Source organism: Liolophura sinensis, chromosome 3, assembly GCF_032854445.1.
Source record: "Liolophura sinensis isolate JHLJ2023 chromosome 3, CUHK_Ljap_v2, whole genome shotgun sequence".
Lineage (NCBI taxonomy): Eukaryota > Metazoa > Mollusca > Polyplacophora > Chitonida > Chitonidae > Liolophura > Liolophura sinensis.
In genome coordinates, this window is record NC_088297.1 from 25013770 (window position 1) to 25074717 (window position 60948).

At 40.4% G+C, this 60948-nt stretch overlaps 3 protein-coding genes across 6 annotated transcripts in view; 2 read left to right on the forward strand and 1 right to left on the reverse strand.

Annotated features, from left to right (window-relative positions):
- The window catches only part of LOC135463771 (zinc finger protein 628-like), an 18506-nt gene extending 1037 nt beyond the window's left edge, over nt 1–17469 (forward strand). The window contains exons 1-2 of one of the 3 annotated variants that reach the window (XM_064741203.1): nt 9388–9600; nt 12265–17469. In XM_064741203.1, coding sequence (XP_064597273.1) covers nt 12279–13631 — 1353 coding nt within the window. In that variant the 5' untranslated portion in view covers nt 9388–9600; nt 12265–12278 and the 3' untranslated portion in view covers nt 13632–17469. Of the gene's footprint in view, nt 1–9387; nt 9601–10277; nt 10390–12264 lie in introns of those variants that run through there. The other 2 variants (XM_064741201.1, XM_064741202.1) reach the window with 2 other exon arrangements.
- Nucleotides 17470–33853: 16384 nt separating this feature from the next.
- Nucleotides 33854–43085, reverse strand: LOC135463849 (ankyrin-1-like). 2 transcript variants are annotated; one of them, XM_064741301.1, is made up of 5 exons: nt 43009–43085; nt 41647–41830; nt 37432–37614; nt 36526–36677; nt 33854–35524 (listed from the first exon to the last, which is right to left on the reverse strand). In XM_064741301.1, exons 2-5 carry the CDS (start codon nt 41765–41767, stop codon nt 34763–34765), a joined length of 1218 nt encoding a protein of 405 aa, XP_064597371.1. In that variant the 5' UTR covers nt 41768–41830; nt 43009–43085; the 3' UTR covers nt 33854–34762. The 2 variants fall into 2 exon arrangements, with proteins under 2 accessions (XP_064597371.1, XP_064597372.1); XM_064741302.1 differs by lacking the exon at nt 37432–37614.
- A 234-nt stretch (nt 43086–43319) lies between these two features.
- Nucleotides 43320–60669, forward strand: LOC135463623 (succinate dehydrogenase [ubiquinone] flavoprotein subunit, mitochondrial-like). Its single transcript, XM_064740963.1, is given in 17 exon segments — nt 43320–43433; nt 46115–46204; nt 46796–46957; nt 48289–48432; nt 48912–49076; nt 49609–49757; nt 49991–50115; nt 50500–50668; nt 51516–51711; nt 52090–52290; nt 52788–52880; nt 53485–53517; nt 53519–53584; nt 55003–55146; nt 55599–55712; nt 56848–56949; nt 57941–60669. Coding segments are annotated over 16 exon segments (1998 nt in total). The 5' UTR covers nt 43320–43373; the 3' UTR covers nt 56935–56949; nt 57941–60669.
- Nucleotides 60670–60948: the final 279 nt, after the last annotated feature.

The following is a 60948-nucleotide window of genomic DNA, read 5'->3' on the forward strand; positions in this document are numbered from 1 at the left end:
TTAACCTAAAGATTTTGGTTTATGCCAAGTCTGTTATTCACTACTCACCGTTCAGCAATGTGACTTGTCCAACCTGTCCACACACATTGATTCTATTGTTAATAAATGAATTCTCATTTAACTTCCATTATAGGTTTGATGTGGCTATTGGAAATATATAGTTTTCTGTACTATCTTTTATATGACATCATAATGATGAGCTGGGAAAGGAGTGAGTGAGTGAGTGCTTGGGGTTTAACGTCGTACTCAACAATTTTTCAGTCATATGACGACGATCCTGGGAAAGGAATATCTGATGTCAACAAAACGATGTCAAGGTCCTGCGTTTGATAGGCCCCCATCAATTTGCGTTACTACTATTAGCAACTGTATTGAATGCATCACTGTTTCTTTTTTCTTTCAGTGCTAGATGAGAACATTTAGGTCAAGATTGAAATGTATAGAATAACTGAAGCTTAGTACTTTTTTTATTTATTCTGTTTTTCTCCCCACTCTCTGCTTTGATATTTCTTAAGAGGTTTTGCGTGCCCGGAGATGTTATTTTGCAAAGTCAAAACTTATCAGCTGTTTTTATGTGATTAAGGTGTGATTACTTTGTTACAACAATGGTATTTTTAGTTTTCCATTTATTTTCAGCGTTCTTTAGATATTTGATGGATCTCGTGTGTATCTCCGAAAATGTTGTGTTGATATCCAAAACCGTCATCTCATCTCTGTGTATGGTGGGGGGGGGGGGGGGAGAGGGGCAGGGAGTGATTATGAGTCACTTCAGCAGTGCTTGCTATTTTTTTTTTTTTTTCAAGCTGTTATTTATGCAATACCACAGTCAGGTTTAAAAATATCTTGAGAGCTAAGACACATCCGGTGACTCCGTTGGACACATTATGTACCATTGTGGCAACAAATTTCAGTTTGAAGTCAGGTCTTCAGATGTCACAATTTCTTATTTTGAAATGTTATGAAAAGGCACTTTCCAATAAAACCAAAAAATGACTTCATACTAAAAATATTGTTATTAATACTACAGGTCAAATTTGACAGTGCCTTAAGTACTGGATGTTTGTGTACCTGCAGGTCTGATTCTGTCAGGTAAAGTTCATTAGTGTGTATGAAGTAGCGGTATATCAGTGTCCTCTCCCTGTGATATGCTTGGAAGAAAAAAGATCAAATCTTGTTGTTTTTTTGTTTCAAGTTGAAGTTTTTTTTTTCTTATTGGATTAAACTATCCAAAAGATTTTTCCAATGCATCTGACCAGTGGATAGAGCTTATAAAATGTACTGTAAGGCTAACATTAAATGTAATATTTTTATTGCATTTGTTTACTTCTGAAATGCAGTCAGGAAAACATATGTAGGTCCTTTAATATAAAAACAAAAAAAGATGTTTTTTAGATGGATTTATTGAGAATATTATGCTTGATAGGTAATCCAAAGTTCAGAAGCCAAGTACTGTAGGTGGCTTACCCAGCCATTGTACCTGTAGTGCCATGACATCCACTTAAACCCACAGATTTTGGTATATTGAAGACATTAAAAGAGGCCATTTTTTTTTTTTTTTGGTTACACCAAAATTTGGGTGTGTACTATAACAGTGAGGCAGGGTTGTGTCATCTTAACATGTGTTCCTTCTTCCACACTCCCTGTACCCAGGCAAGAATGACATTCTTGTTGCCACAGCGACCTCTACAGGGAGGTATCACTTTTCACCTCCACCAAGCTGAATGGGGAGAGTTCCAGAAGCACTGTGAGAGACCAGCTGCCAGGCTGTTCTGGCAACTACCATGTAGAGCTGTCATAGGGTTATGTTACCTTCAACTTCAGCCCAAACAGCTAGGACACAAATGAAGGTCATTTTGTGTTAAATCCTCAGTTTTCACTACTTCGGGCATGTGCCACATAAAAGCCGATGTTTTTCTTAAATTTTTTTAGTTTTCCTTTTGTCATTGTAATTCTTGAATCTCAACTGTCAGTTCATACTTACAACAAAGCACCAGGGTTAGCCAATGTCTCCATGTAGTCTGTCTACCTTCTCTCATAAGAAGCCATATACAAACATGTGCATATCGTAAATGAGAAAAGTACATTTTTAGAGGCAAATAAATGTTGCAAAATAGTACTTACAATTTTCCCGTAATGTTTCACCCCATGTTCCAAGCAAATGCCAAAGCACCTTTCTAAGATCAACAGAACTCTGAGAATCAGGAAAAATAGGCAAGTTAGTCAGGATGAAATTTGTGCTCATTTAGGGTATGTATATGTAGTGTTCTGAAGTCTGTTGAGTTCTGTCTTTAGTAATCCAGTGAAAGTTTACACGTTGACTTTGAGATATATGATTATTTCTTTTTAAACTGTACAGGTAAATTTTACACATTACACAATTCAGATTCATTTCAATACATTTGATGCTATCTGCCTTTTGTCTACTGCATTTTTTTTTTGTTTACTGCATTTTTTGTTTTAATTTATACAGTGACATTTGCATATCTTTGTTTACACTTGTATACCACCTGTCTCTTCACCTCACACACACAAGTATTATGGACAGGTGTAGATGACAAGGGTAACCCTGGAGTCAAGACTTATGTGTATGTATCTACATGTGTACCACCTGTCTTTTTACCTCACACACACACATGTATTATGGACAGGTGTAGATGACAAGGTTAATCCTGGAGTCAGGACTTATATGTATGTATCTACATGTGTACCACCTGTCTCTTCTCCTCACACACATACACATGCATTATGGAAAGGTGTAGATGACAAGGGTAACCCTGGAGTCAGGACTTATATGTATGTATCTACATGTGTACCACCTGTCTCTTCACCTCACACACACATACACATGCATTATGGAAAGGTGTAGATGACAAGGGTAACCCTGGAGTCAGGACTTATATGTATGTACATGTATCTACATGTGTACCACCTGTCTCTTCACCTCACACACACATACACATGCATTATGGAAAGGTGTAGATACAAGGGTAACCCTGGAGTCAGGACTTATATGTATGTATCTAGGTGTGTACCACCTGTCTCTTCACTTCACACACACATGTATTATGGACAGGTGTAGATGACAAGGGTAACCCTGGAGTCAGGACTTATATGTATGTATCTACGTGTGTACCACCTGTCTCTTCACTTCACACACACATGTATTATGGATAGGTGTAGATAACAAGGGTAACCCTGGAGTCAGGACTTACATGTATGTATCTACATGTGTACCACCTGTCTCTTCTCCTCACACACATACACATGCATTATGGAAAGGTGTAGATGACAAGGGTAACCCTGGAGTCAGGACTTATATGTATGTATCTACGTGTGTACCGCCTGTCTCTTCACCTCACACACACATGTATTATGGACAGGTGTAGATGACAAGGGTAACCCTGGAGTCAGGACTTACATGTATGTATCTACATGTGTACCACCTGTCTTTTTACCTCACATACACACACACATGTATTATGAACAGGTGTAGATGCAGAAGCAAACGAATACATGTAAGTGGGTAAGTGTTGAGGCGGCGTGGGGGGGGGGGGGTGTTTGAGGGATGCTAAATGGTTCAGTAAGACTTGCTGGTAAAGTGGGTGTAAGGTTGCCTAAGGGCATCAGCACCTGTACTGTAAAAGGAGACACTGATGTGGCAGATTTATAGCCTCCCATTATTATGATACTTGTTGAGAAGACCTACATTTACCTGATTTAGAGACAACATGGATTTAGTGTTAGATTACTGTAATGTTGTAACTGTACATGCATTAGCAGTGAACGTACTCACACTGTCAGTTGTATTGGTTATCATTCAGAAACATATCTGTAGTATCGTTATTACTGGTTGATTGAACCTCGACCTCACCAAACATAATACAGTGTCTCTGTCCCCACGTGCACTGTAGTGTGTGCACATTAAAAGCTTTTGCCACAAAAGTGGTTCGTGTGCATATATTTATTTCCGAAAAGTTAACGAAAAAAGGTTTGTGAAGCTGCAGGAATTCCACATTAAAACTGTAAAGGTACGTTTGGTTGATGCATCACATTGGCTTTAAAAGTCAAAACAGGCTCTGTCCGAGCATGAAATGTATGATGACACCCATAATGACACCTATGATGACACCCAATGTCAGAATGAACATAGGAGTTCAGAGTGAGATTCTGGCTGTTTAGTCTGTAACAGGCTTTCATATTTAATGTTGTGGCTTGTGAACAGGATTTAATGAGGAACAGCTTAGTTGTTTAAGTATCAGCTCATAGTTTTGTGTTCATTTTTCTGTTTTCTTTCTTTCTTGCCTTTTTTTTTATTATTATTTTCCATTTTGAAAGAGTTGTTTGTGGTTGCCTTTTCACACTTGAATGGCTTTCAGGATACTGTGCATTGACAAGAATAGGCAGGTGCCAACATGCAGTATCTTGTTATGCTTTGTGTTTCATTAGATTTGTTGTGCAGAAAATGTACATGTGCCAAACAGCTGTGCAGTGTCCAAGGCGTGAATCAAAGATATTTAAGGGGTCCAGAAGTGAAGTACAAATGGAAAATGTGTTCAATATGTCAGAAGGACTCTTCCAAAACTATCCAATAGCTGAAGCGTATTAAAAATTAAATGAAGTTCTGCGTCTAAGCGTAAACATTGATGGTTTTATGTGTCAAACTGTTTAACTGTTGAAGAATCAGTTGGCCTGTTAGGTGTTAATAATAACAGAGTTTTTTTAATAACAGAGTTTTCTTCTGTTATTTCATTAATTCTCCATAGAAATAAAATAATGGATTTGACGAAAATTCTAGAATCCTACACAGACACATTAATTTATAGATATCGGCAAAGTTTGATGAATGACAGAAAACTTACTTTGGATTTGTGCTGGGTTTAGGGAGGGGCTTCCCCCAAAGTGAACATCTGCATGTTGGGAAACATGACTGTTAGGAGGGCGGGGTGGGAGTGGGAGGGGGAGGGGGGGGGATTTGGTGGAGGGTGGATGGATGGGGTTTTAACGGATTTTGAGTCCACTTTTGAAATCCATATCCCCGAACAGGAAATAGTTAATAATAGAAAAAAGGCCTTCCTAAGATGAACTTTTCAAAAAAAAAAAAAAGGAAATCCCGGTCCTATCTGGAAAGCATGACACTGGTTGTGCTTTGTGATGTCTAGTGGGCATAAAAAAGAAACTTCTCACGGTTTTTCCAATAATCTGGACACAATTTCTCTTAATCTGCTGTATGTTACTGCAAATGAAGTGAAAAATAGGAGTTAATAGTTTAAACCCGTCTGATCAGTTACACCTAACACAGATACTAATGATGACCTTTTCCTTCAATACTATGTTATATATATATAGGAATAGTTTCCAAAGTACATGCTTGACATGGGAAGGTCTGGCAACAACCTGTGAATGGTCAAGGGTTTTCCCTGGGGCTCTGCCCAGTTTCCTCCCACCATAATGCTGGTTGCCATGATATAAGTGAAATATTTCTTGAGTACAGCATAAAACACAAGTCAGAATATAAATAAATAAAGTACATGTAGATGCATGTGGTCACAGATAGTAAAATAATGAGTGTTTATTACACGGGTAGTAGAATAATGAGTGTTTATTACGCAGGTAGTAGAATAATGAGTGTTTATTACGCAGGTAGTAGAATAATGGGTGTTTATTACACAGGTAGTAAAATAATGAGTGTTTATTACACGGGTAGTAGAATAATGAGTGTTTATTACACAGGTAGTAGAATAATGAGTGTTTATTACACAGTTGCCTAGTTATTACAGTGGAAAAGCACTGTATGCCCTTGTGCACAATCTGCAGACTGGTCACACTGACTAAAGAGGTATTGGTATAACTGGGCTCAATGATACAAGTCCACCTGTTCCTGTACGTCCGGTTAGCTGGCATAACAAAAGGGTACACTTTGATAGAGTTTGCACCTTTCTCTTAATCGCATTGAACCGTAACTTCCTGTTTCTGAGGAGACATTGACGCTGTCTTTGACTGAGGACACTACCCCTCCTCCCCTCCCCCTGTTTGTGAGTAACCATACCATAGAGTAAAGTGCATTGCTTGCATGTGACTGCAGCAATGTGCATGTGCTCAGAGGTACGCTGCAGCTATTAAGCCAGCATAGTCCTATCTCAACAAACGTACTTTACCTCAAGACAAAAAAAAAAGAACAGAAGAGAAGAAATACAGGAAAAGGTTTGATGTCGGAAGTAATAATAATTAAAAACAAAACATCATATTTTTGAGCATAAATTTGCTTTACCCAAAGACCAAAAAAAAAAAAGCTAGAAAAAAAAAAGAACTACAGAATAAGGTTTGATGTCTGAGGTAGTAATAACATCACATTTTTGGGTGTAAATTTGCTCCATAAGTCTTAGTAAACTCCAGGGTGTACAATCTGGCCAGAGGCATGATTGACTTGTCTAGCTCATGATCAGCAGGGTTGAGAGTTCAAATCCATCTCTTGCTCTCTTATTAACAGTATGTGAATGTTCAGAGTATGTTACCAATGCCAACGCTATTAAAATTTGTGGAGTAATCTTTTGATTGACAATTCTATTCGGTGTCTATGAAGTATTACAGTTGATGTCAGAGAGAGGTGTGGTTATGATGGTTAGCCATCCAGTGCTCACATTTAGCTCTGAGGTATGGGTTTAATTATAAGGGTGATAGGTAAGGAGTTAAGGAAGCTGTGTAAATATAATAAAGTGGTATGACTAGGCCTATACTTTTTTCGTTTATTCCCAGAAATTATTCTAACTAGCATGCTGAGTGTATTTTTTGTGCGTCATGTAATGTTACACTGTTTTAGTTTAAAGCCTTAGGTCTTGCTTAAAGGAAGACACTTTCCTGTGACTTATGAAGGTTATAACTTATTTTGTCCTATGCTCTCTCAAGACTTGTTTGTCTTTTTTTTTTAAAGTGTGTTACATAGCACAATTCTAGGGCTTGACTGAAAATAGTCTAGCCCTACCACATAACATCACATGTGCTAAGGTATTAGCATCAAGAACTTTGATACTAGGGTTCTTAAGTTTTGCTTCAAAGGGAAAAGAAAGGAATTGGGTAGGTGTAGAAGCTTTTTTTATATAATTTACAGAAATCTACATTATTACAGGTTAATGTTTGATGTTAAGACAGTTCCAGCTCTTAAATGTCCACAGTGAAGGCCTAAGAAAAGAGAACAGAAAATATTTAAAAATGACAGAAAATGTACTTGAAACGCTATACCCTAATTCTTGTGAAATTTGGGGCAGATATTAGTTGTGTTGAAAGTAGAATATTACATTTATTTACCTGCCTTTTAGAAAAGTAAAGATACGAGTATGTTGTTCATTAGATTGTCTAACCGTGTGAGAAACTCAACAGTCCTGCTACAATTATGTATCTATTGGCTAAAATGAGCAGACCAGGTGTCTCAAAATTGAGAAGAAATAAGGTGGTATCAGTTTTAGGACTTAGGAAGATGAACTGATCTTTACCTTGCGCTAATGTAGTGTTATTTCATCAAAATAGATTGCATTCTATCTGTACATGTAGCTTGTCCATATTCTCTGTAAATCTGCGTTCCATTTGTCCAGAAATCTTTTTCAGATACACTGTATATATTTGGTTTCACTAAATATTCAAAGTTTTTTTAGCTTTTTATAAGTCTACAAACACACTGTGATAGACTTTGATCTCAAACAGCTTCCTAATCCCCAGCCTCGCCCCCCTTTTCTCTGCCATTTCATAAGGGCAAGGATTCCCCTGAAATTTTACGAGCCCCACTCTAGGTAACCTATGCAGGAAGGACCAAGGCATGTGAGGCAGGGGTGGTGGATGGGTGGTGGTAGTACTAGTACACGGTGGTCCTCAGCAGTGAGGGGCTTATCATCCATTTACCCACAACATGGTGATATGGAACACCGGAAACGTCTTGACCTCGGCTCTATCAGGGCTGTGCTCAGGGTCACAGCCAGCAGATTTTTGTGAATGGAGACAGGTGTATTACTTACTCTACCCAGGGACCTTAAGCTGACACAGATATCTGAGGGGTGCCAGTTGTCTATTTCACCCAATAATTCGAGGACCCTTTTTATCTCTCTCTAGCCCACATATCCATGTCCATGTAGGCTGAAATGTTTAGAACATACATAATGTTTTAAGTGCGTGTGGGAAGAAATAACTTTCGCTAAACTTTCAGCACCTTAGGAACTTGGAGCAGATTTCACGAAGCATATTTTGACTTGACTTAACTTTTGACTTGACTTAACTTTTGACTTGACTTAACTTGCCTTTTCAATCAAAACTGTTTATTGAGAAAAAACTTAAACATGTTTAAATGCATATTTGTACAGGAGAGGATTGAAACCTATGAATCCTTGTGGTAATCGTTTCTTTGTGGTAATTGTTTGTTTGTGATAATTATTTGTGAAGTTTTGTGGCAGTCGGAGGAACCTATGAATCCTTGTGGTAATCGTTTGTTTGTGGTAATTGTTTGTTTGTGATAATTATTTGTGAAGTTTTGTGGCAGTCGGAGGAACCTATGAATCCTTGTGGTAATCGTTTGTTTGTGATAATTATTTGTGAAGCTTTGTGACAGTCAGAGGAACCATAATGGCCACTTAAAGCCCCTGCCTTCCCGAAAAGTGAAAGTGGTGTACACGCAAGTCTCTGTCACATAAATCTCGTCACACTTGCTGCAAAAGTATATTACTAAGTTGCCAAAGATCAGTTTGTTTCTTCCACTGAGAAAACGGATTGTCATCATATAAGTACAAAATCCTTCATCATGATAATGCGCAACAATAAATAAACAAACAAAAGTATGTGTGTGTAATACATGGAAATGCTGGGTTCAGACAATTTTTAACATTCATTAATACAAAAAAAAAAATCTCTTTTTTTCCAAAATTGTTCTCAGAAAATCCTTTTGTGCATATATGCCTCACTTTTTTTTAATAGTAAACTGCTACTCAGAATGAAATTTAATTACTTATTTTGATTTGGGAAACATTTGACAGGAACTCTCAGTACGTTTTAATTGTGGAACTTTATTATTTGATTATCCAGGATCTAAATCCACACTACCCGGCATTGCGGACTTCCATAGATAAGCTGTTTTATGAGCTCTGGGCCTGACTCCACAAAGACAGTTCTGACTGAAGTCAAGATTTCAAACCTTGTCACAATGCTTAGTTTTCGGTATTGGAAATGGGAAATTTGGCACATTGGTGTAAAGATAACATTGGTAAGGTAGTAAAAAGTTTTAATTTACAAAGCAAAAAGAAAAAGTTCTAAAATTTTCATTTGTGGAGTCGGCTCCAGAGGTTTATGTATTTAAATCCAGATCCTCTAATACCTGCCATGATACTGTAGTGTAAATATACAGAAATGTTGTGTGGACTGTGAGGACAGCATTGTGTGGACTGTGAGGACAGCATTGTGTGGACTGTGAGGACAGCATTATGTTGACTCTGAGGGCAGCATTGTGTGGACTCTGAGGACAGCATCAATTGGGAGTTGAGCGGTTCCACCGTGGCCCATAAAGACATTCTGTCAGGCTGTTACAGTGTATATGAGAATGCTCATTAAACATTGAAGGAAAACAGGGTAAAATTTGTGATGTTACAATATGAATATGTCAGTTGAAGAGAAACGGTAAAGAATGGAAGTTATTGTGAGATTTTCTTGCAAAAATTTCTTACAAAACAATGTTTTTACAAAAATGTAGCATTGTAATTAAAGTTATAATTTTGAGTGTTAACTGCATGTACTTTTCACAGATTTTAGGAAAGGTCAGTTCCAGATACCCTAATTTTTCATCCTTTGTAAATGCCACTTAAAGATGTCATAAAGTTAAGACAGAATATTAGCTTGTATTGGCAAAAATCATCAATATTCCATTATGAGTAAAAAAAAAAAAAAAACCCTGAGACTTGAGTTTCTTATAGGTGTCTTTGGCCCTTTTTAGGCATTGCTTTAATTCTGAGAAATCAGATTTACACACACCAGTTTCTCTAGTGTGTCAACTGTGAATGTCCGTGAAATGTTTTTAGGTTATGTATGGTTGCCTGTGCTTTTGTACTATCACAGCTTCCATAGCCTGCTTTCAAGGGGCATTTTGTAGAGGACGAGTCATGTGTGTCCTACTGCCTTTGTTAGCTATGTCACTTGGAGAATTCTGATTGGTCCAGGTGCTTTTCATTCTGGTGACTGACTTACCTCTGCCTTAAGAAAGGTACATCCCATGTAGTAGATTTACACACTAGCTTTGCATGTCACACTGTCAACACGCGACAGGTGCTCTGTCAGTTATGGCGGGAAATGCTGTGGTCCAGATCGCCTCGGCAACCAAACCTAACTTGCCAGTCTGTCGTTTAGGAGCCGCCTTGGTTCTGGGTTTGTAACCATTTCCTTTCATATTTGTTCGCATCCATTTTAAGGGTGCATGACCATTTGTGTTTGAGCATGTCAAGGTTTAGGGTTTTGTAACCAGTTCTGTTCATATTTATACACATCAAGGTTTAGAGTTTTGTAACCAATGCTGTTAATATTTGTGAACATCAAGGTTTAGGGTTTTGTAACCATTTCTGTTCATATTTGTGCACATCAGGATTTGGAGTTTTGTAACCAATTCTGTTCATTTTTGAGCACATCAAGGGTTAGAGTTTTGTAACCAATTCTGTTCATATTTGTGCAGATCAAGCTTTAGGGTTTTGTAACCAATGTTGTTCATATTTGTGCACATCAAGATGTAGGGTTTTGTATCCAGTTCTGTTCATATTAGTGCACATCAAGTTTTGGAGTTGTAACCAATGCTGTTTACACTCACATCAGTTTTGAGCTAACTACCAATTCTGTTAATACTTGTGCGCATGAGTTTTGGGATATCTACCAATTCTGTTGATTCTCATGCACATCAGTTTTGGGCTAACTACCAATTCTGTCAATACTCAGGCACATCAGTTTTGGGCTAACTACCAATTCTGTTGATTCTCATGCACATCAGTTTTGGGCTAACTACCAATTCTGTCAATACTCATGCACATCAGTTTTGGGCTAACAACCAATTCTGTTGATACTCATGCACATCAGTTTTGGGCTAAATACCAATTCTGTTAATACTTGTGCGCATGAGTTTAGGGCTAACTGCCCATACTGTTGATACTTGTGCACATCAGTTTTGGGCTGACTACCAATTCTGTTGATACTTATGCACATCAGTTTTGGGCTAACTACCAATTCTGTTGATACTTATGCACATCAGTTTTGGGCTAACTACCAATTCTGTTGATACTCGTGCACATACAGTTTTTTACTGTTTATCTATTCGGGTGGCTCACACATATATGTGTGCATATACATGCATATTTGTAAACTTTGGCCTTTGTTGCAGATTCTGAAAGCATGGGTCATTTCAATCTTGGTTCTATTATACCATGGTGTTGATCTGGAATTGCACTTGTTAACCATTTAGTGGTGAAAAAGTTTACTTTTTAGTCCGGGTTCCTGTGTTGAGCTACGAATCCAAGGATAAATGATATCCTTCAGCCCTACAGTCAAAGCAGTGTTTGTTTATGGGGTAGAGGCAGTTTGAGCTCTGTTCATGTTAATAAATACAATATATGCATGCAGGTGTGCCTTTTTTTTTTTTTACATCTGCATACAAACAAATTGAATACAAAAAATGAATGAATACTAGGGGTTTAATGTCATACTTTACAATTTTTCAGTCATATGATGAGGAGGAGTCATTAGGTGTGTGTATATTCTTGTGGCCGTTCATGTTGCCCAAGTGCTGCTGCCGCTGAAGACACCCGACAGGACACCCCACCCAGTCACATTATACTGACACTGGGCCATCCAGTCCTCTTTCCTTGCTCTAACCTCTCGGTGCTTGGCACTAAGCCAGGAACCAACAAGTACCATTTTTCAAGTCTTTGGCATGACCAGGTTAGATCCTGGATCTCCTGACATTGAGACGGATGAACAATTAGGCCACTGAAGAGGTTTAAAAAAAAAAAATTAAATAAAGAAGAATACAGGTAAACTACCTATACATGATGTATAATACAGATTCCTGTACAGGTAAATATAAAATGCACAGGTCGGAGCAGTCTGATAGGTTCTTCCTGAAGCCTTTCACCATGGATGCTCTGAGTTCAAATCCAGCTACTGCCAGTCAATGTTGAGAAGTTAGTTGAAGACGATTTTTGTATAGTTTTTCATTGAAGGGATACTAAATGGTTTCTTATTGTTTTTTTTTTTCTTCAGCACAAAAAAGCGAGATGAGTTCTGAGTACCGGCCTCCACCTGCCTCCTCCTCCATACGCCCCCACAGGTGCGAGGTTTGCCAGCGCTCCTTCAGAGAAATTGCCACACTGCGTAAACATGAGCAGCTGCACCGCGCAGACCGTCCTTACATCTGCACCACCTGTGGAAAATCCTTCCTCTGGTCCTCCAACCTCAAGGTTCACGAGCGCGTACACACTGGAGAGCGGCCGTATAAATGCAAGATCTGCCACAGATGCTTCACCCAGTCCAACGACTTGCGGCGACATGAACGCAACGTGCACATGCGCTCCCTGTCCAAAATCTACAAGCAGCCAGCGGCTCGCACTCAGAGCACTGGCCAGGTGAGTCTGACCCCGTATCAGCAGGCGTTAATGACGATGCGACAGACAGCTCTGCTACACACCATGGTCTACGACCCTATGATGGCGTACGGCGTCAACGTCACGTCATCTTGCCTACCTCAGACACCGTCTTCTGTTGTCACTAGCCCGACGACAACTGTGGCTGATATCACTCCTCCTGCACCTAAGAGCTCCATGACTCCAGACATCTTGAAGACTGAGCAGATCACACCACCATCCACCCCAGCCCTGCGGAGCCCCAGTCATCTCTCAGAGTCTGTGGAGTCTGTTGGCAGAAGCCTCGTGCCCCTCCCAATGCCGTCAGTGATCCAGAACCCGATATCTCGCACGCCCACCTCGGCTGCTCAGACAAACAGTCTTCCTGCGATCGCCACAATGTTAACCCCTTCCCCGCTGAACAGCTCAGGACAGCAGAGTCGCACCCCTACGTCCCCACCCCTCCTTTCTCCTCAGACCTACCTACCTCCCGCACACAGGAGCAGTCAAAGGCCGTTTTTTGATGACTGCAATGCTGCTGAAAATGGAGTCGACTTGCGAGTGCAGAAGGTCATCTCCATGGAGAACACCACACCTGATGGAACAAGTGGGATGGAATCAGAAAGTGATGAGAAATCGGAGGAATCTGGCAAGGGAGAAAACTCTTCTCATCCTTCAACCCCAAGCGACGTCCGCAGAAGGTCGCCCCAGAGTGACACAGAAGGGGATGAGAAAAGGGACGTTACAACAACAACGGCATCCCCATCCCGGGACTATGGCTTTTACCACTGCAACCATTGCGACATTTTCTTCAGGGATTTCACCATGTTTCATCTTCATCAAAGCCTTCACTCTCCCGACGCAGCTAACCCGTTCTACTGCCCCTCATGCGAGAAGCACTGCCAGGATAAAGTTGAGTTCACATTCCACCTGGTGTGGCACGTACGTTATCCTCACACCATCCCAAACTACCAGCCCTATCAACCCTACCTCATGTGCCAAAGTTGATCCCGCTGCTGACACCAGGCTGGAATACCTCTCTCTACTGCTGATTGGTTGCTTCCACTCACAAACAGTTTTGATCGGCTGAAATTCACGCTGATTCAGCTGAAGAGAGATAGTCTCTCTTTAGCCAAGGTCGCAGCTGCTAAAATAAAAGAAAATTTTCATTGGTTAAGTTTGAAGCAAGCTATTGCTGATTGTTAAAGAGAAGAATTTCTATTGGCTGAGATTCAGATAAAATACGGTGACATAAAGAGACGAACATTATGATTGGAAGACACTTAATGGTTATGTAAACATGAGGTTAGCTGAAGGAAGACTCTTGAGAGAAGAGGATTGGTTTGGCAAATTGAGCTAAAATTCTTGTGCCATTTGCAGACTTTTTGTCAATGCATTTATTCTGATTTGTACTGTTTAAAACTGTTACTTAGCAACACTAGCAAAAATGAAAAGTGCTACTTTGTTTTGAAAATGATGAAAGATTGGTACATGTATGATATGCCCCAAGCTGAGAACAGCAACGTTGTGTAAAAAAAAAAAAAAATATGTGAATGTTTTGAAATTGCTGCCATGCTTAATTTGACGCTTTTACTGCCATGAACATGTGGATGACTGCCACATATTCTGTTGTGTTATCTTTTGTTTTGCATTTAATTTGTTTTCTCACTTTTTTGTTGTTGTTCTTTTTTGGCTCTTTGTACATGAACATGTAGCCTTTTAACAGGGTTTTTTATTTTTAAAAGATCTACTACAAGTTGAGTCAAACATTCATTATGCACATATGTTAATCACCTTATCATGCAGATGTACATTTACTTGTTTACAAAATAATCATCACAGTGTGTGGGGGTCTTTTTTGCATTTGTAGAATGTACATATAGCATTTTTCATGTAGAGTAGTCTTGTAATTTTAGTTAGTTTTTTGTCTGTTTACAGTTTTTGTAGATTTCTCATAATAATTGCCGACAGTTAGTAGTATTGTTATGTTTTTTTTTCTTTTATACATCCATTTTGTGTCAGTAATTTTCATAGTACAAGTTCATAGGTTTGAAATATCATTGTTCTGGTATCAGGTCATTAACAGGTATTTTGGGATGAAATCACTCACTCAGAGCAAAGCCTGTATGGGAATTAGAAGGTTTTGGGAGTTGAATATCACCTTATTTTCAGTGAAATTTGACTGATAGTGCTCACCTTTTTTCATGGCATTGAAGAATTTTGCCAAATGCCTTGTACATGTAATTTGAATGAAGGGCCTTTGATGTAGATTGTGTAAAGTATCTCCATGGTACTGTAACAGATTTGTGATGCTTCAGTACTGGGGTTACACTGTAATGTTCAGTTTGTACCACTAAGGTCAAGGATATTGACTGAAAGGCTGTTGTCAGGTCAAGGTTACTGATGAAAACTTTCCAGTGTCAAGGTTACACTTTTCCCTGTTAAATGTAGGATACTCAAGGTCAGGTCAAAATGGGTGACATGTCAGTGATTTCCATCCGGTTGTTCAAATGCGATTCCAGTTTTTCGCTGCATTATTGAGAGCCCCTCAGCTCGGTGAGTAATAAAGTCATGAATGACAATTTGTGACCTCAGTCAAGACGGTATATATATTTATTTACCATTTCAATGTTGTTGCATGTTCACGTTTTGGACCCTAGTATGATCTAACGCGTAAGTGATTCCAGACACAAGTTCTGCTGAAACTGTCGTTTAAAAACCGGTGTTTTTATATGCTAAAGGTGTTCACAAATTCAAAAAAAAAAAATTAATGTTATTATCATCAAACCAGTGCTGTAATAAATTTATAATGTTTTAATATTGTTAAATTCAAACCCAAGATGCTTTGATTATGTATGGTAATTGTTATCAAACTAATGTTTCAGGAATTTGTTTCATTGTCTTATTCCCCAGGGAGGGAAAAACATTGTGAGAACATGCTGTTATAATCATTTTCTCAAATCTTGACATTAATAATGAGTGTAGAATTCATTTCTCTAATTGGGCAGGTTTTTGCTAATTTCACTGTCATGTACAAGATTTCATTTTTTGAGGGATTTGATTTTTTCAAACAGTAAATGGTTGAAAACAGTGTCCTATGTGCTGTTTATAGGATATCAAGCTAATGTTTAATCCGGTGATTTTCCACTGCTCTACTTTATGTCTGAACACCACAGCATTTTAGATTCTCAGTGTTGAAGAAAAATGAGCTTTGATAACTCTACATGTTGTTTACACTGTACATGTTCATAGACTCTTTGTTTCATCATTACCTACAAAATCAGGGATTCTGATTCATCAAAAAATGCTTGTTTTTTATTAATTTTTTTGTCCATCTTGATCAACAACAAGTTGTTACGCGTAGAATTATGTGCAAACTAGAATGTGAATGATGGTCGAGATTCAGTTATGTAGAAACTCTTATTCTAGACTCATGGCAAGCATTGGATGGACAAACTAAAGATGCTGCTTTAACCTTACATAATACTTTGTAAACAATAAGATGTAAGCAATGTTCCCATTGGCTGATTAAGCAACATTCTGATGGGATGATGATAGGCAGCTTTCATGTGGGATGATTAAGCAACGTTTTGATTGGATAATGAAGCAACATTTTGATTGGATGATTAAACAACATCCTGATTGGATGATTAAGCATTGAATTAAGTAAGGCTGGATTCTCAGGCCTTATGTTCAGAACAACAGCAAAGGATTTCCTTATTCTTTTACTCTTAGAAATCCATAACACACATTTTAGTTTTTCTCTTCCATTCATAGTGATTTACTTAGTATGTGAAAATCATCTTATTTAATCATTTTTTGTTGTAAACATTATTCTATAACCAGTATCAACTTTGCTGACAACCATAATCACAAATTTTGTACATTTTAAAAATCCAAAGAGAAGAAAGTCCAGAAGACATTGCCACAGTCTACTGCCGCCGCCAATACCTCTAGTCTTACATGTCATCATTTCTTTGTCATCATCATACAGAGTTGTTCATTCTTGTTTCACCACTGTACAGTTTTTGAAGAATTTTTTGTTTTGACTGAACAAAGGTTGCAAAGAGTGTTTTACAAGTGCATTTACATTTTAGACAAGAGTTCTTGTAACTCGTGGTTAGTTACTGGTTTGAATCACAACTCTACAATTCAGCAAATTTAGAATTACGTTTGTTTGCATTTTTATTTCATTTGCAACTTTCACATTGACACTTATTCATTTTAGAAGTTACAATTTGCAATAGTTGCATCGAAAAACTTTCGTGGCACATAACGTATCCCTACAGTTGCATGTTTAAGTCAACTATTGTTCTGTTAAAATATTTGGCAATCATTCCATTTTACATCATTACTAAAAATCACAATTTGTTTATCAAAACTCCATTTTGAAAAGATAAATTTCATCTTCTGCTCACTTTAATTGAACAAAAGGAATTTTTTCACAAGTGTTTTTTTTTGGGGTTTTTTTTTCAGAGCTACTGATTATTTGAGGATAGCATTGATAAAGCGCTATATATAAAATACATATTTTTTTCCTCCTCCAGAAAGAAATAGGGTGACCGGATACTGTTGTTTGTTTGATACAGGAAGTTTCTATTGAGTGTAGTGTTTGTTTTGTACTGTATGCAGTGCAGGGTCAGGCAGGTGTGGTGTTCGCTGACAGACGCGCGGGAAAGTTAAGAGCTTCACCTGTCCTATGCTAATGTACCTCCCCTTGCATGTACAGGTAGATAAGTGAACCGCTGTAACTGCCTCATATGTTACTGTCTGATAAGTGAAACCGCTGTAGCTGCTCATATGTTACTGTCTGATACAGAAGTAAAACAGTTTAACATAAATGATGAACTGTAACAGCTCACCGGTGTCACTTGCAGGAATGCAATATTTTTTTTTTTTTTTTTTTTTTTTTACATAAAAAGAGAAAACTGGATACGTATATATAATCTAAATCAAATCTACAGCCTATTGATGGTCATTCAGACTAAACCCCAGACGCCCATCCCCCCCCCCTTTTTTTTTCCCCAATAGCACCCCTCCCCCTTTCTTCCTTACATCTCCTGGAATTCAAATTCTTAAGATTGGATCAAAACATCAATGAAATAAGAAAACAAATGTCGTGTGGCATCCCAGTCTGTGCTTGTTACATGCGTACATATTGTAAAGAAAGTTTCTACTCTTTTGAGGCAAGTTCTGATTAATTCTATAACCGTTTCTGTTCTCAAATGCCAGTGTAATCATTTCTATATCAGACATTTTTTTAAAGCTGATGCTCAGTTTTATGAGAATGTCATTTAGTTATAAAAACATGAATTCAGTTTTTTTTTTTTTTTAATTTGCATTAAACAAAAAAAACAAGCCGTTCATTTGCACTCTTTGAGAACCAACATTTATTGTCTTGTACAGGCCACATGTAGAACTGTACAGAAGCTGCCCTGATCCTCACCTGTATACTAATGTTAAATTTCACCTGGCCAAAGGAGATGAGTTGTTTATCAAGAAGCAGGTATTCTTCAAAAACCCACACCTGTTACAGCCTCCTCTTCTAACTGTAACTTTTTCTCTTACCTGCCTCAGCGTGCACCCCCCCCCCCCCTCCTCCGTACTATGTTTGTTTGGCAGGCACTGTTCCGGTTCACTGAAACATCTGGATTTGCACCTGCCGAGCAGAAGCTTGTCTGACGCATTGTTGTTAAGATCACATCCAAGATTATGTTGACTTGCATATTTTCTCCTGGTAAAGCGTCTGTGAGATCGTCTTGAGATCGTCTCAGATGGCAGTTTATTTGGACAAGTTGCCCGCAGGCTGTATGGCCGACTGTACAGTGAGAATACATGCATTTATACAGGTCATTGCTCAAAAACAAAATCATCACACTAACTGGCAAGCAAAGTTAAGCGATGCAGACTTGTTCAAGATGCTTATTAATTGGAATTAATGAATATGTAATGTGAGCCTTAATTTCGCTGTGTTCTCAGTCGTTTTTATTCTTGTATTTTTTGCTTTGCTTGGTTAAGATGATAACTTTCATGCAATGTTTAGGACATGTACAGGTGTATTCATAGTAAACAAAGCATGCATATTTAGAATTTACACCATTAATTAGGTCAACTTTTTATGGAATCTTTTTTTTGTCTTGTCTTCTAACTTGAAATCCACTTCTTTTTGATTCAGATTTTTGTCCTTAAATCCGCCGTGTTTTGTGTTGTACTGATCTGGTTATAATTAAAACGTGACATCTTACAGATTTTTAAATCTTTAAAATTTTACTTTTAATTTCCACAAGAATCTTAGTTTGGCCTTATGACAAAGGAAATTATTAGACTTTTTGTTTTCAATTTTAATTTTTGCACTCTGTCTCTAACTTGATGAGGTTGAATAACAGTTCAGAGTCAGTGGACTGCCAGAGAGTCACAGTCAATTCTACTTGTGCACAAGTGGACTCAGGTGCTTGTTAAGCTTTATCAAGGCGTGAATTTTTTAACTTTTTTTTTCTTTTTCCGGAGCAATAATGCAAGATGGAAATTATATTCACTTTCAAATCTTGTCCCGTGTTTGACCATCGTTTGCAGCAGATACATCCTTAGCATTCAGAATTCATTTCATTATGTGTGAGTGATGCATGAAGCTTACTTTGGGTGTCACAAAATTGATGACCTTAAGCTTTACAAATTTTAGTTACGTGTTCACAACAAACATAGCTATTGTCTGATAACTTCTGCACTCCCCTAAAGGGGAGAAAACGTTACCATTGTACATGTACTTGTATGGTTGGCCATTTTTCATCTTTGTCATTTCCGTACATAAGGTGACTTGTTTGTTTGTGTATATGTACTTATATAGTTGGCCATTTTTCATCTTTGTCATTTCCGTACATAAGGTGACTTGTTTGTTTGTGTATATGTACTTGTATGGTTGGCCATTTTTCATCTTTGTCATTTCCGTACATAAGGTGACTTGTTTGTTTGTGTATATGTACTTGTATGGTTGGCCATTTTTCATCTTTGTCATTTCCGTACATAAGGTGACATTGAGTCAGTGTATATGTAAGTCTGCATGAATCCCATCCCACACTTTCTCCAATCATTAATATTATACTCATCGTCTTTTTGGATACATTTATCCTTAAATTTTACTGGTTAGTGTTTTTTTGTAGCTCTTAGATGAGGATATTCTTTGATGGAATGTTCCATTGGCCAGATTTTTGCATTTAAAAAAACTGTACATAGAAATTGCATTTGATTGTTACTGTTGTTGTTATTGTTGCTATGGCAAACATGCTTTTTGGTTTATTATATATATATTGGAATTTCTTGATATGTAAAGGGAATGTTTCTTTAAAATTGAGTTTTAAAAACAGAAATGTAGCCAAACATTTTTTTTCTGTCAAGTGACTTTGAAAAGAATAACAGAGGAGCCTTCAGTGAGTCTTCCTTTGTGTCATTTTCAATCCACATATGATTTTTTTACATTGAGTGGTCTTTGCACCACCTTTCTCAGACTGTTAAGGGGACATAACTCTTGGAGTGCTTTCCTCTAAGTGCGGTTTATTGAATACGCCAGGTAGTTCGAATGGTAGGAAATACAACAAAGGTTTCTGAAATTATTCCAGAGGAGTGAATAATGACTTGTTTGTTTACTATAATAAGTTTTAAACAAATGAAAATAAGGGGAAAAAATTCCATGTTAGTATAAAACCTGGAGTAGGGCCTATGTGAAATTTTCACGCTGAATATGCTGAATGATAGGTATCTCAGTTACTGCTGCTTTGTGTAAAACTACTGCTGATGTTGATTTTTATACAGTGATAAGGTGTAAATTAGATTGATTCCGTAATAATCCAATTGGCGTGTTGTCAATTACGATTTCTCGAGACCTGTGTGCTAAGTTTGCATAATTGTTTATGACCTCTGGGAAGCCGGTGACTCAGTAATTTCCAGACGACACATTTTTTCTTTTCACTTTTTGGTGATGATGATTTTTTTTTTCTCTCTTTTGTAAGAAAATTTAACAGAAACCTTGAAATTATGCCACTAAATATGAAACCATGTTAAAGGATGTTTGTAGACAACTTTAAGGTTGTTATATGTTACATTCAATTTGTAATTGTAAAAAACACAAAAAAAAGAAAACAAAAAAAAAATTTGCATGTTTGTAGGAAAAATTCTAAACTTTATGCCCAGTGCAGTTGGCTGAGAATTTCTCAAAAATTCTGAATTTTTTTTTTCTTAATTGAAGTCATATCCAGGAAAATGTCAACCAGTTACCACGGTGACTTGGTGAGAACATCAGGTTGATCTTGTGTCGGCAGCTATTTTCCAGGCCCCCCTGTGGGAATTTATTACCATTTATTGTGACCTTGTATTTCTTTAGGTTTTGTTTGAATTTTAATGTCAAGTTTTGAGAATTAAATGTTTTTTTTTTTTTGTCTTTTTTCCCCAAGAATTGATGTTACCGGTGATAACTCAAATCTCGGTATCTGTATAACGTGCATGTAGTCCACTCATTCATCAAGTACGGAAAGCCATCATCACAAGGATCATTTTGTTGTTAAGAGAAATGGAGTTTTTTTTCCATTCAACATATGTTTGTTCACACTTTAAAGCAAGTGTTTGTATATACATGTTATAATTGTTGAAGTAGCAAAAATATATATATATATATATATACACAATATAGATATATAAGTGTTCATGTATATAAGTACCATAGTGCGTATAGGTGCTTTTCGTAGATCGTCATTGCATTTTACCCAATCTTAGGCAAAGTAGTCATTTTATACAAAGAAACACAAAACCTGCTTGATATATTACTTTCATTGACACTTGTGCTAAAGCCTTGCATTTGTGCTGAATTTTGAAAAAAAAAGAAAAAATGGGAAAGCAAATTTGTGCTATATTGCGAGAGTTTTTGTGCAGATAATTGTGTTGTTGTGCTCAGTCCAAATTATACCGTGTAGTGTTGGAATAAAATGGTGCAGATTTCATAGAAGCGATGTGCTCATTCAGACTAAATGTCTTTGTAATATGAAGGCAATGTGAATTTTACAAAAAAAAAATGGAAGAGGAAAAAAAGAAAACAGCTCGTACTGGAAAATGTGTTCAGTGCTTTTGGGAAAGTTTATAAAAATGTTCATGTCCAAAGATGCTCAGGTGTTTCAAAACTTACTTACAATATCCAAAATAGTGATTTCAATTTTTCAGTCATGAACCTGAAATCTGTAGGCAGCAATGTGTGTAGATTTATTTCTCTTTACCAAAGTAAAAAGTTTACCAAAATATGTAGTTGGTAATAGTTTTACAACATTACAAAAATGTGGTGATGTCCACTTGTGACTAGACACAGCTAAAGAAGATGCATTTGAATCTGTGCAACTGGCAACAATCATTGAAAATTTTAATTGTTTTATTTTGATGGCTTTTGACTTATGGTACATGTATTTAAAACTATGAAAATAGGTTAAGTTTTCTTTTAATTCATCACAGGTTTGTCAATCTCCATGTTACCTCACCATGTAATGAAGTGGAGATGTCAGACCAGAAAGGGAGATAACTCCTCTGTCATGACCATTAAGCTTTTGATTCGCATACTCTCTAACCTTATTAAAAAGTCATTCATTATATAATGATTAAGATTTGGCCTTCATGCTTCTGAACCAGAAACTAACCATGGAGATCATATTTCTGGATCTGAGGAATATTTTGATCTGAGGAATATATCTGATCTCAGAATATTTTGTTAGAAGAAATCAAATGTATATGACAAGCTAAGGCATGCTCAGTCTGAACATCCCACAACTTGAACCATAACCACAACAACATGGTGTTAAAACTGCTGCTGACAATGCCCACAACACGATGGGAATATTTTTCTGTTCAAACTTCTGTTCAGGAGTAAGAATGGCAGTAAGATATTAGAGCCACTGGTTTCATGCTCATTCTGTTTAAGGGTACATATTTAAATCACATTTTTTATCATTTCATAAACATTTTGGTTTAACTGTCAAAAAAAATTCAATCACAAATATTAAACTGATTATGATGATGTGGTTGCCATGTTCAAGTTGCACACATTAAATGTCCCAGCCCAAAACCTTCTACACATCAAACACTAACAGGCATAACTCAGTGCTGTTTTGAAAACAAGTATATAAGGTCTAATCCAGGTGTGCACTGAAAAATCCAGGTGTGCATTGAAAAATCCAGGTGTGCACTGAAAAACTTGATATTGGTATTCTGACAATTCACAAGTTTTGATTAGCTGTGTCTTGTCACACATTTTCACGGTTCCCCTGTGTGTCCAAAAAATAAGGACAGGATTCATGGAAACCCACTTAAATGCAACGTTCTTGTAAAATCCTCAGGACCTGATATTTTTACTTCAAAAAGGAAGCTAAAGTTAGTGTGTTTGACGTGAGACATTGTGGTAAAACCTATCTGTGTTACTTGTTCAACACCATGTTGGTAGCTACTTGTACAACAACATGTCAGCAGCTACTTGTACAACACCATGGTAGGAGCTGTTTGTACAACACCATGTTAACAGCTACTTGTACAACACCGTGTTAGTAGCTGCTTGTACAACACCATTTCAGCAGCTACTTGTGCAACACCATGTCAGCAGCTACTTGTACAACACCATGTCAGCAGCTACTTGTACAACACCATGTCAGCAGCTACTTGTACACCATGTCATCAGCTACTTGTACAACACCATGTCAGCAGCTGCTTGTACAACACCATGTTTGCAGCTACTTGTACAACACTATGTTAGTAGTTGTTTGTACAACACCATGTCAACAGCTACTTGTGCAACACCATGTTAGCAGCTACTTGTACAACACTGTGTTAGTAGTTGCTTGTACAACACCATGTCATCAGCTACTTGTACAACACCATGTCAGCAGCTACTTGTACAACACCATGTCAACAGCTACTTGAACAACACCATGTTAGCGGCTACTTGTACAACACCATGTTTGCAGCTACTTGTGCAACACCATGTTTGCAGCTACTTGCACAACACTGTTAGTAGTTGCTTGTACAACACCATGTCAACAGCTACTTGTGCAACACCATGTTAGCGGCTACTTGTACAACACTGTGTTAGTAGTTGCTTGAACAACACCATGTCATCAGCTACTTGTACAACACCATGTCAGCAGCTACTTGTACAACACCATGTCAGCAGCTACTTGTACAACACCATGTCAACAGCTACTTGTACAAAACCATGTCAACAGCTACTTGTACAAACACCATGTTTGCAGCTACTTGTGCAACACCATGTCATCAGCTACTTGTACAACACCATGTTAGCGGCTACTTGTACAACACCATGTTTGCAGCTGCTTGTACACCACCATGCTATCAGGTACTTGTAAAGTTCCATTTCGACAGCTTGTTGTACACCATGGCTTAAGCTATTTGTACAACAGCTTGATTGAAGTTACTTGGATATCACCATGTTAGCAGGTGTCTGAGTACAGTTACTCAGGTGGTATAGTAGGTAATAGCACCACATCAACACATGGTATCCACATGTTCTGCATCAACTTTCTATTTTGCCAGTGAAGTGTAATGTGTTACTTCCCTTTTCGTAGGGCGATATTCCATAATTTGACATTTCACCTCCTGAATTTGATAACCATTTCCTATGGGTTTGTTAACTTTTTTTTTTTGTATTTCCAGTTTTTGAAGTTATACGAAAAAGATTCATCTAGGATTTTTAACGTGTACAAAGTTGTTTTTTCAAAATCGAGCTCTGTTTAGCGAGTTTGTAAGATATGTAGTCTTGTTATTACTATAAAGTGCTGTTGATTCTGTTTGAAATTTATGACAACTTGTACCTCAAGTGTTGGGATCTACTTCTGAAAACTGAATATAAAGGGCAACTTATGCTTGCATTGTTAATTGATTGTAGTCGATAAATAAAACACAATAAAAAGGGCCTTACTTTGAAGGGCAATCAACTGGAATTCTGTTGTCTTTGTTATCAAAAGTTTCAAGTTATTTCTTCGAAGTCAGGAAACCCTGGATCACATCTAGGTTGGGTCATGCCAAAGACTTGATACATGTTGCAGCCTTGAAACAACACTGGTTGGTGTCAGTATAATGTGACTGGGTAGGGTGTCATGTCTGGTGTCTTTGACATAATACTGCAGTGGCAACAGCACTTTGGTGTCATGGACTCGCCCTGCCACATGAAGACACAGTATATGTACGCAGACCTAATCACCCCTCGTCATATGATTGAACAATTGTTAAATCGTTAAATCCCAAGCATTCATTCATTCTAAGTTATTTCCTGGCTGTGGGAGATAAGGTCTTGGCGATGCAGTTGCCATGTCTAGTTTTATTCAAATGGGTGGGGATTCAATCCCAGCCTCCAATAAAGTTTGGAGATTTTCTTGCCTCCTTGGCAGACTAGTTAGGGCTATGTGGCAGCATGAGCATCACATCAGTGTGATTGCTGTGACTTCAAAGTTCAGTTCATGATGGCTTCCTCTCAGCTTGTGCATCTCCAGGTAACCTATGGATGGTCGTGGTTTTCTTCAGTATGGGGAAAAACACCAAGCAAATAAATTCCTGTCTCCGCTAGCTGAGCGTTGTAGTCATGTGGGCCGTTCTGTCTCCTCTAGCTGAGTGTTGTAGTCATGTGGGCCGTTCTGTTTCCTCTAGCTGAGCGTTGTAGCCATGTGGGCGGTTCTGTCTTCTCTAGCTGAGCGTTGTAGCCATGTGGACCATTCTGTCTCCTCTAGCTGAGCATTATAGCCAAGTGTGCCATTCTGTCTCCTCTAGCTGAGCGTTGTAGCCATGTGGGCCGTTCTGTCTCCTCTAGCTGAGCGTTGTAGCCATGTGGGCCGTTCTGTCTCCTCTACCTGGTCGCTGTAGCCATGTGTGCCATTCTGTCTCTTCCAGCTGAGGGTTGTAGTCATGTGGGCCGTTCTGTCTCCTCTAGCTGAGCGTTGTAGCCGTGTGGGCTGTTCTGTCTCCTCTAACTGAGCGTTGTAGTCATGTGGGCTGTTCTGTCTCCTCTAGCTGATCCCTGTAGCCATGTGGGCCGTTCTGTCTCCTCTAACTGAGTGTTGCACTCATGTGGGCCGTGGTGTCTCCGCTAACTGAGCGTTGTAGCCATGTGGGCCATTCTGTCTCCTCTAGCTGAGCGCTGTAGCCATGTAGGCCGTTCTTTCTCCTCTAGCTGAGTGTTGTAGCCATGTGGGCTGTTCTGTCTCCTCTGAGCGTTGTAGCCATGTGGGCTGTTCTGTCTCCTCTAACTGATTGTTGTAGTCAGGTGGGCCATTCTGTCTCCTCTAGCTGAGTGTTGTAGCCATGTGGGCCATTCTGTCTCCTCTAGCTGAGCGTTGTAGCCATGTGGGCCATTCTGTCTCCTCTAGATGAGCGTTGTAGTCATGTGGGCCGTCCTGCCTCCTCTAGCTGAGCGTTGTAGCCATGTGTGCCGTTTTGTCTCTCTTGCTGATCGTTGTAGCCATGTGGGCCGTTCTGTCTCCTCTAGCTGAGCGTTGTAGCCAAGTGGGCTGTTCTGTCTCCTCTAGCTGAGCGTTGTAGCCATATGGGCCGTTCTGTCTTTCTTGCTGATCGTTGTAGCCATGTGGACCATTCTGTCTCCTGTAACTGAGCGTTGTAGACATGGGGGCCGTTCTGTCTCCTCTAGCTGAGCGTTGTAGCCATGTGGGCCATTCTGTCTCTCTAGCTGAGCGTTGTAAACATGCGGGCTGTTCTGTTTCCTCTAGCTGAGCGTTGTAGCCATGTGGGTCGTTCTGTCTCCTTAAGTTGAGCGTTGTAGCCATGTGGACCGTTCTGTCGCCTCTAGCTGAGCATTGTAGCCATATGGGCTGTTCTGTCTCCTCTAAGCGTTGTAGCTATGTGGGCCGTTCTGTCTCCTCTAACTGATTGTTGTAGTCAGGTGGGCCGTTCTGTCTCTCTAGCTGAGCGTTGTAGCCATGTGGGGCCGTTCTGTCTCCTCTAACTGACTGTTGTAGTCAGGTGGGCCGTTCTGTCTCCTCTAGCTGAGTGTTGTAGCCATGTGGGCCATTCTGTCTCTCTAGCTGAGTGTTGTAGACATGCGGGCTGTTCTGTCTCCTCTAGCTGAGTACTGTAGCCATGTGGACCGTTCTGTCTCCTCTAGCTGAGCGTTGTAGTCATGTGTTCCGTTCTGTCTCCTCTAGCTGAGCGTTGTAGCCATATGGACTGTTCTGTCTCCTCTAGCTGAGCATTGTACCCTTGTGGGCCGTTCTGTCTCCTCTAGCTGATTGTTGTAGCCATGTGAACCGTTCTGTCTCTCTTGCTGATCGTTGTAGCCATGTGGGCCGTTCCGTCTCCTCTAGCTGATCGTTATAGCCATGTGTGCCGTTCTGTCTCCTCTAGCTGAGCGTTGTAGCCATATGGACTGTTCTGTCTCCTCTAACTGAGCTTTGTAGCCACATGGGCTGTTCTGTCTCCTCTAACTGAGCGTTGTAGACATGCGTGCCGTTCTGTCTCCTCTAGCTGAGCGTTGTAGCCATGTGGGCTGTTCTGTCTCTCTAGCTGAGCGTTGTAGACATGCGGGCTGTTCTGTCTCCTCTGGCTGAGCGTTGTAGCCATGTGGGCCGTTCTGTCTCCTCTAGCTGAGCGTTGTAGCCATGTAGGCTGTTCTTTCTCCTCTAGCTGAGCATTGTAGCCATGTGGGCTGTTCTGTCTCCTCTAACTGATTGTTGTAGTCAGGTGGGCCGTTCTGTCTCCTCTAGCTGAGTGTTGTAGCCATGTGAGCCATTCTGTCTCCTCTACCCGAGCGTTGTAGCCATGTGGGCCGTTCTGTCTCCTCTAGCAGTACTGTAGCCATGTGGGCCATTCTGTCTCCTCCAGCTGAGCGTTGTAGCCATGTGGGCCGTTCTGTCTCCTCTAGCTGAGCGTTGTAGTCATGTGGGCCCTTCTGTCTCCTCTACCTGAGCGTTGTAGCCATGTGGGCTGTTCTGTCTCCTCTAACTGATTGTTGTAGTCAGGTGGGCTGTTCTGTCTCCTCTAGCTGAGCGTTGTAGTCATGTGGGCTGTTCTGTCTCCTCTAGCTGATCGTTGTAGCCATGTGAGCCGTTCTGTCTCTCTTGCTGATCGTTGTAGCCATGTGTGCCGTTCTGTCTCCTCTAGCTGAGCGTTATAGCCATGTGTGCCGTTTTGTATCTTGTGCTGATCGCTGTAGCCATGTGGGCCGTTCTGTCTCCTCTAGCTGAGCGTTGTAGCCATGTGTGCCGTTTTGTCTCTCTTGCTGATCGTTGTAGCCATGTGGGCCGTTCTGTCTCCTGTAGCTGATCGTTGTAGCCATGTGGGCCCTTCTCTCTCCTCTAGCTGAGAGTTGAAGCCATGTGTGCCGTTTTGTCTCTCTTGCTGATCGTTGTAGCCATGTGGGCCGTTCTGTCTCCTCTAGCTGAGCGTTGTAGCCAAGTGGGCCGTTCTGTCTCCTCTAGCTGAGAGTTGTAGCCATGTGTGCCATTTTGTCTCTCTTGCTGATCGTTGTTGCCATTTGGGCCATTCTGTCTCCTCTAGCTGAGCGTTGTAGCCAAGTGGGCTGTTCTGTCTCCTCCAGCTGAGTGTTGTAACCATGTGAGCTGTTCTGTCTCTCTTGCTGATCGTTGTATCCATGTGGACCGTTCTGTCTCCTCTAACTGAGTGTTGTAGACATGCGGGCCGTTCTGTCTCCTCTAGCTGAGGGTTGTAGCCATGTGGGCCACTCTGTCCCTCTAGCTGAGCGTTGTAGACATGCGGGCCGTTCTGTCTCCTCTAGCTGAGCGTTGTAGCCATGTGGGCCATTCTGTCTCTCTAGCTGAGTGTTGTAGCCATGTGGGCCATTCTGTCTCCTCTAGTTGAGCGTTGTAGCCAGGTGGACCGTTCTGTCTCTCTTGCTGATCGTTGTAGCCATGTGGACCGTTCTGTCTCCTCTAGCTGAGGGTTGTAGACATGCGGGCCTTTCTGTCTCCTCTAGCTGAGCGTTGTAGCCATGTGGGCCATTCTGTCTCTCTAGCTGTGTGTTGTAGCCATGTGGACCGTTCTGTCTCTCTTGATTATCGTTGTAGCCATGTGGACCGTTCTGTCTCCTCTAGCTGAGCGTTGTAGCCATGTGGACCGTTCTGTCTCCTCTAGCTGAGTGTTGTAGCCATGTGGGCCGTTCTGTCTCCTCTAACTGATTGTTGTAGTCAGGTGGGCCATTCTGTCTCCTCTAGCTGAGTGTTGTAGCCATGTGGGTCGTTCTGTCTCCTCTAGCTGAGCGTTGTAGCCATGTGGGCCGTTCTGTCTCCTTTAGCTGAGTACTGTAGCCATGTGGACTGTTCTGTCTCCTCTAGCTGAGCATTGTACCCTTGTGGGCCGTTCTGTCTCCTCTAGCTGATCGTTGTAGCCATGTGAGCCGTTCTGTCTCTCTTGCTGATCGTTGTAGCCATGTGGGCCGTTCTGTCTCCTCTAGCTGAGCGTTATAGCCATTGTGCCGTTTTGTCTCTCGTGCTGATCACTGTAGCCATGTGGGCCGTTCTGTCTCCTCTAGCTGAGCGTTGTAGCCATGTGTGCCGTTTTGTCTCTCTTGCTGATCGTTGTAGCCAGGTGTGCCGTTCTGTCTCCTCTAGCTGATCGTTGTAGCCATGTGGGCCCTTCTGTCTCCTCTAGCTGAGAGTTGTAGCCATGTGTGCCGTTTTGTCTCTCTTGCTGATCGTTGTAGCCATTTGGGCCATTCTGTCTCCTCTAGCTGAGCGTTGTAGCCATGTGTGCCGTTTTGTCTCTCTTGCTGATCGTTGTAGCCAGGTGTGCCGTTCTGTCTCCTCTAGCTGATCGTTGTAGCCATGTGGGCCCTTCTGTCTCCTCTAGCTGAGAGTTGTAGCCATGTGTGCCGTTTTGTCTCTCTTGCTGATCGTTGTAGCCATTTGGGCCATTCTGTCTCCTCCAGCTGAGTGTTGTAGCCATGTCAGCCGTTCTGTCTCTCTTGCTGATCGTTGTAGCCATGTGGACCGTTCTGTCTCCTCTAACTGAGAGTTGTAGACATGCGGGCCGTTCTGTCTCCTCTAGCTGAGCGTTGTAGCCATGTGGGCCATTCTGTCCCTCTGGCTGAGCGTTGTAGACATGCGGGCCATTCTGTCTCCTCTAGCTGAGCGTTGTAGCCATGTGGGCTATTCTGTCTCTCTAGCTGAGCCTTGTAGCCATGTGGGCCATTCTGTCTCCTCTAGTTGAGCGTTGTAGCCAGGTGGACCATTCTGTCTCTCTTGCTGATCGTTGTAGCCATGTGGACCGTACTGTCTCCTCTAGCTGAGGGTTGTAGACATGCGGGCCTTTCTGTCTCCTCTAGCTGAGCATTGTAGCCATGTGGGCCATTCTGTCTCTCTAACTGTGTGTTGTAGCCATGTGTGCCATTCTGTCTCCTCTAGTTGAGCGTTGTAGCCAGGTGGACCATTCTGTCTCTCTTGCTGATCGTTGTAGCCATGTGGACCGTTCTCTCTCCTCTAGCTGAGGGTTGTAGACATGCGGGCCTTTCTGTCTCCCCTAGCTGAGCGTTGTAGCCCTGTGGGCCATTCTGTCTCTCTAACTGTGTGTTGTAGCCATGTGGACTGTTCTGTCTCCTCTAGCTGAGCGTTGTAGCCATGTGGACCATTCTGTCTCCTCTAGCTGAGCGTTGTAGCCATGTGGACCATTCTGTCTCCTCTAGCTGAGCGTTGTAGCCATGTGGGCTGTTCTGTCCCCTCTGGCTGAGCGTTGTAGCCATGTGTGCCATTCTGTCTCCTCTAGCTGAGCGTTGTAGCTATGTGGGTCGTTTTGTCTCCTCTAGCTGAGCGTTGTAGCCATGTGGGCGGTTTTTCCTTTTCCAGCTGAGCGTTGTAGCCATGTGGGCCATTCTGTCTCCTCTAGCTGAGTGTTGTAGCCATGTGGGCCATTCTGTCTCTCTAGCTGAGCGTTGTAACCATGTGGGCCGTTCTGTCTCCTCCAGCTGAGTGTTGTAGCCATGTGTGCCGTTCTGTCTCCTCTAGCTGAGCGTTGTAGTCATGTGGGCTGTTCTGTCTCCTCTACCTGAGCGTTGTAGCCATGTGGGCCATTCTGTCTCTCTGGCGGAGGGTTGTAGACATGTGGACCGTTCTGTCTCCTCCAGCTGAGCGTAGCCATATGGGCCATTCTGTTTTCGCTAGCTGAGCGTTGTAGCCATGTGGGCCGTTCTGTCTCCTCTAGCTGATCGTTGTAGCCATGTGGGCCACTCTGTCCCTCTAGCTGAGCGTTGTAGACATGCGGGTCATTCTGTCTCCTCTAGCTGAGCGTTGTAGCCATGTGGGCCATTCTGTCTCTCTAGCTGAGCGTTGTAGACATGCGGGCCATTCTGTCTCCTCTAGCTGAGTGTTGTGGCCATGTGGGCCACTCTGTCCCTCTAGCTGAGTGTTGAAGACATGCGGGCCGTTCTGTCTCCTCTAGCTGAGCGTTGTAGCCATGTGGGCCATTCTGTCTCTCTAGCTGAGCGTTGTAGACATGCGGCCCGTTCTGTCTCCTCTAGCTGAGCGTTGTAGCCATGTGTGCCTTTCTGTCTCTCTAGCTGAGCGTTGTAGGTATGCAGGCCGTTGTCTCCTCTAGCTGAGCATTGTAGCCATGTGAGCTATTCTTTTTCTTTGGCTTCTGGTATGACATCACCGGTTTGTGTGCTTGTACCATCCGCCCTTTACAATGCACAATTGTGCTAAGCAAATGAATTAACCACTGGAAAAGAGGAACTTCCTGGTAGCAATAAGCAGGTGACGCTTTTCACAGGGCTGCTCAGACCATCTTACATGAAGTTTATCACATTCCAACTCAATGTGGTGGAAATCTGTGTGTTGTTCAGTTATTTACCAGAAGCTGGTGGTTTTTTACACTTACATTGACCATCATCATACAAGTGAAATATTTTTGAGGATGGTGTTAATACTAGTCAACCGGTCAGTCTTATTACCTGTGCCATACATTTTGCAGACCACATAGTTGTTGTATACTTGTAGTGAGTACAGTATAAAGCACCAGTCAAATCAATAAATATACTTGCAGTGGGTTCAGTCATTCTTTGGAGCTCACTGCTCAAATGGTTAGAGCGTCTGCCTCAAAGTCAGGAGACAAAGGGATCAAACCCAGGTCGGGTCATATCCCACGCTTTAAAAATGGTACTCGTAACTGCCTCGCCTGTCGCTGAGCACTGAGAGGTTGGAGCACGGAAACGGGACTGGTTGGCCAGGTGACTGGGTAGGGTGTCATGTCTGGTGTCTCTGGCATAATACTGCAGTGGCGGCAGCACTATGGCAGCATGAACTTGCCCTGCCACAAGACGACACAGTGTAAGTACTCACAACTAATCACTCCTGTTCATATCACAGAAAAATATGACATACAAAATTAAACTCCAAGCATTCATTCATTCATTCAACTCATGCGTTTGATCTTCACATCCAACATTCACTGGACATACCCACATCAAATTTCTCAAACTGCACCTTTATTTTATTTTTTTTTTCAGTAAATGCATTTACATGTACTTATGACTGTAAAGCCATGTAATTTACTAGAAAAGTTTATAAGAAAATATATCATTTACAACAGTGATCCCAGAGTTTAACAATACATGTAACTCATCACTTAACCAGCAATACGACTGACAGAGTTGTCTCCCATAGTCTCTTAAAACTGTATGTTCAACAATGAATATTGCCCAACACGCGACAGTGGTTTACGCAAGCAATTACTGTGACACTGACACTTATGTTCACCAAGGGCTCTGTTCCACTGATCTGACGTATATAGGCTTCATGGCGTAATGCTCACGATTAAAATTCACGATACATTCCAGCTGAACTGTCTCTGAAATATATGTTACAAACTGTTTTTGAGAAGACCTGTGTCACAAGCTGATTGTCATCCTTATTTTTATGGGTATAGCTTCCAACAAAGCATCAGCAGTTGTGAATTTTTGGCCGTGTGGTGAGTACTGGAGCAATCACCTCACATTTGAATCCTGCTCTTTGATTGTTGTACAGACAAATTTTGGACAGTCAAAATCGATGTGTTTAAAAAAAAAATACCACTCTACATATGGTGTCACCCATTGATGATGCAGCCAAAAATAACACAGTACTTACAAATGCTTTCGACATCATTTTCCACAATAACTGCATCACTCAGTGAGTGAGTGAGTGCTTGAGGTTTAATGTCGTACTTAACAATTTTTCAGTCATATGACGACAAAGGAATCTTTAGAGTGCATGTAATGTGCCTCCTTGTTGCAGGACAGATTTCCACCACTCTTTTAGCTAGTGCTGCTTCACTGAAACGGCTTACCGAAGGCAAATAAGACGCCCCACCTGAGCCAGTATACTGATACGTGTCAACCAGTTGTTGTACACATCACTCAGTGACATATCTGGCTGATTCAGTGCCACATATTATCAAGAATGTTCCCTCGGAACTTACTGGAAAAGCTCCTTAGGCCCATTGTGCCAGATCTGTGACTCCACACCTATTCACAAATTGACGCTAATTAATTCCGAATCTAATCCTTTCATGTTCAGTAGGCAGTGTCTTAAAGAAGCTATATCAGAGACATTTGGCCAATTATTTGATCAGAGAAATTCTGTTGAATTTTTTTGCTAGCGTACTATAACCCAAATAATTACCTTCCACAAAATGTCAGCCTTGTATGTGGTCGTGTTACCATTCAATATCAGTAATAATGTACCTACAATTAGCAAGCACATCGCTGTATATGTGTAAGTACATGTATCCTTTTCCAACTTTAGAATTATTTACACTATAAACAGAACAGGTACGAGATATTTACTGGGTGGCTATAATGTGAGCGATTCTAGGTAAATACAGAAAAATTTGATTTGCGAATATAGAATGTTTGCTAAAAATCTCTAGTATAGCCAAGTGCTTTAAGTCTCAGTTGAGATCTTTACTCAGCACTGAAGTTGTTCTAGACTAAGTCAAGCCACATGTACTTGCATGATGTAAGAGGGCAAGTGTGAGGACGGCTTCGTGGATGAACTACTCATAAGCTTGACTGTCATACAAATTAAATGTACTCCTAAACATCGCCTAAGACAACAATCAAATACCAGTGCATGAATAGAATGCCCAAGTTCTGATCTGATAGTTGGTACAGAAAAATACACTCAACAGTACACGTTATCATGGTGTATTTAATTTAAATAAATAAATAAATAAATAAGTAAGTAAATAAATAAGAGGGATACAAAGGGACTGGAATTCAGACCATTCAATAGCCTTACCTGGCTTTGTCATGCTACAAAAACATCAAGTATGAAGAATTATTAAGAAACATGACATCAAACCCAACTCTTGACTGTTAAAAGACTTTTTTTAGGTTAGGAAGTTTGTCAGGAATTAGCAGAAGAAAGTGGCTTCCTCGAGGCTCTTCTTGGTTCTTCACCCACGAACCTGAATACAGCCCATCGTACATAAAACAATCAGATCTTATGAATGTTTTGCCTGGATGGCTAAACTTAGAGCCCAGCGTATGAAACATCTGCATGTTCAGCGGCCGTTCTACAACATGAAGACTTCCACATTAGTGTTCTTCCCAGGTTTCACATTGCATATTGTGAGATATTACTGAGGTAATTATTGGCAGAGGTTCCTTAATAATTTTGTGAGAGTTGTCTTCTGTATTTCTTTCTGTTTGGGGTACAGACCTTATGTGGGTTTCTCCCTTCAGTTTCTCATAACAGTTCACAGTCTAGGCATGCATGGAGGTTGAGCTAATCCAGAGTGTTTTCAGACAATAAACCTGACATATCACCTTAGCTTATGAATTATTGGTTTTCTTTGAAATCTTTTGAAGTTTCAGTGGTGATAGGCCCACTAATAAGTCAATAGTTTACATCAATCACACAAAAGGTTTTTATACCACTAGTGAACTGCTAGGCTACTCCCCCGACTCACAGTATAACCAGCCTCACATAGAATTTGAACCCAAATAAGCCCCATCAAACCAGCTAAAAACTAAGGTCTGCATTCTTGTGAATGTCTTTGGTAGATGTGATCTACAGTCTGTTTGAACTGATCAATTACCTTGATTCATTAATGTACCAGCAGCCAACTTTAACATACTCATTGGTAAATGATCAGTCGTGACCTTCTTAAAGGTCTTGATATTTGAGGTAGTTCTTGAGTTCATGGGGTAAACACAAAGTATCTGTTTTACTACAGCAACCCTTACCCAGGCTGTGTCGAATCAACGACCGACACAAGTGCAGTAGTGGGCGTGGGTTGCTTATGACATGCTGAATTTGCATTAACAGCATCCTCTGCTGCGCATTCGGCGCGATTTCAACAGCTCTTGCTAGGTGCTCTTTGTCCGTGAATGTTAGTTTACAGTTAGCCTCAACTAAAAACATCGTCAAATCCGCAGCATTGCGTAAAGACGCGGTGAACGGCGTGACACCATTACGGCTGGCGAGATTCACATCGCAGCCGGCTTGGATCAACATCTTAGCAATGGCCGCCTTTCCTTGAAGCATGACTGTCAAAAGCGGAGTCACGCTCCAGCGGTCACCTCTATTTGTGTCTGCTCCAGCAGCAACAAGTTTTTTGGCGATTTCAACATGGCCCAGCTCAACAGCCTTCAGTAAAGGCGTTTTCGCCTCCTCGTTCTCAGAACTGATGGGGTCAAGGTCACAGCCGTTAGCGATCAAAGCCTCAACGAAATCCACACAATTGTGAATTGCTGCTATGTGTAAAGGTGTCCTTCCATTGTCCAGTTTGGCTGTGTTAATGTTTATACCTGCGTTAAGAAGAAGTGTCAGAACCTCAATATGCCCTCCAAACGCTGCCAGGTGAATAGGCTCCACACCCAGTTTACCTTTAGTGGCACAAAGATCACTCCCAGCTTCAATCAAAACCTGGAAAAAAAATCAGTGGATTTCACGATCATCTGGATTGATTTATTCATTTCACTGCTGTTTAACACCATACACGGCTTCACTTCTAGCTGTGATCACGATCAGTGTTGTTTAACACCATACACTGCTTCACTTCTAGCTGTGATCACGATCACTGTTGTTTAACACCATACACTGCTTCACTTCTAGCTGTGATCACAATCAGTGTTGTTTAACACCATACACGGCTTCACTTCTAGCTGTGATCACGATCAGTGTTGTTTAACACCATACACTGCTTCACTTCTAGCTGTGATCACGATCAGTTTTATAGGTGGAAAAATAAAACCTCTGGCAAGTTATTTTCGCCATTTCAAAAAACTGTTCTAAAATTGCGACAATGGCTAGCGCCAGCAGAAGCCCTGTTTATGGGAGAATTATCAGCGAGCTCCCAATATACAGACTCAGCGGTCAGCAGACAATATTTAAGTTCGGGACAAACTAAGATATTCAAGGAGTTTCCAAGAGTATTTGTCTTTTTAAAGACTTTCAAGTACTTGAAAATGAAATTGTATTTTTTTCAAGCACTTTCTAGGAGTTTCAAGGATTGTGCGCAGTCTGACATATGATATATGATATATATACTGGAGGAAGGCTCGTCATCTCCAGTATACTTTATGTAAAACCACTTGAACAGTCGACGTAACACAAACTGTGTTCCTCACTGTTTAATCTGAACTACATCATCATTCCTCTTTTGAGCCACACTCGCAGTTTTAGTCTGTTTTAAGGGTAAGCGGACTCACTTGTGAAACTAAAATCTAAAAATCTCCCTCTTCATTTTGTCTGATCTCCATGTTTTCGTGAATTTCCTGATTTTCGAGGTTTTCTGATCATCATGTTAATCGCCAGGATAATTCACATCATTTTCCATAAATTTCCAAGTTTTTATTTTTATTTCCGACACTGAAAACAGAGATATTCTGTCTGTAAAACAATTGAAACTGGCACGCCCTTATTACCCGAGTGATCTCTGTGAAGCCCTTCAAACAGGCGATGTGGAGTGGGGTCTCCTTCCCGTTATTCACAGATGTGACATCACTTCCTGCCTTGATTAGTTCTCGTACAACCTCTGTGTGGCCCTGCACAACTGCTTCATGAAGGGGGGTATTTCCTGAAATTGATTGGAGTTTCAGGTGGCAATCAAGAATTCTTCACTTATCTGTGAGTGTCATGTTTCTGAATGGTTTGGGGGGAGGGAACCAGAGTGTCTGGGGTAAATCACTACCCTTCACCACCTTCTTCATACCTGACAAAGTTCCTGACCTAAAGCTGCAGCCAAGCCAATGACAGCTACAGTAGTCATACAGCTAGAGATCAGCGGAGGTCTGAATAACACTTAAAACAAAATCGACCCCCACACCCCCACCCCAAAAAAACAAAAAACAAATGCAGAAAAAAAACAATATAGACATATTAGACTCAGTCAGTTACTTGAAGGGAAAACTTTTCCATTGCCTTAATGATGAAGAGATCATTTGTTTACCTCTTTGCCTTGCCTATTTTCAAATACTGTCAAAATGTACATTTTACTGTGACATACCCTAACTGACCTCAAATTTGACTTAAAATTAAGTTTTTCTTAAGGAAAAATAAATGTCACAAATTATTATTTTTGGTGCAGAATCCTATATCTTTCCAGTGGAATATCATCCCATGTTCCAAGCAAACCTCAAAACACCTTTTCAAAAAAGCTATCAGAATCAGCAAAAATGGGCATGTCTGTTATGGTCATTTGGGGTATTCGTTAAGAAATTCATGCTGGCTGAACTTGTATGTTATCTAAAAAGCATTAACGAAAATGAAGAGACTGTATGTTTATGTGGACATAAATCCTCCAGTGTCTCAATACATCTCTGCACACTCACCATTCACATGTTTCAGTTGTAGTTTGGGACAGTGCTCCAGTAACAGTTGTACCAGAGCAATATTGCCTGCACGACTGGCAATGTACAGAGGTGTTTTTATTCTGCGGCCCCCAACATTGACATCGCATCCTCTGCTCAGGAGAAGACTGGCTATCTCTGTCTGCTCACACTCTGCTGCATAACCTACACATGTTTACAACAATGTTTATAAAAACATCTGAATCACCTTTAACATATCACACCTAAGTGTATTTCACCTGTAGTGTGTAGTTAACCGAAGGAAACTGAAAACGTTACATTTACATGTTTGGTCATGTGAGAGACAAGCTTCCATGTAAACACAAAAAGAAAAAAAACACAAAAAAAATGTAAGCAGTTCAGAAATTGAATGTCACCTCACAGTCATGAAGTCGGAGATAAGCTGGCAGCAGTAGTGGTTGAAAAAGTTGAACAATTAGGGTACCTATTTGATTGGTGATACACAGGTTTAATGAAATGACAAAAGCAGAAGTACGCCATATAGTACCAACCTCCTGATTCACAATCTGCAGCATGATCGAGTCAGTTTGGGGTACGCTATTACAGTCAGCTGATCGGCAAGCTGTGATGGAAAAAATGCTAAGTTAGTAGTATGAGCCAGTGCGCTTTTCAGCCAGGTATGAGAAATGTGGTAATGTCTGGTGAGTCAGCATGAGTTAGGTGTGAGAAATGTGGTAATGTCTGGTGAGTCAGTATGAGCCAGGTGTTGGGAAATGTGGTAACGTCTGGTGAGTCAGTATGAGCCAGGTGTGAGAAATGTGGTAATGTCTGGTGAGTTAGTATGAGCCAGGTGTGGGAAACGTGGGTAACGTCTGGTGAGTCAGTATGAGCCAGGTGTGAAAAATTTTGGTAACGTCTGGTGAGTCAGTATGAGCCAGGTGTGGGGAATGTGGTAACGTCTGGTGAGTCAGTATGAGCCAGGTGTGAGAAATGTGGTAATGTCTGGTGAGTCAGTATGAGCCAGGTGTGAGAAATGTGGTAATATCTGGTGAGTCAGAATGAGCCAGGTGTGAGAAATGTGGAATCATCTGGTGAGTCAGTATGAGCCAGTTGTGGAAATGTGGTAACGTCTGGTGAGTCAGTATGAGCCAGGTGTGAGAAATGTGGTAACGTCTGGTGAGTCAGTATGAGCCAGGTGTGGGAAATGTGGAAATGTCTGGTGAGTCAGTATGAGCCAGGTGTGAGAAATGTGTTAACGTCTGGTGAGTCAGGTGTGAGAAATGTGGTAATGCCTGGTGAGTCAGTAGGAGCCAGGTGTGAGAAATGTGGTAACGTCTGGTGAGTCAGTAGGAGCCAGGTGTGGGAAATGTGGTAACGTCTGGTGAGTCAGTATGAGCCAGGTGTGAGAAATGTGGTAATGTCTGGTGAGTCCGTATGAGCCAGGTGTGGGAAATGTGGTAACGTCTGGTGAGTCAGTATGAGCCAGGTGTGGGAAATGTGGTAATGTCTGGTGAGTCAGTATGAGCCAGGTGTGAGAAATGTGGTAATGTCTGGTGAGTCTGAGCGAGGTGTGAGAAATGTGGTAATGCCTGGTGAGTCAGTAGGAGCCAGGTGTGAGAAATGTGGTAACGTCTGGTGAGCCAGTATGAGCCAGGTGTGGGAAATGTGGTAATGTCTGGTGAGTCAGTATGAGCCAGGTGTGAGAAATGTGGTAATATCTGGTGAGTCAGAATGAGCCAGGTGTGAGAAATGTGGTAATGTCTGGTGAGTCAGTATGAGCCAGGTGTGGGAAATGTGGTAACGTCTGGTGAGTCAGTATGAGCCAGGTGTGGGAAATGTGGTAATGTCTGGTGAGTCAGTATGAGCGAGGTGTGAGAAATGTGGTAATATCTGGTGAGTCAGAAGGAGCCAGGTGTGAGAAATGTGGTAATGTCTGGTGAGTCAGTATGAGCCAGGTGTGAGAAATGTGGTAACGTCTGGTGAGTCAGTAGGAGCCAGGTGTGGGACATGTGGTAACGTCTGGTGAGTCAGGTGTGAGAAATGTGGTAATGCCTAGTGAGTCAGTAGGAGCCAGGTGTGAGAAATGTGGTAATGTTTGGTGAGTCAGTATGAGCCAGGTGTGAGAAATGTCGTAATGCCTGGTGAGTCAGTATGAGCGAGGTGTGAGAAATGTGGTAATATCTGGTGAGTCAGAATGAGACAGGTGTGAGAAATGTGGTAATGTCTGGTGAGTCAGTATGAACCAGGTGTGAGAAATGTGGTAACGTCTGGTGAGTCAGTATGAGCCAGGTGTGGGAAATGTGGTAACGTCTGGTGAGTCAAGTGTGAGAAATGTGGTAATGCCTGGTGAGTCAGTATGAGCCAGGTGTGAGAAATGTGGTAACGTCTGGTGAGTCAGTATGAGCCAGGTGTGAGAAATGTGGTACTGTCTGGTAAGTCAGTATGAGCCAGGTGTGAGAAATGTGGTAACGTCTGGTAAGTCAGTATGAGCCAGGTGTGAGAAATGTGGTGAGTCAGTATGAGCCAGGTGTGGGAAATGCGGTAATGTCTGGTGAGTCAGTATTAGCCAGGTGTGGGAAATGTGGTAACGTCTGGTGAGTCAGTATGAGTAGGTGTGAGAAATGTGGTAATGTCTGGTGAGTCAGTAGGAGCCAGGTGTGGGAAATGTGGTAACGTCTGGTGAGTCAGTATGAGCCAGGTGTGAGAAATGTGGTAATGTCTGGTGAGTCAGTATGAGCCAGGTGTGAGAAATGTGGTAATGTCTGGTGAGTCAGTATGAGCCAGGTGCAAGAAATGTGGTAATGTCTGGTGAGTTAGTATGAGCCAGGTGTGAGAAATGTGGTAATGTCTGGTGAGTCAGTATGAGCCAGGTGTGAGAAATGTGGTAATGTCTGGTGAGTCAGTATGAGCCAGGTGTGAAAAAATTTGGTAACGTCTGGTGAGTCAGTATGAGCCAGGTGTGGGGAATGTGGTAACGTCTGGTGAGTCAGTATGAGCCAGGTGTGAGAAATGTGGTAATGTCTGGTGAGTCCGTATGAGCCAGGTGTGAGAAATGTGGTAACGTCTGGTAAGTCAGTATGAGCCAGGTGTGAGAAATGTGGTGAGTCAGTATGAGCCAGGTGTGGGAAATGCGGTAATGTCTGGTGAGTCAGTATGAGCCAGGTGTGGGAAATGTGGTAACGTCTGGTGAGTCAGTATGAGTAGGTGTGAGAAATGTGGTAACGTCTGGTGAGTCAGTAGGAGCCAGGTGTGGGAAATGTGGTAACGTCTGGTGAGTCAGTATGAGCCAGGTGTGAGAAATGTGGTAATGTCTGGTGAGTCAGTATGAGCCAGGTGTGAAAAATGTGGTAATGTCTGGTGAGTCAGTATGAGCCAGGTGCAAGAAATGTGGTAATGTCTGGTGAGTTAGTATGAGCCAGGTGTGAGAAATGTGGTAATGTCTGGTGAGTCAGTATGAGCCAGGTGTGAGAAATGTGGTAATGTCTGGTGAGTCAGTATGAGCCAGGTGTGAAAAAATTTGGTAACGTCTGGTGAGTCAGTATGAGCCAGGTGTGGGGAATGTGGTAACGTCTGGTGAGTCAGTATGAGCCAGGTGTGAGAAATGTGGTAATGTCTGGTGAGTCTGTATGAGCCAGGTGTGAGAAATGTGGTAATATCTGGTGAGTCAGAATGAGCCAGGTGTGAGAAATGTGGAATCATCTGGTGAGTCAGTATGAGCCAGTTGTGGGAAATGTGGTAACCTCTGGTGAGTCAGTATGAGCCAGGTGTGAGAAATGTGGTAACGTCTGGTGAGTCAGTATGAGCCAGGTGTGGGAAATGTGGAAATGTCTGGTGAGTCAGTATGAGCCAGGTGTGGGAAATGTGGTAACGTCTGGTGAGTCAGATGTGGGAAATGTGGTAATGTCTGGTGAGTCAGTATGAGCCAGGTGTGAGAAATGTGGTAATGTCTGGTGAGTCAGTATGAGCCAGGTGTGGGAAATGTGGTAATGTCTGGTGAGTCAGTATGAGCCAGGTGTGAGAAATGTGGTAATGTCTGGTGAGTCAGCATGAGCCAGGTGTGAGAAATGTGGTAATGTCTGGTGAGTCAGGTGTGAGAATTGTGGTAATGTCTGGTGAGTCTGTTGAGGCAGCACTATAAAAATGTATGCACTGTTATGATCAAGCTAATGCTGAAATCAAAGTGATAAACCCTAACAACAGTACATATAGCTAAAAGCAGTGGGGAGAGGAACCAACCTAACGGGGACAGGAAGTTAGACTTCTGGTTGATGTCTTCCCCGCAGTCCAGAAGTTCATTAACTCTCTGTTTGTTTCCTCTTCCTATTGCTTCATAGATATCTAATCCTTCCTCAGCCATCTTGCTACAGATTTATCTCCCCTTAGATGAAGCTGTTCTGTTTTTGATCAGTCACAACGGATACTGAAACATATATCAAACTATAATTAAAATAAAACAAGTGTTTGTTATCAAACTTATAAATGTTAATAAAATTTACCGGAATAAAATGGATATCCTTTACAGAACATTTATATTGGGGAAGTTTGTATGGTTAGTTAGCCCTCAAAGATTGTTAGTTTGATGGGCAAAATGGAACAGATGGCTGTATTTTCATTTGCTTTGTTTCCATACATGGCTTAGGCATTTAACATCTTTTTCATCGCAACAATAGCAATGCACAGCATGCCTTAGACACTGTCATAATTGCAACTGCATTCAGAGAAAGGGACTCCAGAAAGTTTTCAAGAACTTGTTCCTAGTCTCAGTGTGTATGATGCAATAAAATATGTTCAATGCAATTACAGTGGCATAACTGTTCAATCGTCGGGCGTCAAATGACAACACCAAAAGCATAACCCACCATTAACTGAAAGTTTAATTACGATATAGTAATACTTCATGCTCAGTTGTTAATGTCTTTACTTTATTGCTGATGATTATGATTCAACAACTTGGAGAATTATTATTCAACTCACAAATATATCTTAAGTATGACGTAAACCCCCATGGACACATGGTTATATTTATAAGTTAACTATGTAGGTATATAGACAGGATTTTTCTGGTGTGAAGAAATGAATGTTAGAATACAGAACAAGTGAGTCTTTCTTAGCTATCAATCACTGTACTCAGGCTGTAGTTGTGTTGACATCTACAGGAATATATTAACTTAAAGGGTCTACCCATATCATTCGTTCCACTTAATGTCTTTTCTGCTGATATGATTAAACCCTAAACTACCTAATACATATATTTTCACCATTACCTGAATCACAAACTTAAACGACAGTCACTGACAGGTATTGAACTTTTGATAAGTTTGATAGTCCGAGTACACTGACTTTTGGTTGAGAAATAATTGCATACGGGATATTCATGGCTGCTCAATCCCACCGTTGAGACAAGCTTGCTCCACTCTGTCTATGGTTGAGCAGCCATTGATATACCGTATCCCAACATTTCTCAACAAAGTCAGTGTACCCGGACTAGAAGTTTGACAGAAACGAATCTCTTTGCCCCAAAAACACACCGGTGAGTATTTTTTTTACACCCATTAAAGCGCCTAGTGTAGCCGCTAACAACCAACTGCATTGCAGTACCCAAAGTCTGAGCTCAGAGAAAACTTGTTGCATCTTAAAAGTTGTTATGTACTTCCAGAAAAGTTGGTGCATTCATCACTAGGTTGGTGTTGACGTTATATAACACTGACTCGTACCTTTTCTCACTGTGGAACGTTACAAGTGATGTTTAGTTTCTAAAATAAAGCAATGCGTAACGGCATCAGTTCTATTTATTGTGAAGATATCATCATAATTTGGAGAGGAATAAGAATATAAATCATTTTTTGTGCACTTATATTATGTAAAATGATTTACGTGAGCGACCTAAGGTCACTGCGCATGCGTCCGAGAAAGAGCAGACGGATTCTGAAACTTCATTTTGTAGCTTCACTTTGGACGGAAGCATGTCCTCCCTCTGGAAAATTTCTTCAGATGTCGCTCGAAAAGCGGCTCTGAGCAAATTGGTAAGACTACATGCATTTGTGTAACGTTCGAAAGGCTTCTCTTGCCAAGCACAAATTGAGACTTAGAGGTTTAATTTTTGGAAATCAGGCTGTCCTTTCACCTCCAATGAGGGTGACTTCGTCGGTGACTTTCAGTTCAACCACCGGTGTCGTTTGTTTACCTCGCATAATTTTGTCCGTGCCGTTCAGTATAGACTAATTAATTCAGCTGATGCAGTTGTTGGAGAGTTTGTTAGTACATAAGTCTGTTTCTGAAGCTGAAACATTCATCTTGAGTCCCTTTTTGGCGAACTCTTGTGATTTCTCAATGGTAAACAATTCACCGAGATCCGTGTCCTTCAAAATTCAAAGTCGCCTCCCTTGCAAAAAGGTCAATCTTGTTGTGTGACGATTTTAATTTATCCTCCAATTTATCCGTAATTGGTGACAGTTTTTCTCCCTTGAAATTATTTCTGCCTCTTGAGGTAACTGACCACTGTTTACACGTTGTGTAATCAAGGGCTGAACGATTATGAAACAGTAAAAGGGAGGTAACCAAATGGTCACTGGTGACCTTACAGTATGACCATCAATAATGTCATTAAAGCAAGTGTTTTGACCTTGGCTCTGGTGAATTATCATTTGTTATGTAAATGGTTTTAGTTTTTGTATAGCTCAATTGTGGAATCATTAAAATAGCAGCCAGATAAATTTGTTTCATCCACATAATTCAACAAGCTAAATGATTTCCCTCATTTTTTAACATTCTGACATTTGCCTTGTCGGCTAACATTGAGCAGCCATCCAGTCGTTTTGTGTGCGCGTGACCTGGGAAGCAAAATACATCAAAAATTGAACTTATCCGAGAGGTAGGCGTGTGTTTGTCAGAGCTTCCTCTGGGTCAGTGTTTTTTCTTCAGCCAGTCACTCTAGCCACTGATCAGATTTTGCAGCCAGTACTAATTTTTTTTAGCCATACATTCTTAGTGCCTTGACTTAATCTTCATGATGATCAACTGTTTGAATGGCAGCAGTACCTTGTTGATGTCCATCTGTGATTCATGTGGTAAAGCTACTGGAATCAGTTTGGTCTCCTCCAGAGTGTATCCCATACTACATTTAGAGCAGTTGCCCTCAAAATAATGGACAAATGCTTGGCAGAGTGTTAATGTTTTCTGAAAAAAAATCAATCCTTTTTTCAATCAGCCTGTGTAGGGCCCTAGTAAGATGTAATTTCTTCTATCAGAAAAATTTATTACAAAATAAATTTGTAAATTTAGTTGATTTAAATGCAGCATTATGGTCAATACATTGTAGAAACATAGTATGACAGGAGAAAACCAGACTTTGTACATGTTTATATGACAGTACATATTGTGAAACATTTAATTTACTTCCAAAAAATAGATTATTGAAGTGGAAAGTTTGAATTTTTCAAGGGAGGTATCTTCATTTACAGGCCTAACACTACCTATTTTTATCTCCCTTGATATATTTGTTTTCTTTTTTAGAGTGGATATTCTCATTCATTAATTAACAAAAATAATTTTCAAGCATTACCTAATGTGAGTCAACTTGCAAGAATGCTGAACCCGTTTGTAGATTTCTGTCAATTAAAAACACCATGTGACGGTGTTGTTGTGGTTGTTTTGTCGAAATGAGACTGTATGAGATGAAAGTAAATGGAATGTTTTCATCAGAAAAATAGCAGAAAAGCTTTTACAAGCCCAGAAAACTCTCATGCCTGAAAACTACTAAGAAAACTTTGCACAGTAATTATTGATTGACGTTTGTACATTTTCTTCAGTAAATAAATTTCTTACAAAAACATTTTTTCGAATTTTATCACCATTTTAAAAAATTGTTTTAAATTTGCGACAATGATGAGTGCTAGCGAAAGCCCTGCATGTGCAATGCCAGTCTTCACACTGTCGCCATTTCCACCTCTTCAATAGCCAGTGTATATTCTCAAGTAAATATTTTTTTTTATTGCCAATCCACATTTTTATTCGCAATTGGCGACAGTGGTGAGCGCCAGTGGAAGCCCTGATTTATTTTCATAGTCTACATGGAAGGCACAGCGTCGGCTATTTTCTTCTCAGCTCAGTAAAAATTTGAGTAATGCCTAATTCTATTATACTTTGGATTTTCCTACTACATGCGACATTAAAGGACAAGAGGTAAAATCAAAGTTCACTCCACACTCACCACACTCAACCTTGGGTGAAGCCATTTCAGAGAAGGTGTTCATCCCACTTGTCAATTAAATTTATTAACACAGTTGACAATAAAATCACTCGACTAAATGAACAACACAATATGACCGCACTTATAGAGAGATTATGCAAAAACTAATTAGAAATTCGGGAAACGTAAGTAAAATTGATTTCTTGCACACATGCTTCACGCATCAAGTTCAGGCATTTGTTGACAAGTGAATGTATAGCTTGGAGGGAAAAAAATGTTACTTAATTGTGCTTGTTATCACAGATTTTCTGCCAGAAAAAAAGATGTAAAAGTTTAAAGTAGGCATAAAAGATTAGACATAATGACTCAAACTATTAAACAATCTCTGTACTAAAGTTAGCATAAATTTCTTTCATCTTTTGAATAGTCCTTAACGTTTATGAAATCTTACAGTTGTCTTAGGCTATTCATTGCAATAAAATTACATGTAATTGTTTTTTTACTATTCTTTTATAGGTGGGCGCAAAACAACTGGCCGCCACTTCTCGGGAGTTCCATTTTAAAATCCATGGGAAAAATACAGACTCCAAAGTGGGCTTAAATGAGGTTTGTTTTGATGTTGGTCATGTCTTATGAATATATGTGCTAACTGTCATAGTGAAAGTTTCATGAATTTGTGTGTGTGTGTGTGTGTGTGTGTGTGTGTGTGTCCTCAATAACCGGGTATGAAATAGCAGCAAAATTACAGAATGTCGTAAAAACTTCCAAAATTAGGGCGAAGATGCAGCAATAGCCTGATAAACTTGACTTAAATCTGTGAAAAATATCCCTGTACACTATAATTTGGAATATCAGGCATTATGTTCAGGTTTCTTAATATCAGAAAATATTGCAGCACAAATTACAGGTGCTACTAAACAGGTGCCCTAAATTAAAAGCTCTATTTAACCCTGACTACAGTAAGTCCTCAACTTTTTTTTGCATATGAAAGAGCAACTTTGAGTGCAATTTATGCACAACTGAAATTTGATTTTGGAGGAAAAGTTACATTTGTAGGAATGGCCAATTTCAGGGCTTAACAAAAAGTATAATTTATCAGTCAACATGCCTTCAGAACGTGCTTGAATAAACACCTTGCAGACATGTGAAAAGATTGAAGAATTACAGTGGTTCCGTATATGTGTTCTTGTTGTGCAGATCTCACGGAATTATCCAGTTGTGGACCACACATATGATGCCGTTGTCGTTGGAGCTGGAGGTGCTGGACTGAGAGCAGCGTTTGGCCTGGCCAATGAGGGATTTAAAACAGCGTGTATCACCAAGCTCTTTCCTACACGCTCACACACTGTCGCTGCTCAGGTATGTCCTTGTCAGTGAGACTGTCAGTCAGAATGTCAGATAATGTGGCGCAGTATTGGCCATACTTAGTGGAAGTGGAAGAATTTTTCGACATGTTTGATCTGATACCATGGGTTCACCAACCTTGTTATATGGAAGTCTTTTGGGACGGATTCGACATAACCATTTCTGATTTAAGCCAAGATTTAAAATACAATTTTAGAGCTTATTTTTGGGCCACCTTAAGGCATGTTTGTCAGAATGTTAACTTCCAGTGCCAATAACTAACTGACTTAAATCACAACCAGCATTGTGGAATGAACCCCTGATTCTGTTAGTCAGTGTTACACGAAGGACAGGCAGATTATCATGTAATTTTGGCTTTATACTAAACTTACAGAGACTCGTCTTACACCAATTTGTTGCACACATCTGTACGTCACACGTGGGAAAGTTTGGGAGTAGCTTTCCTGATGTCAATGGTTTATGCCCGCAGCTGGTACTCTTCGACCCATTAAGGATAGACCAGAGTTGTATAAGTGAAAAATTTATAGAGCAACAATTAAGTAAATAAATACTAGCCTTTAGGATTACCAAAGAAAAGTGGCTCAGTGGTTATGCACCTTGTACTGGACTTAGGAGACATGGGTTCAATCCTAAGTGGGGATCTGAAAATTAAATGCAAGCACAAATGCCAAAACTTGTATATGTACCATTAATGGTGCTAACTTAATTTTGACGAGGTAACCGGGATGTGGCTATGGTAAAGTGCACAACTCCAAACTGCGGGCACACATGGGGGGCAGGTTCAATACCGGTCTCGGACAGAATTGTTGAATTTTTTCTTCTCGTTGTTCTTGGTGACAATGAGCTGTTAGTGGTGTTCATGGGACCCTTGGGTAATCGTTGAAAACAACCCTGGCCACTCTATGAAACCACCCATTTGCTCCAATCGTAAAACTGACAACTGTCACATAAGCAAGCATGGGAATTTTCTTTCAGTTGGTTGATTTCAAACTGTTTTCTTTAAAATTTGAAAACAAAAAGCAACTGATTTTATAAGAACATGTGATTACTAATGTCATTCAGAGGTAATATAAGGTATTTTCAGATTTATTTGGGAACCATCAGACTTTTTTGTGACCATGAGTTCCCTTGCCTATGTAAGTGAAAAATGTTGGCGTTGAGGGGCGTCTGTGGTGGTTGGCATGCCAGCAGGGTGGAGTGACCCCAGGAGCCTGTCACCAGTCTGGTCACTGTGAGTAAAGTGAGTACGGCGTAAAACACCAATCAAATAGACAAATTTTGGCATTGAACAACAATTAGATAAGTGTATAAAACTGTATTTTCAGGGAGGTATCAATGCAGCTCTGGGTAACATGGAGGAGGACAACTGGAGGTGGCATTTCTATGACACTGTGAAGGGCTCCGATTGGCTGGGAGACCAGGATGCCATCCAGTATATGTGTGAAGAAGCCCCTAAAGCTGTCATTGAGGTAGATGCTTTACTGCTGTGCTAAAGTGATTGGTTTGTCAAATTTTAATTAGGTATTGTTTTCAAGTTGTGGTACAGCCCATGGTAGCATCAGGAGGTTTAGTTAACAATGAGTTTGGTGTGCTTCATATCTTTACAAGCAAGGGAGCTTAAGTTAACCTGATGTAAGGTTCCTAATGTTTCAATAACAAATTCTACAGATGTACATGTAAGTCTCTTTTTACTTGACTTTTCTTTTTGATTATATACTGGTTATAGAAAACAGGTGAATACTGAGCCAGGGTGATATATGTTGGGCTACGTTTGTATGACCGTCTACCTGTTTTATAAACGTAGCCATCTGTGCTCTTTATTAAATATGCCGGGGAGCTGAATCGGATAACAGATCATTGTGATCATTGGCTCCTGAGTTTAAACATTACACCCTCGAGTCATTCTTGCAGTGTTTGGCTAACTGTTTTGCAAACTTTCTGGTCACAGCTGGAGAATTACGGGATGCCATTCAGTCGTCTGGAGAACGGGAAGATCTACCAGCGTGCGTTTGGTGGTCAGAGCCTGCAGTACGGGAAGGGTGGACAGGCTCACCGCTGCTGTGCTGTGGCTGACCGGACCGGTCACTCATTACTGCACACACTGTATGGACGGGTGAGTGGTAACTAGCTGGTTGAGTTAAAGCATTGTTTTCATTGATGTAAATTGCCATTTCCAGTTCCCCGTTGATGACTCCAGAAATCTTGCCTTGCACACCTTTCGTTGAGCAAAACAGGGTTCTGGTAATGTGAGAGGAATTGGAATAACTTGTGCCTGATGGCATAGAACTGACAACATGGTAGCCCTTTTGATTGTGTCAATGTGGTTCCGATTACTTTGAAAGGTTATATATATTTATTTATTTATTTATTTATTTATTTGATTGGTGTTTTACTCCATACTCAGGAATATTTCACTAAAACAATGGTGGCCAGCATTATGGTGGGAGGAAACTCGGTAGAGCTCAGGGGAAACCCATGACCATCCGCAGGTTGCTGGAAGACCTTCCCATGTACAGTGATATATATGTTGTACAACATTAAAAACAGTTTTTTATACTTGGTGTGGAATACTTTATCGATGCATATATACATTTGGTTTAGTGTCATACTTCCTTTTAAAAATGTTTCATTTTAATTTTTTTCAGTCTTTAAAATACGACACGAAGTACTTCATAGAATACTTTGCACTAGATCTGATCATGGAAGATGGAGAATGTCGGGGAGTTATTGCTCTTTGTCTGGAGGATGGTTCTATTCACAGATTCAAGTCTAAGAACACTATTCTGGCCACTGGGTTAGTTTTGGATTTCAGTTAAAAGCTTGTTTTTGCAGATTTAAATATAAAGACATTTTAAGGGATTAAAACAAAAGACAACAAATAAACCTTAGTTAATGTGGAAGTGAGGTGGAGACAGTAATTCTGCTTCCACCTTTACCTTATGTTGTTGTTGTTTCAGAGGCTATGGTGGTACTTAGTTCTCCTATACATCTTCTCACACCTGCACATTATGTTGTTTGCTGTTTCAGAGGCTATGGTAGGAGTTACTTCTCCTGTACATCTGCTCACACTTGTACTGGAGACGGCACTGCCATGGTAACCAGGGCAGGACTACCCAATCAGGATCTGGAGTTCGTACAGTTCCATCCCACAGGTGAGCAATTAACACCTTTAGGATTAATGTATAACATCTCCGTTTTTGCACATCTTATCAGCAGATGTGAAGTGCAGTCTTTACCAACGGTGACCAAGTGAACATCATTCACGTTCACACATAATAAGTTTGGATTCTGAATCTGGCTTGGTCGCATAGGTTTGATCTGGGTTGATGCAGTCAGGTATGATCTCCAATGAGATGGGGAACAATTTACGCAGCTTAAGAAATACAGCTCAAGCTGCCTTGTGAAGGACTGCAAGAAAAGTTTAAAAACTTACATACAGTAACAAGCATTAGTGAAAGTTTTTCCAGCATCTCTGGGATATCTTTATATAATTTATCAAAATTAAAGTGTGCAGTGTGTTGAAATCCTTGTTTCAGGCATCTATGGGGCTGGCTGTTTGATCACAGAGGGGTCACGAGGAGAAGGAGGCATCCTTATCAACTCTGAGGGAGAGCGGTTCATGGAGCGCTACGCTCCCAATGCTAAGGATCTCGCTTCTCGAGATGTTGTGTCCCGGTCGATGACCATTGAGATCCGTGAGGGACGGTAAGTGCTGGGGAAGAAAATATATGACTGTTAGACGTAGCCCTCGTAATTAGTACCAGTATTCTATGAAAGCTTTTGTAATTGCTGATGCATGATGTTGTTGGGACAGCCTTTTTTTTTTTTTTTTGACCGTCCCCAGTTGAATGAAATTGAAGTGTGCTGTTGAAAATTAAATATATCGACAGTGAAAAGGATATGGAACAATGTATAGCCATGTGCCATAAGTACACACCCACTAGAACGTTCGTGGCCTCCATGGCTGAGCTAGTTAGCACCCCAGCACAGCGCAGTGACCCAGGAGCTTCCCACCAGTACGGTCGCTGTGACTTCGAGTCCAACACATTTCTCTCTGGCCATATTTGGGAAGGTCTGCCTGCAACCAGCGGATGGTTGTGGGTTTTCCCCCGGGCTGTGTCCTGTTTTCTCCAACCATGATAATATCTGCCGCCGTATGAGTGAAATAGCTTTAAGTTAGGTGTAAAATACCAATTAAATAAATGTATCACTAAAACTTTCTGAGGTAACTACTTCTTAAATATGATTTAGTACTTTATTGCATGTAAATTTGTTGCCAAAAATAGAAAAATGCAGTCATAGCTTCGGTTACCTGTAAATTTAGGGCACTTTCTAATGTGAGAGATCTGCAGACATCTTACTTCGTTGTAGACATCTTATATAATTAAAATTTGAAGGTGTGAAGTCAGTAGATTTGAAAGATAGTGATTAAAGATACAAATTGGATGAAATAGAACATTTTATTTTCATTCAGTTAATTGTGAATGTGAATGCAACAGTTCAAACAGTTTGAAAGTGGCATGATATATTTTTTCTGCTTTTCCCCTGACAGTGGCGTAGGACCAGACAAGGACCATGTCTTCCTCCAACTCTCTCACTTACCCCCAGAGGTCCTCAAGACTCGACTTCCTGGAATCTCCGAGACAGCCATGATTTTCGCAGGAGTTGACGTCACTCGTGATCCCATCCCTGTATTGCCCACAGTTCATTATAACATGGGTGGAGTGCCTACAAACTACAAGGGACAAGTGAGTGGGCCGTAAATGTGTAAATAAACGTGAAAAACAAAGGAATGTGGTATGAAAGTGTAGTTCTGAATACCTGATCATTTCCGTTATCAGTTATGTAGAAGACTACTTCGAAAAAGTCAAGTAAGCATTTGCTCAGCATGATGCCCAATTTCGGAGGTGTAATTTCTGGACCTTGAAAATGTGAACCTTGATATTTGAATTGATTTTTAAACATTTTCAAGGCCTATGAAAGGACCAGTATGGTATTGGATATGGGGAAGAGAAATATTTTTTTCCTTTATGAAGAGGTTGTAGAGTTTTCTCAAATTTGTATCCTTGTGTTTAATTCCATATTTGTTTATTCCATTAAGATTATAATTACATCTCTCTCCACAGGTGTTAACTTACGATAGCAACACAGGAGATAAAGTAGTCCCTGGACTATATGCCTGCGGTGAGGCAGCCAGCGCATCAGTGCATGGCGCAAACAGGCTGGGAGCAAACTCTCTGCTGGATTTGGTTATTTTCGGTCGCGCATGTGCCAATACGATAATAGAAGAAAACAGACCAGGGGAATCAATTGGTAACATCAAACAGGTAATATGGAATGATGGACACGCATGTTAATACCATATTAGCAGCATTTCAGCAGTATCTTGGAAATAGTGCTTGTAAATATGTTACCATATGAGGAAGAGAGAATACTTTCATCACTTTGTTAAGTTTGGAAGAGAAAATTTTGTATTAAAAATTATGCCAAAACTTTAAAAAAGGAAACAAAACTGCAGTCCGTATTAAATTTTCGCAGGGAGACTAAGCTTTTGATCAAGCTAAAGAGGAAGGAAAGAAAGGAAGAAAGAATTAGTCTTTGAAAGTAATTTTGATACTCGGGAATAGGCAAAGTACCGGGTGTGAGTGACATCAAGCTTAATGTGTTCAGTATGGCTTTTCAGTCAGGCAGAACTGTAAATACATTGGTGTGAGCAAGTTTCTGCTATTAGGAGAAACTGTCGTGGTATAACTGAACTAAATAAATATTGCACTTGACATTTAAGATAACAAAGAAATAAGGAAGTATTTATTCATATTTTCAGAATGCTGGGGAGGAGTCTGTGGCCAACTTAGATCGTCTGAGACATGCCAATGGGAGTATACCCACAGCAGACTTACGTCTGAAGATGCAGAAGGTAATTCCTCACAGAGCTTGGTTTCAGGAGTCAGAGCTGTGGAATTGGCAGCATTGTAATGATGTAGTTGACAGCTTGTTGTTGTTTTGCTGGAATGTATTGTCTATACTATGAAGGGTTTAAAGCCTGAGCTAAATGTGGTGCATCATGACATTTGAACACCACATTTCTACTTGTATCTCGTAGTGACCTACTTGGTCTCCTTGGCTTAGTTGGTTAGCGCACTAACTGAGCGTTATGACCCAGGAGTCTCTCACCAATGCAGTCACTTGAGTTCAAGTCCAGCTCATGCTGGCTTTCCTCTCCGGCCGTCTGGGGGAAGGCCTGCCAACAACCTGCGGATGGTCGTAGGTTTTGCCCGGGCTCTGCAGGGTTTCCTCCCACCATAATGCTGGCCGCTGTCGTATAAGTGAAATATTCTTGAGTACGGCGTAAACCATCAATCCATCAAATAAATAAATAGTGCCAAAAATCCGCACAGAATGAAGTTTTCAAGCTTGTTTTCATTGAAAGGGCTTGAAAAAATCGTTTTTCTTTTTTTTTGTATGCATATGAAAATTACCTTTTTATAAATCAAGGCGTATTTTTTGTTGTTTACTTGCAGGCAATGCAGGAGCACGCAGCTGTATTCAGGGAAGGCCCCGTCGATGCAGGAAGGCTGCAGGAAAATAGATGCCTTGTATAAAGAGATGGATGATCTGAAGGTATTATTTTCTGGTGTTATTGGAGGTTGTACCCCTGTTATGTTGGTGTTCACAGCTCGTGTTATTGGAAGTTGTACCCCTGTTATGTTGGTGTTCACAGCTCGTGTTATTGGAAGTTGTACCCCTGTTATGTTGGTATTCACAGCTCATGTTATTGGAGGTTGTACCCCTGTTTAGTTGGTGTTCACAGCTCGTGTTATTGGAAGTTGTACCCCTGTTATGTTGATGTTCACAGCTCGTGTTATTGGAGGTTGTACCCCTGTTTAGTTGGTGTTCACAGCTCGTGTTATTGGAAGTTGTACCCCTGTTATGCTGGTGTTCACAGCTCGTGTTATTGCAGGTTTTACCCCTGTTATGTTGGTGTTCACAGCTCGTGTTATTGGAAGTTTTACCCCTGTTATGTTGGTGTTCACAGCTCGTGTTATTGAAAGTTGTACCCCTGTTATGTTGGTGTTCACAGCTCGTGTTATTGGAAGTTGTGCCCCTGTTATGTTAGTGTTCACAGCTCGTGTTATTGGAAGTTGTACCCCTGATATGTTGGTGTTCACAGCTCTTGTTTATCCAGTGGCTTACGTCATAAATTGGAAGTTCGTGAAAAGGTCAAACACAGCAGAGGAAAGAACTGAGGTTGTAGTTTGTACATTGTACTGCATTAAAGAATCTCTGAAATTGTTCCTTGAGTAAAACATTTTAACTGTATAGCTGTGTAGAATTTTTTATGTCAGTCATAAGATGTTTGCCAAACATGGACCCAGTTCTTTAAGTGAAGGACACTTTAAATAAGTCTTCAGAAGTTGATGTACAGATCAGTAGTAGTTTTTGATATCATTTCAAAAATATGACCAAAGTGTAGTCTTAAGCTGTGATGCATGCTCATTTAAAAAATGAAACCTGACTTTCAGTGGGAAAAAAAAAACGGTATCCTTGACCACAACAACATATGTTGGCAAGGGGGCTAGTATGTCATCGAGGCACAATGACTCACCAATGCATTCGCTGTGAGTTCAAGCTGGCCTCCTCTCTGACAGTAAGTGGGAAGGTCTGCCAACAACCTGCGGATGGTCGTGGATTTCCCCCAGGCTGTACCTCGTTCCCTGCCACAATAATGCTGGCTGCCATTGTAGAGTATGGCATAAAACACTAGTTAAAGAAATCAACTTTCAACAATTCGCCCAGCAAGTATAAATTAAGATGCAATATGAAAGCACAGTTCATAAGATAAAAAGACTAAAATCTATAGTTGAGGTCGAGGCACACATGAGCTTCACAGAAATCATGTAATCACCTCATCAGATTGGCTAATATTCCTCTATTGTATATCCCTTTGAACTTTTGTTGGACTGTTAAGTGCTTGGTTGGTGGTCAAACACTTTTAGATCCCCGTAAGCTCTGATAACTATTGTCTTGTCTGTTTTCAGCTGTCAGACCGTGGCCTGGTGTGGAACACAGACCTGGTGGAGACGCTAGAGTTACAGAACCTGATGCTCAACTCAATCCAGACGATCGGAGCAGCGGAGAACAGGAAAGAGAGCCGAGGTGCCCATGCCAGGGAAGATTTTAAGGTAAGCTGATAACTGGCGAATTGGCTGACCAGAAAGTAACAGTTGTGGTCGTATCTGTCAGTCACTTTGGTGAGGTAACAGTGCAGTTTGTTTCATAAAATATTTGTATGTTCTAACTAAATATGCATTTTTTTTAGTCACACAACTTGTGAATAGTACAGAAATATCAGTGGTAGTTAACATAATTTCATGGAAGTCATCATAGGTTTACTGAAAACATCATTGTAAATGCACAACAAGAATCCAGCTTCTGATGACAGAGATTCATTTAACAGGAATTTCAAATCCTATTCCTGACACCTTGTGTTTGTAAGATGGGCAGCTGTCTCCCAACTTTGTGATTTCTATCAGTAATGAGTCATCCTGTATCATATTGTATAGAACAATGTTCCCTGTCCAAAACTGGTACTTTCTTAGACCGTATTATATTTCTGAAAGCGACCTTGTTACAGGAACGTGTGGATGAGTATGACTACAGTAAACCTATTGAAGGGCAGCAGAAGAAAACTCTGAAAGATCACTGGAGGAAGCATTCCCTCAGCTATGTCGACATAAACACTGGAAAAGTAAGGGTTTGTCATAAATTGTGGAAAAGTAAATACTTGTTAACATGCAACACTGGAAAAGTAAATACTTGTTAACATGAAAGTTTGAAAAAGTAAGGGCTTAGCATTACTTAATTTTGGAGAAGTAAGGGCTTCTCATCACTTAATAGTCTGATGGTGGAAAAGTAAGTGCTTATCATTAAACAGGGAAAAGAAAGTGCTTATTGGTGTTGAACACTGGAAATGTAAGTGCTTATTGGTGTTGAACACTGGCAGTGTAAGTGCTTATTGGTGTTGAACACTGGAAATGTAAGTGCTTATTGGTGTTGAACACTGGCAGTGTAAGTGCTTATTGGTGTTGAACACTGAAAATGTAAGTGCTTATTGGTGTGGAACACTGGAAATGTAAGCGCTTATTGGTGTCGAACACTGGAAATGTAAGCGCTTATTGGTGTTGAACACTGGCAGTGTAAGTGCTTATTGGTGTTGAACACTGGCAATGTAAGTGCTTACTGGTGTTGAACACTGGCAATGTAAGTGCTTATTGGTGTTGAACACTGGCAGTGTAAGTGCTTATTGGTGTTGAACACTGGAAATGTAAGTGCTTATTGGTGTTGAACACTGGCAATGTAAGTGCTTATTGGTGTTGAACACTGGCAATGTAAGTGCTTATTGGTGTTGAACACTGGCAGTGTAAGTGCTTATTGGTGTTGAATGCTGGCAGTGTAAGTGCTTATTGGTGTCGAACACTGGGAAATGTATTAATATAGAAAAGTATTAATATAGTAATTATTACAAACCAACAAATTATGATAATAATGAAAAGGGCTGCCATGGACCAGGGGGTTAGCGCACCAGCATGGCACAATGACCAAGGAGAGTCTCACCAATGTGATCGCTGTGAGTAATGCCCAGTTCATGCTGGCTTCCTCTCTGGTCGTATGTGCGCACGTTTGCCAGCAACCTGCGAATGGTCGTGGGTTCCCCTCGGTTTTCTCTCGCCAAAATTCTGGCGGCCGTCATATGTTCTTGAAATGTAATATTCTTGAGTATGACGTATGACAGATGGAAAAATATTTGTTGGCCCATGTGTACTTGCAATAGCAATGCAAAGATCTGTTGAAGGACATGAATTCCTTTTGTTTTCGTTTTGTAGCTAAAATTAGATTACAGACCTGTGATAGATGGCACCCTGGATGAGTCAGACTGTCCACATGTGGCACCAGCCATTAGGTCTTACTGAGTAACTGTCATACAGGTAATCTACATTAGACATCTGATTAGTGTTACACCTGTACAGGTAAATTTAGACTTCACACGTGTGATATATGACACATTAGATAATAATTGCCAAAGATTAAGCGCAGTCCCAACTGGCATTGGCTCATGTGAAGATTTGTGTTGAGGTTTGTCGTGTACCAAGCATTGTGTGGTGGTTTTCTTTGACCCCTATCTAATGTTGTTGACCTCTGACCGATTATGTTGTCATCTGCCTGGACTCCTTCACCTCTTTCTGGATTCCTTGACCTCTTGTGTTGTTTTTTCCACTTAGGAACCTGATTGATGACCAAATTTTGTGATTGTTCAAGGGATTCCTTGAAATTTTTTTGTGCTGTTTAATAGGCCCGGAAGTTAGAGACCATGTGATCTCCTTAGTAACAGTCGGTGTGACTGAAGGAAATTTCCTAATCTTATAACACAGGAAAATGTCTTATTGTGAATTGGTACCAGTGGTAGTGTATTTGTTGGACTTGAATAATGTTCAGCTTTCCAGATAATCTGAGTATTTCTGTTGTGTACAACCTCAGCTAATTGGTCCCTGATGGAGCAGAAACCATGGGCCTTATCTGTGAGCTTCAGCATGGGCTGGCTACTAGGGTAATCACGAGATCTCAAACTTTCGGGACGTCTTACAGCATGTTGTGCTCTAAGTGAAGAAAATGATTATGGTACACCCGTGTCTAAGCTTAATGAGGTTGTGGCATTATCTATCCTAATTCTTAACCTCTGCAACCAATATTTTGAAACATTCTGAGATAACTACTGTATGGGGTGTAGAGAAATGATTTGCTCACTTGTATGAAGCTTGCCTCTTTAGTGATACAAACAAATCATTTTGATAATAATAGTATGCTTAATTTTCACTGAAAAAACTGCTTTAGTGGTTGAAAAGGTTAAAGATTAACAGCATTAAATTTTAGTAACTTGCATAGAGTTAAAAAAAAAAAAAACAACAATGGTGCTTTCAGATATCCGTATTGACAGATTGTTCATGTGCTGGTGGTAAGACTGAAAGCGAGTGGATCCGGCATGTTACAATGGCAACCAAAACGGAAGAGAGGCAATGCCATACCCAGCTCAACCTCGATGAGAAGGAGACTAATTTCCTGAAATTGAAGACAGGCATTAAAATGATTATTAATAGATATGTAATATATTGTTACATTATGACTTCTTTGTGGTAGATTTTTACTTCAGAAAGTTTAATAATAATGGTGTTCTGACTGGAATTCATAGTATTTATGAATCTGTAAGTAAGCAGATATAAAGCAGCAATTGTGGATGTTCTGATGTGAGGAGATTGTCACTCTCTACTGTTTATGTTGATACCCATCCTACATGATCTGTACATGAAAAAACACAGTGTGGCATGCAGTTTGTTAGATCTGCCAGATGTTTCTCCAAATTCTTCACAGATCATTGTAAGGCGTTGTAATTTGGTGAGAAAGTTTGCGAAACAAGAAAGTAAAAATTGTGATGGACTTTGTTCTGGTTTTCTACAGCTCTGTTGTTTACTGGGGAGTGTGGACTCGGTCCTTCTTCATAGGAAGGTCCCACTTGTCCTCTCCTTCTTCCAGAATCTATCTTGTGTTCACTCAAATTTCCAGACTTGCTGAGACCAGTTTGCGAGACAATGGAAGAGACATAAGAGCTTCTGGAAGATTCTGGAAATTGCAAATGGAATAGGCCTCATCACAAAAGGGATGCAAATCTTGGAAAGACTTCATTAGTCATTATGGTTCTATGTGAAGACAGTTGGAGCTGATAGCCCAGGACTTGCAAGATTTGCTTCCCCTTTATTGAGACCTAGTGAACTCTGTCAGGTTTCAGGATGATCCTTTGTGTTTTGAAATTTTGACAGGTTCATATGCCAGCATCAGTGCTGAATCTTCTATATTTGTGTGAAATTCTGATGCTGTCATGTCTAGGAAAGCCATCCGAAGGTAAGGTGGGTGGGAAAGATATGAAAGAATTCAAGAAATTTAACTGGAAAAAATGTGTTAGTCATTTAAATGAATACTACTAAATAATGATTTGTGATTACTCTAGACTTCAAACATCCAGAAAAACGAAGATTCAAACCCCTTCTTCTCTGCAGTATGGTTGAAATACTGCTTTCATGGCATTTAGCCGCTCTCATCCACTCTTTTATATTGTACAACAATTTGTGAGAATCTGGATCTCAAATCCAGAGAACAGCTGATCTTACTGCTTCTCAGGTATTGTTTATTACAATCCTTATCACTTCATTGAACAAGAAGTTAAGTTACAAAAGAATTAAAAAATATGCAGCATTTTGTGGGTAATTTGATTGGTTACTGTGAACTATTTGTTTGTTGTTGCTTGAGGGAAATAGATAACTGTAACATCTGTCATTCTGGGTTTTTAGTGGCAAGTAAAAGCAGCCAACCTACTCTGTTCTGTTAAATTTTGCGAGCAGTTGGTTGCCTTTGTGGTTGTAATTGTTTGTTTATGTCAACTTAATGAATTTAATGAATTGTCTAGCACCAATGACAAAAATTTCCAATGATTCTTTTTGCAACCTTTGTTTGTTAAAGTTTTTGTTAATTTTTCTCGACTTCATGAATTTGTTAAGTGTAGCAACGATGACAAAAAATTCCACTGATTCGGCTTTTAAAAGTGGTGGTGTTTCGACCAGTGTTTCTGTTTTTGCCGAATTTGTCATTCAGCAGATTTAGTTGGGAATGTGTTAAGTTTGTCTGACAACGATCAGTGGATCTGTCAGATGTATCGTAAACTTTCCTCCATCGACAGCGTTGTTTGTAAATTTGAACAACAGCCCTTCATACTGCTCAATCAAATGTTGTGCCTTGGGTTAATGTTGTGCCCTGGGCAGCCCAGTAGAAAAGGGCGTGTTTTTTTTTTTTTTTTTTATATTTTTTTCTGCTACAGCAGTCGAGTAAAATCAGCTACTTAATCGGCTTCTCAGAGTTAATGTTTTGCCTTGTTGAATCAGCCTAATGGAGCTTTGAACATTTTGAATTTTTGTACAAACTATGGTTAGTAAGCCACTCTATTGTCAAGAATAGAATTAAAACCTTAAATTGTACATTCTCTTGCCGGATGTTGATACATACTCAAACTGGTGCTCTCCTAAAAGTTACCCTCTTTCTCAGTGACTCAGCAGTATTTGTTCTGTGTGACTGGACAAAACTACGTGCAGAAGGTAACTGCTTGTTGACAAATTTTTATTCTTTTCTGCTAATACAGAGTGAAGACCTGTTCAGTGTAAGACTTAATTGTGTCTGTCAGTGTGCTGTGAATTAGTAACTTAAAACACCTACAACTTTTCAAGCATTATAATCCTACACCCTTGTTACCTCCCCTGTCTGGCCAGATTCGGTTGACCAATCAAATGATCATACTGACTAGAAACCCAACGTGAGTAGTGGAGCTGTGCATACCACTCAGCCAGTGTTTACACATTTCTTTAAGTCTTTGTGTTTTTTTTCAGAGTAAATAAATAGATACAATGTAGTGTTGTGCATTGATGAAAGATCAGACACTTACAAGGATGTACAAACTCTGTACTGTGTAATAGCACAGACTCGCTGTTTGGATGGCTTGTAACAGCTTTATAGTGTACATTGGCTTTAAGTTTAATGTGCAAGCTGCTAGATGTGTAAATAAATTTGTAGTCAAACAGAATTAAGAACTGGTTGGTTTTATTGTTTTCTGATGTTAGCAACAAGGTAAATAGTGTTTTTGAATGCATGTATGTACGTAGACACTGTCATAATGTAGGACTGTGTCTCACAAATGCAAAGATCATATGATAAGTTGGTAGTAACTGGGTCTAATATAACCTGTTGTTTTAGTGCCAGGTTGTAACTGCCATGGCTACAAGTATGACCGAAACTAATTTCATAAGCTGTAATTTGTTTGAATCGAAGCCTCGAACTCGATCAGCCGTACGAAAACAGGACCATGCTGTTTGGTACAATGTATAGAGTTC

Coding starts and splice junctions, on each gene's coding strand:
- LOC135463849 (XM_064741301.1), bottom strand. CDS start 41,767: ATGGCTGAGGAAGGATTAGATATCTATGAAGCAATAGGAAGAGGAAAC. Junction 37,615..41,646: donor TAACTTCCTGTCCCCGTTAG/GTTGGTTCCTCT, acceptor AAACATGTGTAG/GTTATGCAGCAGAGTGTGAG. Junction 36,678..37,431: donor ACAACTGAAACATGTGAATG/GTGAGTGTGCAG, acceptor AATCAATTTCAG/GAAATACCCCCCTTCATGAA.